Source organism: Panicum virgatum, unplaced genomic scaffold (genome assembly GCF_016808335.1).
Source record: "Panicum virgatum strain AP13 unplaced genomic scaffold, P.virgatum_v5 scaffold_4547, whole genome shotgun sequence".
NCBI lineage: Eukaryota > Viridiplantae > Streptophyta > Magnoliopsida > Poales > Poaceae > Panicum > Panicum virgatum.
In genome coordinates this window covers 1-63607 of record NW_024376404.1, presented here as the reverse complement: position 1 = coordinate 63607, position 63607 = coordinate 1, and the positions used below count along the sequence as shown (strand labels likewise).

Here is a 63607-nt window from a genome sequence, read left to right as displayed (position 1 = left end):
AAGAAGAAGGCGCCTTTGTCTTAATGTCATTGCGTAGCTCATGGGCGATCACCATGTTGATGACTTGATTTGGTGTTAAGGTGGTGAGATCTTCTCATATAGAATTGTGGTCACCAAATCATAATCCGGCCTTCGGAGTGAATGAAGGATCTTGCGAATGAGTTTCGTATCTTCAATTTGCTTCACACCTAAAAAATTGATCTCATTCACAAGAGTGTTCAATCATGAGTACATAGATTCGGCATTCTCATCATCAAGTTGCTTAAAGCTGTTAAGTTTATCAAAGAGAACATGATATCTTTCATTGGCAACATTCTCTGTGCCTCATGGTTCTCAATGATAGTCTTCCATAGCTCTTTAGCATTTTCACAAGAATAAACATGATTAAACACATTATCACTAAGAGAAGACAAGATTATGCATTTAGTGGTGGCATCATGTTGTTTCTCTTGGTGACCATTATTTTTACCCCTTCACTCAACTCTCCACATGTTTAGCCCGTCGCTTGGAGGTGGGCTTGCATTAAAATCTTCTATCGTTGGAAGCCCGTGCCGTCGAACCATGGAGTGGGTCTAAAAGGATCCATCCTTTCCCCCTAAGAGCTAACTCACTAGGCGGTGAAACCTACCGATCTAATGAGCCGGTAAACGCAAATTTGCCAATGGAATTGGTTTTTCTTCGTGAGAGAAGTGAGTTCCGGCTCTGATAGCAATTGAAAGTGATCGGGTGCTCTAGCCTAAGAGGGGGGAGGGGTGAATTAGACAACTAAAAAATCTTAACCTATGCCTCCAACTAGTTTGCACAAAACTTAGACTAAAATAAGCTATCTAGATATGCAACTATGGTTCACCTTAGTGTGAAACCCTCATCCCAAAAGAATTTGCAACCTATAGCCAATCCTAATAAGATATTACATTAAGAGAGTAAAGACACAAGTTGCAATATGAAATGCGGAAGCTTAAAGAGAAGGGATGAGAGGAAGCAAACTCTCGACACGAGGATTTTTTGTTGTTCGGATTGCCACAAAGGCGCCCCTACATCCACGTTGTTGAAGCACTCACGAAGAGTATCGCTTCCTGGCAATCAAGTCTCTTCCGTGAACACAATCACGGTCACCTTGATCCGGATATCCACTAAGGGAGATTGCCCACGAAGGAGGGGTCTCCGTCCCTAGCACAAAGTTGTCGCGCTGCTCCACACCAAGCCGGAGGGTCGTTGACGTGCCAAGTCAAACTAGCCGTTTGTAGCCGTTAGTATCTTGTTAGGATTGGCTATAGGTTGCAAACTCTTTTGTGATGAGGATTTCACACTAAGGTGAACCGTAGTTGCACATCTAGATAGTTTGTTTTAGTCTAAGTTTTGTGCAAACTAATTGGAGCCATAGTTTAAGGTTTTTAGTTGCCTAATTCACTCTCTCTCCCTCTTAAGCTAGAGCACCCGATCACTTTCACTAATCCATCGATTGATTTAGTTTTAGTAAAAAGCACGCGATCAATCAATAAGCATGTCTGAAACCGACCCTGCAGCGACTAGTAGCCATGTCGTCATCGACGTGGAAGGTGCAGCCGGAGACGACGACGACGAAGCACTGGAAGCAGCAGCCACGTCGTCGTCGTGCGTTGTGTGCATGGAGCCCATGGAGTGGGTGGCGGTGTCCCCGTGCGGCCACCGCGAGGTGTGCGTCCGGTGCGCGGCCCGCATCCGCTTCGTCCACAGCGACCGCCACCGTCGTCGTCACCAGGGCCGACCGAGCTACGACGACCCATGGAGGCTTCCCCTTCCTGTCGCCGCCGCCGCCGCAGCTGCCCTCGCCGCCGCCGTCGTTCGGCGCGCAGGGGCAGCATGTCTACTACTGGTACCACCGCGGCATGGGAGCCTACTTCGACGACGTGTCTCAGTACCAGGAGATGAACAATGTCTGCACAGCAGCAGCGCCGCCGAGCTCAGAAGAACCAGGAGGAGGAGTAGTGTCCGCCCCAGCAAGACAAGCAGACGCTGATTCTGAGTCGGAGCGGCCATTATCACGTAAAGTAAGTACAATTTGTATAGTATATAACATACACTATATATCTTTTATTTATGCATATAACTAACATTGGCCTGCATATATATCTGTGTACTGATGAGATGCATTGTAGGACGTGGCAGCGTTGGTTCTTCTTGTTGTCCTTGGGGCCTTTATCGTAGGGTCTCCATTGTTGTATCTCATACTACCAACCTAGCTAGCATCCGTACCGGCGGCAGGAAACTACTGCATCGGCGTTGTGCTTGCGAGTGAGGAGTACATATGCATAATGCATGGCGATGGCGTGATATCTATCTATGCATGATGGCGCAGAGCTCATAGTTTGCACGATCTATTGGATGGCGCAAATCCAGCACATTATATTAGGCTCCCATTGCCAATACTGGTGATGGATTGAATTGAATTGTTTTTTTGCCAGTTTTATTTACAAGACTTTCATAACTTTTTTTTTCATGGAATTTCGCAATTCCATTAACCAACCATGCATGTTAGGATACAATTTGGCACTCCAGCCAACATACTCCTTGCTTTGAGATTTGTGCTCCACGAATCTTGAGATTCACCCACATTAATATTTCATAAGACTCCCCTTTGGGTGAATTGCGCTTGTGTGCATGCCTTGTCAAAAACTCCTCCCAAAAAACCTAGTGGGAAAAAAAGTAGGAGAAAAGAGTACATCACACGTGCAAGCTGTGTTGCACTTGTTGCCTCATTAAAAACCTTGCGTGAGTAAACCCAGTCACTACCAGAAAACGGCTGTTCGCCGTGTGCCTGAACTTTTGCCGTGTGCTTTTTTTTCGGTGCCGTGTAACTCGTAGAAAACACACACAAATAAAACACACTCGGCAAACAGCCATTTTCGTCGTGTGCCAACCACAGGCACACGGCAAACAACTATTTTTGCCGTGTGCCAACCACAGGCACGTGCTCCTGCCGTCAGGCCCCGTCGCTCGGGCTGACGGACATCGGCGTTTGCCGTGTACCTATGGCGGAACCATCCAAAACTACTGGGCCCGGGTGCACTGATCTTTGTTGCTAAGCAACTCTGACCCAAATTGGCACTCACCGGTAGTTCCTCGAGTGAAGCCTCGATAAAAGCCACGCTATTCCAGGATCAGCAGACAACACTCACACGAAGGTGAGCCCAGAGATTACAACACAGAACATTTCATACATCTCAGAGTGATTGCAGCGGAAAGTAAATTTATTACAAAACATGTTCAGAATAGTATGGTACTACAGAGTTCCATCTACTCAATTATTCAAGTTTCATGGTTCAGCGGAAGCAGTAAAAGATAACTAGCGAGATAACGTGACGCATCGATAAAGCCCGTACGAATGCATCACTCAGCGGGAGGGTGATTAGCACTAGCTGAAGGACCATCCCACTCGACAGACCAACCCGGAGGCAGAGTACACGGCCAAGTAAGACTTGCAAACAGATCCTCAAAGTTAGTACCTGAAAAACAGTGCCACAAGCAAGGCTGAGTATACTACTACTCAGCAAGACTGACCCGTCACCGGATATAACATAGTCCGATAACTAGACATGCAAGGCTTTTTGGTTGGTGGGGTTTGTTTTGCCAAAAAAATGCCACTAAGAGTTGGTCCTTATTTTCAGATTTTATCTAGCCATCTTCTAGTTGGATTAACCATTCTAAGTTTGCATCCAACTCTACACAAACATGGTAGAGCAATCATTTAATCAACCAGCAGTATTATCATCATCATGTTCCACTTGTTACTCTGTGTGACCGAAAGCATTAAGCAATCTCATGCCGTGAGAGGCGGACGATTCTGAATCGAATTTCAACCTGGCCAGGGGAACCTAGACCACACGTATGGGAACCAAGTCACCCACACAACATTTCCCCTTTCTTTCCAGTCCGTGGATCCGGCACACCCTCCCCGACTACAGAGTCCGACCACTCTGTACCCGTACGTCGCGACATAAAAATAAACCCTACTTCTACCAGGAGGGTGCGAGATCGTTCCACTCGCCGGTCCAATCAGGTACTTCAGCTTCCCGATTACCATATTTCTCGGTATGTCGCTAGTACTTTCAAACGCTTAACGAAATGAGCCACACACCACGACCTTAGCCATTTTTGACTACACCAGTGGGGTATCACAACTACACAACCCCGCCCGTTGTCCTTACATTTCACCAGGAATTAAAGTCAGTAAATCCTATTTGCACGCGAGAGGCAGGAAACCACTCGACTTCTACCGTACCTATTTAGCATGGCAGCTAGTCGATAAAGATCCGGTATCAAACATAGGTTCCTAGAAGTCAGGCATCTACGGTTGTCGATCAACGCCTAGAAAACTTAAATGCAGAAAACCAAAACATTACAATACATTAATAGATAGATAGCTGAAAGATAATTCGGAAGATAGTGGGATTATGCCCGGGGGCTTGCCTTCTTGGGCACTGTCAGCAGAAAAGCTTCTGGGGCTTGGCCCAGGTCTTGAGACAATTAGTACAGTTCAAGGAGACCTCCGATCCCACACGAGAGTCCGCGGGCACCAACTCGTAGTCCACCCATCCGCGAGATATTAACCGTTCATATATGCAATGCAAGATTATGAGTTATTCATGGATAACATTTCTTCCTTCACGATAAAGTTGTAGTCCAACGAAAGTTAATTTAGTGTCGATTTCACATTTCATTGCATGGGCAATCGTTATAGAGTAGTAAACATAAACTATGTTTTATTCATGAATGAGTGGGGGTTTTAGTTTCATTTTCAATTCAACACATAGCATGCTTCACTTATTTCTTATCAACACAACTACTAAAGAGCTAGTGATGAAACACTAAAGTAACTCAGATCCAAACTTGAACCTTCATGGCATAAATTCAGCATCTACCATAGAGCAAAAACTATAACTATTCATGCAATTGAATTACTCTAGTTAATTTATCTTTTTGTACAGAACGTTCAATATGGGTTCTGGTGCTAAAAAATTTATGGGAGCAACTTCAAAGCATATACTCAGCACTGAAATTTTTCCAAATTTTATTCACTTATATAACTGAGGTGATAAAAAGAACAAAAACAGCAAGCTTTTAACTAAGAGTAAATCTACAGAGAGTTTTACTAGAGATATGGCTCTCAAATTTTACCAGAGACTAGTCATGAGTTAGACATACTCCAGAAAATTTTTCAAGATTTAACTCACTATGGTAAATTAGTTATTCAGTTAACTTAGCATGAGTTTGCATAAATTTCTCAAGGTGCATTTAACCAGTATTGCATATGAACTTTTATTACGGGTAGAGCATACTCTAAACAAGATCATGCCCAAAAATAACGATCAGAAACATTATAGATTACTCAGAACAAAAATAGTAAACCTAGCCCTAAGATGCTAAGCATGATTATTCGATAAAGTAAAACTCAGTATCTGCAGCTCAAAATTTTTAGACAAGAACACAGAGCTAAAAAGACACTCCAGAAATAAATATAGGTTTTTCTGAGCATAAGAACTATATATGAGGAATTAAGTTGATTACACAAGCATAAATCATGGTATATAGCAAATGAACTCTAATAAATATGAAATTTAGATATTAACAGTGTTTTAGTTTTACATGCACGCAGTAAAAATTTCAGAGCAAGTTCATGTGCATATTTTCCAGAATTAAATCGAGAAAGCTAACAACAGATTAGAGAATCTTGATTGTTCCAATATGATACTGCTTTGGTTGGGTGCCATCTTTTTAATGTGATCTTAAAATTCCATTAGTGATAACATATCCAAAAATCAAGGTTATTTGATGGGCAGAACTTCATGAACATGCATAAGATGGTTTTCTTATTCTTTTCCCTAGATTAAATTTGGTTGAGTTTCTGCAAATGTGAATGTTACAAAATTTGTAGATCTTGTTACAAGGAATCCAGATCAGTTGAGTTTACATTTTTCCGATTTTTCTGTGATTTGTTTCGCATTTTAGGAGTTCACTGGTATACACTGAAAAACTTGCAGAAACACCCTTGAACGAAGAAAAGTATTTACAACCGGGTCCTTCGCCGGCCTTCTCCGCCGTGGCATCTTGCCGGTGGTGTTCTGCGGTGCAGGGCTTACCGGGGCTGCCACGGGGAGGCGCGTGGGAGAGAAGGGATCGAGGAACACCTACCCTGGTCGACGTTCGAGTGTTTGGTGCACGGTTTTGAGCTCGTCGGCGTTGATGGCGGGTCGGTTGTTCGGTTCGCCGGCGCTGGATGTGAAGGAGGGCTCGGGGTTAGGGGAACAAGGCGCACACGAGCACCGCGTGAGCTCGTGGATGCTTCTGGGGTAGCTGTCGTGCTCGGTCTCCTTCGGAGCTGGCCGGTCCGCGGTGAGCCTGAGCTCGCCGGCGGCGGCGCAAAAGGGGAACGGCATCGGGAGGAGGTTTGGGTTCGATTCCGCGCTGCGTGGAGCGTATCTAGGAGGTGGCGAAGCTATTGCGGTGGTCGGAGGGGGCAATGTGGGGCTGGGCTAGCCGGTCCGCAAGAGCTGGATCTCGGCGGCCATGGCGCGGAGCGGCGGGAGGAGGAAGAAGGGGAAGAAGGGGCGCGACTGTGGAGTTCTGGGGGTCTTTATAGGCCAAAGAGCTCTGGGTGAGGAATGTAGTGACTGGGGGGTCGATTTGGTCCTGGGCGACTCGACGGCGAGCGGGCGGAGCTGCAGCGGCGCTGCACCGGCCGGGGGTGTCGTGGCGGCTCGGGAAGGGGTCTGAGACGCGTGTGCGCGCGAGGAGGTGCCAAGGGGCGGCCAGGTGGCGCTGAGAGACTCCCCTGGGTCCATTTGGCCGCGGGCGCGCGGTGGACTTAGTCCACCGGCGGCGTACGGCGGGCGGCGGGAAAACAGAGCACCGGGAGAGAGAGGTGAAGGTGAGGGCCTATTTGGGATTTCTGAAATTCCAGGGACCTTTTGGTAAACAAAAATTTTCTCCTATTTGGAGGGCTCAAATGGAAAAGTGTTGAATACCACTTTTGCATAATTTTTCAAGATCTACAACTTTCGTGTTACGCAAATTTTCATTTGGACCCCACATTTTGAACTATTGGTACATTTGCATATTTGCACAAAAGGACTTTAGTTTTTTTTTTCTTCAGTTTTTGACTTGAATTTGGCTGAAGGTCAATTGAGCACATGTCAATTGAAACACCTCTCATGAGCCAACAAAAATTTTGTGCACATTTTTGAATTAAATTTTGAGTAGCTTTTCACTCCTTTTTCTTTTTCCTTTAATTTCTTTTGTATGATTTGTCTTTTATTTGATCCTTTCTCTTTGAATTAATTTCTCAAATTTTTCTTTTAACTTTAACTAAGGTACATTGATTGTATTTAAATGTGCTAACACCTGAGGTGTCACAGTACCCAGAGAGGCACACGACGAACAACACCCTTTGTCGTGTGCCCCATCTCTGGCACACGGCAAAAAGCAACCTTTGCCGTGTGCCACCCTTGAGCACACGGCAAATTTAATTAAAATGTTATAATTTTTCCTCCCAAAATTTATCTACATTTTCAATATATTGTTTGATACTAAATGTTTGAATATGAGATTTTTATAGAAATGTTAGTTCTATTTAACTAATTTATTTCATTTAGATGATTTTTGTGGTATAAATCAATTTTTAATGAAAAGTGCATGAAATAATAGGAAAAAAATTGTTGAAATGATTTTCATGATATTGACTGTAGTGTGAAACCTTAACTAATAGTTCAAATGAAATTTCAAAGTTTCTGGTAATGAAACATTACGATGATGCAAATAGTATTTCAATTCTATAAAATTAGAATGACGTCAGAAAATTATGAGATTTGCCGCAGCTTCATGCTATCTTATGTGGAATGTATGGTAAAAATTTGAGCACGATATGAACATTTTGCCACGATGATGCTTACAAATTGAGTGTTTCCCGAAGAAGTTTCAGAGAGAAGAAGAGGATGAGTTTAGATTTGTACGTGTCATGATAAAAAAATTGAGTTTGACTTTTAAACTTTTTCTATAGACAATATGCGTTAATGATTGCTTTATGTTGAATTTTCATATTTTTCCGGGTCCATTTGGTATTTTTAATGTATTAATTGCAAGTAAACTATTTTAATTGACATAATTAAAATATAATAAATAATGACATGAAACAATGAAATTTGAGTTAGTAAAAAAATATTTATCATGTCATTGAGGCCGTATAAAAAATATGAGTGTTCATGTTTAGTTAATTTTTAAATATTTCATTATGAAACTAGTGGACATGAAATAATAGAAATTAACTTTGCTGTGTCTAGAGTCTGACACACGGCGAAGTAAGACTTCGTCGTGTGTCTTGGATCTTGGCACACGGCGAACTACGGCTCATGACTTAACTCCACCACACACGCTCCCCCTCCTCTCTCTCTCCTTCATCTTCCACTACACACGCTCCCTCTCATCTCTCTCTGACAAGTCGAGCACTGGCGGTTGGGTGCCGGTGGCGCTGGCCCTCGGCATCGAGCTGTGCGAGCGGCTGTCCACCATGGGCATCGCCGTGAACCTGGTCACCTACCTGACGGGCACCATGCACCTGCCCAGCGCCGCGGCCGCCAACGTCGTCACCGACTTCATGGGCACCTCCTTCCTGCTCTGCCTCCTCGGCGGCTTCCTCGCCGACTCCTTCTTCGGACGTTACCTCACCATCGCCATCTTTGCGCTCGTCCAAGCCATCGTAAGTTCCAGTCTCCATTGCTAACGGGAGTCTGGCCTCGATCGTGGTCAGCATGCAAGTAATAGTGTATCTCGCATAATCTAAAACTAAAATAATGTCACGGCCGGGGCAGGGCACTGGAGCCTGAGGGAGCCGACGGGAGCGGCGAGCGCGGCTCAGGCGCGGCGGCACAGGCGCGGCGGCCACGAGCCACGGGCGGCGGCTCGGACTCGCGGCGGGCGGCGTGCGGGCGAGTGCAGCGGCTGGCGGCAGGACGCGACTGCCGGCGGCGACTTGGACTCGTGGCGGGCGGCGTGTGGGCGCGTGCAGCGGCCGGCGGCGCGTGCGGCGGCGGCCGGACGCGGTGGCGCCTGTGGCGCGCGGCAGCTGTAACAGAATCTTTTTTTATTTTTTTAAATCTTTGCTGTGTGCCAGGATCTGGCACACGGCGAAGTTCAAATCTTTGCCGTGTGCCAGGATCCATGGTACATGGCGAACTTCGAATCCAGCGTCGCCTCCTCGCGCCGTTACCATCCCCCGTGGCCGTCCCCGCCGTCATGTGCTCTAGTTTGCCGTTTGCCGGCCCAAACACACGGGAAAGGTCTTTGCCGTGTGCCCGATAAAAAGCACACGGCGAAGCCGGCTTTGCCGTCGTGTTTGGTCGCCGTCGAGGATTCGCCGTGGGCCGGGCACGGCGAACATGTATGCCGTGTGTTTTGGGGCCTTCGCCGTATGCTTTGGGCACACGACAAATGGCCAGAATCCGGTAGTGAGTGGGAAAAACTCACCAAGAAAAAAAAGAGTATAATAGTTTGATCTTCAAGATCAGGCTCAATCTTTAGGTCTTTGGGATCCACTGGTCTTCAGGACCACAATTATGGACCATGATTCAGGGAGCCTAGCTTCTTCCCCCTGTGTAACATCATAGATTTTTCTGGATTGTTAAAGTCGAAAAATGTGTATTTCAAATTTTTTTGAGTGGTATGCTGTAGTAAATTCATTTAAGTGTTAATTCTACCTTCTAAAATCTCTGGTAATTAAAATTTTGAATTGAATTAACGATTATTTTTTTGTTAGTGTGAAGTATTTGGATTTTAATGGATCTACATTGTTTATTCGAATTTGATCGGATTTATTTGCTTGGTTGAACTTGTGTGGAAATTAAATTGAGGAGTGCCCCTCAATTTAATTTCAAATGCTAACTATCCTCGCGGGCCCCACCAAAGTCTTTAACATGTTTGGCCCTAATTCTAACTCGACCCGCGACCCAAACCCGGTCTAGCCCGTTACCTCTGTGGATCTAAGAGGGTGCCATCCTCAACCGGGGTGAAGGCACCCTTCTCCTTTGTGGTCGCATCGGCTGCTCGGCTGGCACGCTCAACGGAGGTGGACATGGCAGATGTGGCGGGTGGCGGCGTAGAAGCCCTAGGCTCCGATACCAATTGTTGCCTAGATATGCACACAGTAGGCCAAACGCCCGGAGGTCAGCTTGACCTGAGGGCCACTTGATTGAATTGAAAATAGCAAAGCTCTCGGTTCAGTTACAGACCATGTGCGGTTGCCTTGCTTTTGTAGAGCAGACCACCCACTACCCCTAGCATATTCCTTGCATAAAGCAAAGATGCCTTAGACTACTTGGATGCCAAGTTTTCTCATTTACTTGGAAGCCAAGGCAACTACTAGATGGAGTAAAAGTAAATTACAAGATACACTAGCTGTAGGCTTACTAATGTCAATATGCACTTTGTTTCGCCTTTATTTTTCTTACATAGTTCTTGCTACACACTTAGATATACAATACATCTAGATACTTACAATTTGAGAATTTGAAATTGAGTGACTACCTGTCTAGTTTTGGTTGAGAAGATAGGAAGTAAAGAGTATTGAGAGGATCGGACAAAGAGAAATAAAATAATATGCACCAGCCAGAAGAGTGTGGACCTGCAGCAACCACCATTATCCGGATAAACATTGTTACTCCAGTTTCAAATCAAGATGTTTGTTCTGATGCTGCTTAACTTTCTGCCGCAATTCTGCCTTGACTGTGTCGTCAAAAGAACCCTTGAGCCACACATACTTGAGTTTAGCTGGACGCTCTATCCCAGAAAACTTGAGCGACGACCCTTCCAAGCAGTGAACCTTGAGCAGCTCAAGTTCAGTCATCTCATTTTCTGCGAACTTGACATGTAGGTTGGAGCTGCAAGCTATCTCGAGGACCTTGAGTTCACAGAATTGGTTGGGTGCATACCAGGTGCCACTGTCCATCATGTCACTGAACTGGAGCTCAACATCTTGTTCCGTTTTGAAACGAAAGCTAAGGGTCTGCAGCCTTCTCACCTGCCCAAGGGCCTGTAGGCAGCTCCAGTGTGCGTATTTTTCTACATGTACGTGTATTTTGAGACGTTGTAGGTTCCCTGGAGGGGTGAGTTTAGCCAACCAGTCCAAATCCTTGTCCATGTGGAGCTGCAGCGATAGGGATTCCAAATGGTTATGGCCCACTATAGCAGAAAACAACCCCTTGAAGTTACTCCTACTGATGCCAGATACTCCTAGCTTATGGAGTTGGGTCAGATTCTTGAGCTCCTTCAGGGTGGCCCAACCACCTCTTGTGTTGACGTTGATAACACCCAGTGTGTGCATGGCGACCAGTGCCCCAATTCCTCCAGGCACCATGACGCCATCACAAGCAACAACATGTCCATGCCTAATAATCCTCCGTGGTGTTGAGGGCTCGTCGTCAGTCAACGCCGCTACCTTCGTGCCGGCATTAATATACTGAAGTTTCTGCAGCTTGATGATGCTCTTAGGAAGCTTAGTCACAGAGGTGTGCTTTATGTCCAGAGATTGGAGCTGCCTCAGGTTACCTAACAGATCTGGCAGGCAAGAAACCTTTGTGCATCTTCTCAGGGAGAGGAACTTGAGGCGAGGCAGCTTCTTCACTATTTCTTCGACATCATCATCTGTTATACTTGTGTCCTCCAGATCGAGAACTCGAAGCACTCTCATCCTGTCAGATATGAAGAATGGCTTCCACTCTCTGGATACAGTCAAAGACCGCAGCCGTGAGAAGTCCAAGCTTTCAAACACAAACTTGTCCCTCTTCCAGCTGCTCCCTATTGCCAGGTGTTGTCCTGCACGTTGTGTGTTCATCGTGCTGTCCTGCACCAGTACGGAGACCTCTAGTGGAAGGAAAATGTTCTCTTCCATCTCCCTTGAGATGAAGTAGTCCAGGAACAATGAGTTGATCTGACAAGAAGTCATTCTCATGTCACCGGCCTTGGTATGTGTCTCCATCATGCCAATGGTGATAAGCTCGTGGATGAGCTTCTCTGTATATTCCACCATGCTGTTGCTGTCAGTGCCCTCAGAGTAGCCCTCTGCAATCCACCGCCTCACCAAACGATTCTGACGAATGATACTGCTTTGAGTAAATAGTGACAGATAGAAGATGCATTTCCTGAGTAGTTGATGACAAGCCTGAAATCTTGAATACATCCAGGTGAATACGTCCCGGAAGCTATCAAGTCCCTTCCTGGTCGTCTTCAGTGCATACATAAAGTTGGCATTCAGACGCCGGGCCTCCCGTATGACGTTTGGTACTTCGGCCAAGTACTCAGCTAAAGCAACTATTAGTTTGGGAAGTCTGCCACACTTGTCTATGATAAGATCTGCTTCAGCCATCATGTTAGAATCGCCCTTAGAGATTCCGTCAGGTTTAAAGGTGTCCTGTTGTATATAGGAAATACAAATTGTATTAGTACATATATAACAAGAAAAAGAGCAAAAAATTATATATATTATAATATCATATCAATATATCACTAGACAATTCAACTACTATACTAACTTACAAGACTATTGTAAGTCCATACTAAGTGATTTATTATAACATTATGGTAAATATTATAATTCACTAGACAATTCAACTACTATCAATATATCAGATTGCAATATGTAAATATATTAACTACAATGACATTGTTATTTATTTTCATTATATTAACTACAGTCCATCAAACCATTTTCCCACATGGTTGAGAGTTAGAAGACGTAAGTATTACATTTGATTATCAAATATCTATGACTAATAAAAGTAACTTTATATTAATTCACAAGTTTTCTCTATTTGTTTGTTTCCTAATACAATCTGCATATATTTTCCACATGTACTAATAGTTTTTCCTCGAAAAAATTAATTCAAACCTTAGCTTAGCATTGGTGGCACTTATTGCAATCATGTATGTTATGGCACCGTGCATCTATGTTTTGATTTTTAAATAAATCTATTCATCTGCCATGATTTCTTATAACTCTTATTGTTTTTCTTAACTTTATTTTTATATTTTATTTAAATAATGAATTTATGTCCTAAACTGCATGCTTAAGTACTAAAAGGGCACACTTATTATTAAAAACTAACACCACATCACTTAGGATCGGTGATACCACACGAAGTGAGATCTAAGATGGGATAACAATGCTCACCCCAATACAATATTATTTTATGTAATAGCTTTGTTAGTATTCGTCCAGAGATGATTTTTTGTAACGGTGGATGCTGATAATTTAGAAACAAATTCTAAGACATACATTATTTGTCATTCATAATGATAGAAGATGGGAAATTTATATAAACAAATTAAGTTATTCCAAACTATCTATCATGATGACATATGTATGTAATTTAATAAAAGGTTGGGTTATTTTGAATACGTATAATGGCATAGATGGGTAAATCAAAAGCAAATTTAGAGTGTTCCTTTTATGTGTTTTTTGAATAGTAGAGGTGTTTTTTTGGCAATAGATAATAGATTCAATGTCTAATATTGGTGATTGTGATTGGAGTCTACCAAAATGAAAGACCAAATGTTTCTAATTATTGTGAACATTTTGTAGGATTTTTCTTTTTACCCCTAAACAAACTTGTGAAAATTTGAGGCCTCCAATTGGTATTGTATGGTAATTCGTGATAATAAATTATGTAACTACTTCTTAGAATTTTTAATTAAAGTTTTGACTAAAGAATTGTAAAATAATTACATGATACTTTAGTTGTATGTACTCTATTTTTTAAAATACTACTACACATAGAGTTTTCTTTGTTAGAGAAAATTCAATATGTACCGTTGAAATGACTATTTATGGCATTGCAGTAACTAAAAACAATATACTTGAAATGAATGTTTATGCCATCGCAGTAACTAAAAAAAGTATAGCATAAGACCTAGTATCTATTTTTTAGCAAAAATACTAAAGGGAAGTTAATGAAAGGTACAATAAGAGATACTGTTTATAGTTAACATGTGGATAAAGAAATTGTGGTACCTAATAAGACAAATGTTTGAAAGCTAAATATAGATTCATACCTCACTAGATATAGGCTACAATTAGAATTAACATAATTTAAACTAATGTAAGGAGAGATTATGCGAAAGGGACAACATGAAATTTGATGGCGAAACATATATAATAGTCCATGAATTTATTGTGAACATACAGAGATTGCAGAGTATTTAATGGGTGTGTGTTAGAGAGAGAGAGAGAGAGAGAGAGAGATGGTGTGCACAATAAGATAAGCAATTTTGATATGTTTTAGGTACTAATTTTTATCAATGATCTTATAATTGTCCATCTAACATTGTAACCCGCATAGTAGGGGCATGTATTAATGGGCTAGTTTAGATCAAACAAGAATGGAGGATGACACATCAAATGTTGGATCCCTAACTGATTACTGATGCATTTTTATATTGGGATAGACATATTGTTATAGATATTCAAGTTGTCACGCCCCCAAATGATGAGTTGATCATATTATATGTGACTAGTTAGATCGTTAGCATGCATGAAGCAAGTTGACGACACACCTGGAAGAGATGACGGGCCGCATCAGCTTCTAGACCTTTGACCCGGCACACTGCATCAGGTGACGTTGCACAATGTCTGGCAACACTTTCTTCCCTGGTAATAACAATGGTACAGCCTCCAAAAGGGAAAGATAACAATGGTACAGCCGGTATCAAGTTAGCTTCTATCAAGTCCCAATCTTCCTTGGACCGCAAGCCGTCAATAAAAACAAGGCACGGTTTTTGCTCAAGATGTTTCCAACACATCCGGAAGATATCTTCGCCTTCTTTTGGTGGTGTTGAGAAGATTTCAAGATACAAGCTCTCACAGAAGTCCGTGATATCGAACGGATGGGGTACATTAACAACGTAGCTTCCATGGTGCCAACCATGAGCTCGAGGACTATAATGGGTATGGAGGACTTGGGCGAGAAAAGATTTCCCAGCACCAGCCACCCCGCAGACGGAGACCACACTGTGTGTTTGTACCTAGCCCCAAAGTGTACTTAGTTCCGAATCGCGCCCACGAAGGCCATGTACTTTCAGCCAATGGTCTGAGGACTCTGTGTCCTCGTCACTCAAACACTTGTCCAATGTGGTAGCTTCATTAACCTGCAAAGCAGAGGTACGTATGTATGCAAAGCAAGAAGCATAACATCAGCACATGTATTCATGTAGGATGAGCACTATGTATGTAACTAGTAGTAAATACTCCCTCCGTTCCAAATTATAAGTCATTCCAAGAATCTTGGATAGTCAAACTATTTTAAAGTTTGACCAAAATTATAAAGAGAAATATAAAGATTTATGACATCAAATAGGTATACTATAAAAATATAACTAACAAAGAATCTAATGATACTTAATTGGTATCGTAAATGTTATTATCTTGTTGTATAAATTTGATCAAATTTAGAAAATTCTGACTCTCCGAAATTCTTGGAATGACTTATAATTTGGAACGGAAGGAGTAGATATATAGAGACATGTACAAAAATGTAGGAAAGCTTTTTTAAAAGCAGTTTGTTGGTATTTACCAGTGTTTTTTTGGGAAGGTCCTTTGAGTTTGAGAAGGCGTAGACGGAGTGCTCAGTTGAGAACTCCCGGAGCAACCATACGTGGTATGGCTGTCCCGCGCACAGGCTTGCCATCTCAACCTGCTGCGTTGACACAACAACTCGGCTCTCATTCTTCATGTCTAGAAGAAATGTCTTGATGGCATTCCACTCCACGATGGTGGAGAGACCTTCTAGGACGATGAGGTATGGCTTCTCCTTGATTCTCCCCATGAATTCTGCAAGCATACTTTCTTGGGTTGCCTTCATCACCTCCAGCACTTGTTGCAGACTTCCGGTGTTAACTCCTTGCTCTTGCTCTTGCTCTTGTACTTCTAATTCTAAAACTCCTTGCTCTTGGATATTGGGCTCTTGGGTCTTTTGCTCTTGGGTATTGGGTTCTTCTTGTGTCTTTGGATCTTTGGTCTTGGGCTCTTGGGTCTTGGGCTCTTGGGTCTTGGGCCCTTGGGTATTGGGCTCTTGGATCTTGAGCCCTTCGGTATTGGGCTCTTGGGTCTTGTAAGAATTTGTGCTGAACTCAACCAACAAGCTCCGGATGAACTCATGGGGACTGAAAGGATGCATCAGCTTCACCCAAGCGCGACATGGAAACATGCCACAGATTTCAGGCTCGTCATATGCCTTCTTGATGATGGATGTTGTCCCAAGATCTCCTCCTGTTCCACACACGGCAATCACTTGAAGTTCCTTGCCCTCCCGTTTTATCAATCTGGCGAGGTCCAAAGTGCCTGCCTGATTATCAAAGCCATCCCTGGGCTTGATGAAGATGTCCAGGGTCCTCTTGCTGGCAGCAGGAGCTGGCAGCATCTGCTGATCTCCAGAGCTGCCGGTGAGGCTGTAGCGTATGTTCCTTTGGTTCACATCCTCAGCTTGGGCCTTGAGTTGCTTTATCTCGGCGACGGCTTGGTCCAGCGGCAGCGCTGCTGGTACCACCTTGGGCTTCAGTAAGCGGAAGAATTGCCAGAAGAAGGTCGCCCGCTTTGTGTCCAGGTGAAGGACGAACTCGATGCAGTCTTCAGTGTCGTAAGACAGGTCACGAACCTGCCTCACCCAAGTCCTTGCTACCTGGTTCTTCATGCGCTCCCGCCCGGTGGTGTTGAGGAAGGATTGCATCATCTCGAATTCGTCCTTGATGAAAACAATGTCACGCTGCAGGATCTGCCATTTCTCCGCCTCTTCCTTGACAGCGGACCTGACCTTGTTCACCAGCTTCTCAACCACCGTCTTGGAAATCCCAATGGCAAGATCTGCCATTGTTGCTCTCTGTCTCTCTCTCTTGGTCTCTATGTAGAGGATGGCAAAAGCAAATGGTGACAACGCTCCCTGCTATACACCTGCAATGTCACAAAGCAAAGGGTAGGGGACTATAAATAGGACTCCTGTCATCAGATCTGAAGCAACATATCTGATAGGAGAAGCAAGCAAAGAACAGTTTGCTTTCCAAGATGTGCAAATAGCGAGCAAACACTCATGGTATTTCTCCTAGCCGTGTACCTAACATAAACAACTTTGCATCTAGTTTCCCTTTATTCACTAAAAGAATCTCTTTATCTGTTATTTCTTGTGACGGAGAAGCTGAAGTTAGCGTCGCTGCTAATGCCGGCATTGGGTCTGCAAGAAGGTAAGCTAATGCACGGAAGCACCACAGTACACTGAACCAACCCAAGCATGGAGGCCAAAGAAAGCACATTTAGGGCGTCTTTGGCAAGCCGGACAGTTCTGGATTCTAGGTTAGAATGAATGAGAGGATCACTGCCAAATGGTAAAACCATGGATGCACTACCGGAAACGGCATATATGCCGAGTGCTCGGTGCTTTGCCGAGTGCCAAACCACGAGCACTCGGCAAACAACCTCTTTGCCGAGTGCCGAGCCCCAGTCACTCGGCAAAGCTTCCGCGCACGGTACATTCCATTTTTGCCGAGTTCCAGCACTCGGCAAAAGTCCAACACTCGGCATACAATACCTTTGCTGAGTTCCGCGGGGCAGGCACTCGGCAACATTTGCGCACGTGGCCGCCGCGTGCGCCAGCCGTCAAACCGGCTGACGGCCGTTATTGTTTGCCGAGTGCCGGTCGTCAGGCACTCAGCAAACCCGAATCTTCACCGAGTGTTTTTTGCAGGCATTCGGCAAAGTTTGTTTTGCCGAGTGCATTTCGCTGGCACTCAGCAAATATTTAATTTTTTTCCATTGTAGACCTCAAATTTTTTTGTACCCAATACATACAACATGTGGTACTCCATGTTCAAATTTGGTGTATTTTTAAATGTATTTTATATATTTTATGAATTAATTGTATTTTCATCAATTTTTTGAATCAAATCAAATTTGAACTGCAAGTGATTCAAATATATGAAAAAAATGAGTAAAAAATTTATATTCATACTATTCAACCGACATTGAGGACTTATTTATGAAATCAAAAGAAAATTCAAACATGTTGTTAAGGAAACACGACCTCGATCGCGTGCCCGAGCGGATTTTAAGTTCTATAAAAAGTAAACGAAGTCCGAAAATCCTGAAATTTGACAAGATGTCAAGATATCCTATGTGGAGGCTATGGTAAAAAATTGACAATGTTTCGCACAAGTTGTCACGTACGTTGCTCACAACCAGGAACATTTCTGAAGAAGTTTCAAAATTGTTGAGAATGGTGCGGTATGATTTGAAGTGAAAGTGACAGTCGATTTGTGGTTTGCCTCTAATTTTTTTTTATAGCCAATAGACATCAATGATCATATCATGTCAAAAAATGGTAATTTTTTGAATCCGTTTGATAATTATTATTTTTTCTGCACTTATATAAATGGAACTTGAGCTAAAACTACATGAAATAATGGTTAATTTTGGTAATTTTTGGAATATGCATTGTGTAGTAAATTTGACAAGATATTTCCAAAGTATGTTGCAGCAAATTTTGAAAATATGCTGAAACGAGAAAGAGAGGGTGTCAAAAAATGATTTAAAAAAAGTTCTTTGCCGTGTGCCCCCTTACCTGGCACTCGGCAAAGGATGGTTTTGCCGAGTGCCCTCTGAGCCAGCACTCGGCAAATAATTTGTTTGCCTTTTTTTGATGGAATGTTATGTATCGGACTCGTGTTATGTATTGGACTCGTGTTATGTATTGGACTTGTGATATATGTGATGGACTGTGTTATTTGTATCGATGTCATTCTCGTAATTCTCAATTATATGTGATGGACTATAACTGCATGTAACGACCTCTGCATTTATATATATTTCTGTTGTATTTGTATGGAAAAAACAGAGAAAAAAGGAACAAAAAAAGAAAAATTCACCACTTTGTCGAGTGTTTAATCCAAAACAATCGGCAAAGGGGCCTGCTCAGGTCAGCATACTTTGCCGAGTGCTAAAGAAAAGGCACTCGACAAAGATTTGAAAATTTGCCGAGTGCCAGAGTCCAGCACTCGGCAAAATAGCCACGTGGCCGCACCCTGTCGCGGGAACTTTACCGAGTGCCAAAGTCCAGCACTCGGCAAAGTGGACACGTGGCGGCAACCTGGCGCGGGAACTTTGCCGAGTGTCTGCCGCGGACACTCGGCAAAAATTCAAACTATGCCGAGTGCCTGCCGTTAGACACTCGACAAAGCGCCGGACCAGGGTGGCGCCATGTAGCTGCTTTGCCGAGTGTCAGGGCACTCGACAAAGCCTTTGCCGAGTGCCCGTAATCCAACACTCGGCAAAGTCCGAGTGTCTTTTGCCGAGTGTTACACTCGGCAAAGACTTTGCCGAGTGGAACCTGTCCTTTGCCGAGTGTAATGGACACTCGGCAAAATTTGGAAGTCCGGTAGTGATGCTTTGTGTCCAGTTTCTTCCCTGTGGATGTGAAACTGCCGGAGGTTAGTTTCGCAGTGATCAATATAATTCTCTTCTGTGGGCATTTGGAAAGCCCGGATCAAGGTTGCTCCCGTCCCTGTCTGGGGACATGCCCTCCCAAACATTGAAGAAAACATATATATAGACGCTGAAGAAAGGAACACAGTTCTTTTAAAGGTGGGTGTTTGACGAGATTTTGTACTTTAAAATTTTTTTTTGCTCTCGCTTGTGCATGCATAGATGTGCTATAAAAAGTCATTTTGTTCTGAAAGAGAAGAAAGGAAGCGTGCGTAGATCACGTGCGTATGTGCTTGTGAGGAATAATTGATACTAGTGTGCGTGTCTATATGTAGCATGAGTTTGCATAAATTTCTCAAGGTGCATTTAACCAGTATTGCATATGAACTTTTTATTACGGGTAGAGCATACTCTAAACAAGATCATGCCCAAAAATAACGATCAGAAACATTATAGATTACTCAGAACAAAAATAGTAAACCTAGCCCTAAGATGCTAAGCATGATTATTCGACAAAGTAAAACTCAGTATCTGCAGCTCAAAATTTTTAGACAAGAACACAGAGCTAAAAAGACACTCCAGAAATAAATATAGGTTTTTCTGAGCATAAGAACTATATATATGAGGAATTAAGTTGATTACACAAGCATAAATCATGGTATATAGCAAATGAACTCTAATAAATATGAAATTTAGATATTAACAGTGTTTTAGTTTTACATGAACGCAGTAAAAATTTCAGAGCAAGTTCATGTGCATATTTTCCAGAATTAAATCGAGAAAGCTAACAACAGATTAGAGAATCTTGATTGTTCCAATATGATACTGCTTTGGTTGGGTGCCATCTTTTTAATGTGATCTTAAAATTCCATTAGTGATAACATATCCAAAAATCAAGGTTATTTGATGGGCAGAACTTCATGAACATGCATAAGATGGTTTTCTTATTCTTTTCCCTAGATTAAATTTGGTTGAGTTTCTGCAAATGTGAATGTTACAAAATTTGTAGATCTTGTTACAAGGAATCCAGATCAGTTGAGTTTACATTTTTCCGATTTTTCTGTGATTTGTTTCGCATTTTAGGAGTTCACTGGTATACACTGAAAAACTTGCAGAAACACCCTTGAACGAAGAAAAGTATTTACAACCGGGTCCTTCGCCGGCCTTCTCCGCCGTGGCATCTTGCCGGTGGTGTTCTGCGGTGCAGGGCTTACCGGGGCTGCCACGGGGAGGCGCGTGGGAGAGAAGGGATCGAGGAACACCTACCCTGGTCGACGTTCGAGTGTTTGGTGCACGGTTTTGAGCTCGTCGGCGTTGATGGCGGGTCGGTTGTTCGGTTCGCCGGCGCTGGATGTGAAGGAGGGCTCGGGGTAGGGGAACAAGGCGCACACGAGCACCGCGTGAGCTCGTGGATGCTTCTGGGGTAGCTGTCGTGCTCGGTCTCCTTCGGAGCTGGCCGGTCCGCGGTGAGCCTGAGCTCGCCGGCGGCGGCGCAAAAGGGGAACGGCGTCGGGAGGAGGTTTGGGTTCGATTCCGCGCGCGTGGAGCGTATCTAGGAGGTGGCGAAGCTATTGCGGTGGTCGGAGGGGGCAATGTGGGGCTGGGCTAGCCGGTCCGCAAGAGCTGGATCTCGGCGGCCATGGCGGAGCGGCGAGAGGAGGAAGAAGGGGAAGAAGGGGCGCGACTGTGGAGTTCTGGGGGTCTTTATAGGCCAAAGAGCTCCTGGGTGAGGAATGTAGTGACTGGGGGGGTCGATTTGGTCCTGGGCGACTCGACGGCGAGCGGGCGGAGCTGCAGCGGCGCTGCGCCGGCCGGGGGTGTCGTGGCGGCTCGGGAAGGGGTCTGAGACGCGTGTGCGCGCGAGGAGGTGCCAAGGGGCGGCCAGGTGGCGCTGAGAGACTCCCCTGGGTCCATTTGGCCGCGGGCGCGCGGTGGACGAAGTCCACCGGCGGCGTACGGCGGGCGGCGGGAAAACAGAGCACCGAGAGAGAGAGGTGAAGGTGAGGGCCTATTTGGGATTTCTGAAATTCCAGGGACCTTTTGGTAAACAAAATTTTTCTCCTATTTGGAGGGCTCAAATGGAAAAGTGTTGGATACCACTTTTGCATAATTTTTCAAGATCTACAACTTTCGTGTTACGCAAATTTTCATTTGGACCCCACATTTTGAACTATTGGTACATTTGCATATTTGCACAAAAAGACTTTAGTTTTTTTTTTCAGTTTTTGACTTGAATTTGGCTGAAGGTCAATTGAGCACATGTCAATTGAAACACCTCTCATGAGCCAACAAAAATTTTGTGCACATTTTTGAATTAAATTTTGAGTAGCTTTTCACTCCTTTTTCTTTTTCCTTTAATTTCTTTTGTATGATTTGTCTTTTATTTGATCCTTTCTCTTTGAATTAATTTCTCAAATTTTTCTTTTAACTTTAACTAAGGTACATTGATTGTATTTAAATGTGCTAACACCTGAGGTGTCACAGTACCCAGAGAGGCACACGACGAACAACACCCTTTGCCGTGTGCCCCATCTCTGGCACACGGCAAAAAGCAACCTTTGCCGTGTGCCACCCTTGAGCACACGGCAAATTTAATTAAAATGTTATAATTTTTCCTCCCAAAATTTATCTACATTTTCAATATATTGTTTGATACTAAATGTTTGAATATGAGATTTTTATAGAAATGTTAGTTCTATTTAACTAATTTATTTCATTTAGATGATTTTTGTGGTATAAATCAATTTTTAATGAAAAGTGCATGAAATAATAGGAAAAAAATTGTTGAAATGATTTTCATGATATTGACTGTAGTGTGAAACCTTAACTAATAGTTCAAATGAAATTTCAAAGTTTCTGGTAATGAAACATTACGATGATGCAAATAGTATTTCAATTCTATAAAATTAGAATGACGTCAGAAAATTATGAGATTTGCCGCAGCTTCATGCTATCTTATGTGGAATGTATGGTAAAAATTTGAGCACGATATGAACATTTTGCCACGATGATGCTTACAAATTGAGTGTTTCCCGAAGAAGTTTCAGAGAGAAGAAAGAGGATGAGTTTAGATTTGTACGTGTCATGATAAAAAAATTGAGTTTGACTTTTAAACTTTTTCTATAGACAATATGCGTTAATGATTGCTTTATGTTGAATTTTCATATTTTTCCGGGTCCATTTGGTATTTTTAATGTATTAATTGCAAGTAAACTATTTTAATTGACATAATTAAAATATAATAAATAATGACATGAAACAATGAAATTTGAGTTAGTAAAAAAATATTTATCATGTCATTGAGGCCGTATAAAAAATATGAGTGTTCATGTTTAGTTAATTTTTAAATATTTCATTATGAAACTAGTGGACATGAAATAATAGAAATTAACTTTGCTGTGTCTAGAGTCTGACACACGGCGAAGTAAGACTTCGTCGTGTGTCTTGGATCTTGGCACACGGCGAACTACGGCTCATGACTTAACTCCACCACACACGCTCCCCCTCCTCTCTCTCTCCTTCATCTTCCACTACACACGCTCCCTCTCATCTCTCTCTGACAAGTCGAGCACTGGCGGTTGGGTGCCGGTGGCGCTGGCCCTCGGCATCGAGCTGTGCGAGCGGCTGTCCACCATGGGCATCGCCGTGAACCTGGTCACCTACCTGACGGGCACCATGCACCTGCCCAGCGCCGCGGCCGCCAACGTCGTCACCGACTTCATGGGCACCTCCTTCCTGCTCTGCCTCCTCGGCGGCTTCCTCGCCGACTCCTTCTTCGGACGTTACCTCACCATCGCCATCTTTGCGCTCGTCCAAGCCATCGTAAGTTCCAGTCTCCATTGCTAACGGGAGTCTGGCCTCGATCGTGGTCAGCATGCAAGTAATAGTGTATCTCGCATAATCTAAAACTAAAATAATGTCACGGCCGGGGCAGGGCACTGGAGCCTGAGGGAGCCGACGGGAGCGGCGAGCGCGGCTCAGGCGCGGCGGCCACAGGCGCGGCGGCCACGAGCCACGGGCGGCGGCTCGGACTCGCGGCGGGCGGCGTGCGGGCGAGTGCAGCGGCTGGCGGCAGGACGCGACTGCCGGCGGCGACTTGGACTCGTGGCGGGCGGCGTGTGGGCGCGTGCAGCGGCCGGCGGCGCGTGCGGCGGCGGCCGGACGCGGTGGCGCCTGTGGCGCGCGGCAGCTGTAACAGAATCTTTTTTTATTTTTTTAAATCTTTGCTGTGTGCCAGGATCTGGCACACGGCGAAGTTCAAATCTTTGCCGTGTGCCAGGATCCATGGTACATGGCGAACTTCGAATCCAGCGTCGCCTCCTCGCGCCGTTACCATCCCCCGTGGCCGTCCCCGCCGTCATGTGCTCTAGTTTGCCGTTTGCCGGCCCAAACACACGGGAAAGGTCTTTGCCGTGTGCCCGATAAAAAGCACACGGCGAAGCCGGCTTTGCCGTCGTGTTTGGTCGCCGTCGAGGATTCGCCGTGGGCCGGGCACGGCGAACATGTATGCCGTGTGTTTTGGGGCCTTCGCCGTATGCTTTGGGCACACGACAAATGGCCAGAATCCGGTAGTGAGTGGGAAAAACTCACCAAGAAAAAAAAGAGTATAATAGTTTGATCTTCAAGATCAGGCTCAATCTTTAGGTCTTTGGGATCCACTGGTCTTCAGGACCACAATTATGGACCATGATTCAGGGAGCCTAGCTTCTTCCCCCTGTGTAACATCATAGATTTTTCTGGATTGTTAAAGTCGAAAAATGTGTATTTCAAATTTTTTTGAGTGGTATGCTGTAGTAAATTCATTTAAGTGTTAATTCTACCTTCTAAAATCTCTGGTAATTAAAATTTTGAATTGAATTAACGATTATTTTTTTGTTAGTGTGAAGTATTTGGATTTTAATGGATCTACATTGTTTATTCGAATTTGATCGGATTTATTTGCTTGGTTGAACTTGTGTGGAAATTAAATTGAGGAGTGCCCCTCAATTTAATTTCAAATGCTAACTATCCTCGCGGGCCCCACCAAAGTCTTTAACATGTTTGGCCCTAATTCTAACTCGACCCGCGACCCAAACCCGGTCTAGCCCGTTACCTCTGTGGATCTAAGAGGGTGCCATCCTCAACCGGGGTGAAGGCACCCTTCTCCTTTGTGGTCGCATCGGCTGCTCGGCTGGCACGCTCAACGGAGGTGGACATGGCAGATGTGGCGGTGGCGGCGTAGAAGCCCTAGGCTCCGATACCAATTGTTGCCTAGATATGCACACAGTAGGCCAAACGCCCGGAGGTCAGCTTGACCTGAGGGCCACTTGGATTGAATTGAAAATAGCAAAGCTCTCGGTTCAGTTACAGACCATGTGCGGTTGCCTTGCTTTTGTAGAGCAGACCACCCACTACCCCTAGCATATTCCTTGCATAAAGCAAAGATGCCTTAGACTACTTGGATGCCAAGTTTTCTCATTTACTTGGAAGCCAAGGCAACTACTAGATGGAGTAAAAGTAAATTACAAGATACACTAGCTGTAGGCTTACTAATGTCAATATGCACTTTGTTTCGCCTTTATTTTTCTTACATAGTTCTTGCTACACACTTAGATATACAATACATCTAGATACTTACAATTTGAGAATTTGAAATTGAGTGACTACCTGTCTAGTTTTGGTTGAGAAGATAGGAAGTAAAGAGTATTGAGAGGATCGGACAAAGAGAAATAAAATAATATGCACCAGCCAGAAGAGTGTGGACCTGCAGCAACCACCATTATCCGGATAAACATTGTTACTCCAGTTTCAAATCAAGATGTTTGTTCTGATGCTGCTTAACTTTCTGCCGCAATTCTGCCTTGACTGTGTCGTCAAAAGAACCCTTGAGCCACACATACTTGAGTTTAGCTGGACGCTCTATCCCAGAAAACTTGAGCGACGACCCTTCCAAGCAGTGAACCTTGAGCAGCTCAAGTTCAGTCATCTCATTTTCTGCGAACTTGACATGTAGGTTGGAGCTGCAAGCTATCTCGAGGACCTTGAGTTCACAGAATTGGTTGGGTGCATACCAGGTGCCACTGTCCATCATGTCACTGAACTGGAGCTCAACATCTTGTTCCGTTTTGAAACGAAAGCTAAGGGTCTGCAGCCTTCTCACCTGCCCAAGGGCCTGTAGGCAGCTCCAGTGTGCGTATTTTTCTACATGTACGTGTATTTTGAGACGTTGTAGGTTCCCTGGAGGGGTGAGTTTAGCCAACCAGTCCAAATCCTTGTCCATGTGGAGCTGCAGCGATAGGGATTCCAAATGGTTATGGCCCACTATAGCAGAAAACAACCCCTTGAAGTTACTCCTACTGATGCCAGATACTCCTAGCTTATGGAGTTGGGTCAGATTCTTGAGCTCCTTCAGGGTGGCCCAACCACCTCTTGTGTTGACGTTGATAACACCCAGTGTGTGCATGGCGACCAGTGCCCCAATTCCTCCAGGCACCATGACGCCATCACAAGCAACAACATGTCCATGCCTAATAATCCTCCGTGGTGTTGAGGGCTCGTCGTCAGTCAACGCCGCTACCTTCGTGCCGGCATTAATATACTGAAGTTTCTGCAGCTTGATGATGCTCTTAGGAAGCTTAGTCACAGAGGTGTGCTTTATGTCCAGAGATTGGAGCTGCCTCAGGTTACCTAACAGATCTGGCAGGCAAGAAACCTTTGTGCATCTTCTCAGGGAGAGGAACTTGAGGCGAGGCAGCTTCTTCACTATTTCTTCGACATCATCATCTGTTATACTTGTGTCCTCCAGATCGAGAACTCGAAGCACTCTCATCCTGTCAGATATGAAGAATGGCTTCCACTCTCTGGATACAGTCAAAGACCGCAGCCGTGAGAAGTCCAAGCTTTCAAACACAAACTTGTCCCTCTTCCAGCTGCTCCCTATTGCCAGGTGTTGTCCTGCACGTTGTGTGTTCATCGTGCTGTCCTGCACCAGTACGGAGACCTCTAGTGGAAGGAAAATGTTCTCTTCCATCTCCCTTGAGATGAAGTAGTCCAGGAACAATGAGTTGATCTGACAAGAAGTCATTCTCATGTCACCGGCCTTGGTATGTGTCTCCATCATGCCAATGGTGATAAGCTCGTGGATGAGCTTCTCTGTATATTCCACCATGCTGTTGCTGTCAGTGCCCTCAGAGTAGCCCTCTGCAATCCACCGCCTCACCAAACGATTCTGACGAATGATACTGCTTTGAGTAAATAGTGACAGATAGAAGATGCATTTCCTGAGTAGTTGATGACAAGCCTGAAATCTTGAATACATCCAGGTGAATACGTCCCGGAAGCTATCAAGTCCCTTCCTGGTCGTCTTCAGTGCATACATAAAGTTGGCATTCAGACGCCGGGCCTCCCGTATGACGTTTGGTACTTCGGCCAAGTACTCAGCTAAAGCAACTATTAGTTTGGGAAGTCTGCCACACTTGTCTATGATAAGATCTGCTTCAGCCATCATGTTAGAATCGCCCTTAGAGATTCCGTCAGGTTTAAAGGTGTCCTGTTGTATATAGGAAATACAAATTGTATTAGTACATATATAACAAGAAAAAGAGCAAAAAATTATATATATTATAATATCATATCAATATATCACTAGACAATTCAACTACTATACTAACTTACAAGACTATTGTAAGTCCATACTAAGTGATTTATTATAACATTATGGTAAATATTATAATTCACTAGACAATTCAACTACTATCAATATATCAGATTGCAATATGTAAATATATTAACTACAATGACATTGTTATTTATTTTCATTATATTAACTACAGTCCATCAAACCATTTTCCCACATGGTTGAGAGTTAGAAGACGTAAGTATTACATTTGATTATCAAATATCTATGACTAATAAAAGTAACTTTATATTAATTCACAAGTTTTCTCTATTTGTTTGTTTCCTAATACAATCTGCATATATTTTCCACATGTACTAATAGTTTTTCCTCGAAAAAATTAATTCAAACCTTAGCTTAGCATTGGTGGCACTTATTGCAATCATGTATGTTATGGCACCGTGCATCTATGTTTTGATTTTTAAATAAATCTATTCATCTGCCATGATTTCTTATAACTCTTATTGTTTTTCTTAACTTTATTTTTATATTTTATTTAAATAATGAATTTATGTCCTAAACTGCATGCTTAAGTACTAAAAGGGCACACTTATTATTAAAAACTAACACCACATCACTTAGGATCGGTGATACCACACGAAGTGAGATCTAAGATGGGATAACAATGCTCACCCCAATACAATATTATTTTATGTAATAGCTTTGTTAGTATTCGTCCAGAGATGATTTTTTGTAACGGTGGATGCTGATAATTTAGAAACAAATTTTAAGACATACATTATTTGTCATTCATAATGATAGAAGATGGGAAATTTATATAAACAAATTAAGTTATTCCAAACTATCTATCATGATGACATATGTATGTAATTTAATAAAAGGTTGGGTTATTTTGAATACGTATAATGGCATAGATGGGTAAATCAAAAGCAAATTTAGAGTGTTCCTTTTATGTGTTTTTTGAATAGTAGAGGTGTTTTTTTGGCAATAGATAATAGATTCAATGTCTAATATTGGTGATTGTGATTGGAGTCTACCAAAATGAAAGACCAAATGTTTCTAATTATTGTGAACATTTTGTAGGATTTTTCTTTTTACCCCTAAACAAACTTGTGAAAATTTGAGGCCTCCAATTGGTATTGTATGGTAATTCGTGATAATAAATTATGTAACTACTTCTTAGAATTTTTAATTAAAGTTTTGACTAAAGAATTGTAAAATAATTACATGATACTTTAGTTGTATGTACTCTATTTTTTAAAATACTACTACACATAGAGTTTTCTTTGTTAGAGAAAATTCAATATGTACCGTTGAAATGACTATTTATGGCATTGCAGTAACTAAAAACAATATACTTGAAATGAATGTTTATGCCATCGCAGTAACTAAAAAAAGTATAGCATAAGACCTAGTATCTATTTTTTAGCAAAAATACTAAAGGGAAGTTAATGAAAGGTACAATAAGAGATACTGTTTATAGTTAACATGTGGATAAAGAAATTGTGGTACCTAATAAGACAAATGTTTGAAAGCTAAATATAGATTCATACCTCACTAGATATAGGCTACAATTAGAATTAACATAATTTAAACTAATGTAAGGAGAGATTATGCGAAAGGGACAACATGAAATTTGATGGCGAAACATATATAATAGTCCATGAATTTATTGTGAACATACAGAGATTGCAGAGTATTTAATGGGTGTGTGTTAGAGAGAGAGAGAGAGAGAGAGATGGTGTGCACAATAAGATAAGCAATTTTGATATGTTTTAGGTACTAATTTTTATCAATGATCTTATAATTGTCCATCTAACATTGTAACCCGCATAGTAGGGGCATGTATTAATGGGCTAGTTTAGATCAAACAAGAATGGAGGATGACACATCAAATGTTGGATCCCTAACTGATTACTGATGCATTTTTATATTGGGATAGACATATTGTTATAGATATTCAAGTTGTCACGCCCCCAAATGATGAGTTGATCATATTATATGTGACTAGTTAGATCGTTAGCATGCATGAAGCAAGTTGACGACACACCTGGAAGAGATGACGGGCCGCATCAGCTTCTAGACCTTTGACCCGGCACACTGCATCAGGTGACGTTGCACAATGTCTGGCAACACTTTCTTCCCTGGTAATAACAATGGTACAGCCTCCAAAAGGGAAAGATAACAATGGTACAGCCGGTATCAAGTTAGCTTCTATCAAGTCCCAATCTTCCTTGGACCGCAAGCCGTCAATAAAAACAAGGCACGGTTTTTGCTCAAGATGTTTCCAACACATCCGGAAGATATCTTCGCCTTCTTTTGGTGGTGTTGAGAAGATTTCAAGATACAAGCTCTCACAGAAGTCCGTGATATCGAACGGATGGGGTACATTAACAACGTAGCTTCCATGGTGCCAACCATGAGCTCGAGGACTATAATGGGTATGGAGGACTTGGGCGAGAAAAGATTTCCCAGCACCAGCCACCCCGCAGACGGAGACCACACTGTGTGTTTGTACCTAGCCCCAAAGTGTACTTAGTTCCGAATCGCGCCCACGAAGGCCATGTACTTTCAGCCAATGGTCTGAGGACTCTGTGTCCTCGTCACTCAAACACTTGTCCAATGTGGTAGCTTCATTAACCTGCAAAGCAGAGGTACGTATGTATGCAAAGCAAGAAGCATAACATCAGCACATGTATTCATGTAGGATGAGCACTATGTATGTAACTAGTAGTAAATACTCCCTCCGTTCCAAATTATAAGTCATTCCAAGAATCTTGGATAGTCAAACTATTTTAAAGTTTGACCAAAATTATAAAGAGAAATATAAAGATTTATGACATCAAATAGGTATACTATAAAAATATAACTAACAAAGAATCTAATGATACTTAATTGGTATCGTAAATGTTATTATCTTGTTGTATAAATTTGATCAAATTTAGAAAATTCTGACTCTCCGAAATTCTTGGAATGACTTATAATTTGGAACGGAAGGAGTAGATATATAGAGACATGTACAAAAATGTAGGAAAGCTTTTTTAAAAGCAGTTTGTTGGTATTTACCAGTGGTTTTTTGGGAAGGTCCTTTGAGTTTGAGAAGGCGTAGACGGAGTGCTCAGTTGAGAACTCCCGGAGCAACCATACGTGGTATGGCTGTCCCGCGCACAGGCTTGCCATCTCAACCTGCTGCGTTGACACAACAACTCGGCTCTCATTCTTCATGTCTAGAAGAAATGTCTTGATGGCATTCCACTCCACGATGGTGGAGAGACCTTCTAGGACGATGAGGTATGGCTTCTCCTTGATTCTCCCCATGAATTCTGCAAGCATACTTTCTTGGGTTGCCTTCATCACCTCCAGCACTTGTTGCAGACTTCCGGTGTTAACTCCTTGCTCTTGCTCTTGCTCTTGTACTTCTAATTCTAAAACTCCTTGCTCTTGGATATTGGGCTCTTGGGTCTTTTGCTCTTGGGTATTGGGTTCTTCTTGTGTCTTTGGATCTTTGGTCTTGGGCTCTTGGGTCTTGGGCTCTTGGGTCTTGGGCCCTTGGGTATTGGGCTCTTGGATCTTGAGCCCTTCGGTATTGGGCTCTTGGGTCTTGTAAGAATTTGTGCTGAACTCAACCAACAAGCTCCGGATGAACTCATGGGGACTGAAAGGATGCATCAGCTTCACCCAAGCGCGACATGGAAACATGCCACAGATTTCAGGCTCGTCATATGCCTTCTTGATGATGGATGTTGTCCCAAGATCTCCTCCTGTTCCACACACGGCAATCACTTGAAGTTCCTTGCCCTCCCGTTTTATCAATCTGGCGAGGTCCAAAGTGCCTGCCTGATTATCAAAGCCATCCCTGGGCTTGATGAAGATGTCCAGGGTCCTCTTGCTGGCAGCAGGAGCTGGCAGCATCTGCTGATCTCCAGAGCTGCCGGTGAGGCTGTAGCGTATGTTCCTTTGGTTCACATCCTCAGCCTGTAAAACTCCTGCTGTCTCTTCGGCCTCCAAGTCCATTACACTGGTGAGTGTAAAACACCCAACGCCGGTTAATCCGGTGCCAAGTTCATTGCACCGATGAGTGCAATTTGCTCATCATCGGTTTAACTAGTGATAGCAAATTGTCTTCGTTTTGATCTTTTCGACTTGGATTTCTTCACGGTCTCTTCAATTCTTGTCCCTTGGAATGAGCAATGAAATTTTTTTGTACTTTAGTCCATGGGATTATCAAATTGCACTTCTCCCCCATATTGACTAAGTACCTCCCCGTATCACCATGCATCCTTTTGCATTGCATTTTCCATTCCCCCCTTGCTAATGGCATCATTTGCTTGCTTTTAGGGTACATTTCTCCCCCTTTGTCATCAAACACCTAAAAGCTTCATAACCACTAGCAACAAGGAGCATTAGTAGCAAAATGAATTAACTAGGTGAAAGGTGTTTTACCTAGCCATGCCTCCCTATATCATTTATCTCTTTAACCTTTGGGAGTTATGGCATGGTCTTCTTCGCTTGTCCAATCTTTCTTGATCAATTGATACCAATTGTAAGGTTAACTGCAATGTGCATCATCTTGATATCGAAGGATTGAGTGTATTACCATATGGACTAAGGGAGTGTGACTACAACAAATATCACTTTGAAAGCATGTTAGTCACAAAAACACAAGCACAGCGGAACCACCGTAGGGGCGGCCCTTCGGGCCTAACTACGCCTATCTTCTCTTTGTCATCACTTGAACCTAAAAGCCTGAGAATAGTCATCTTAATAATCATATTAGTCCAAGTGTTGTGTTGTCTATATCAATCACTAAAACATTATATTGAAATATGGCATGAGAGGCCATTTTTGCTACAATCTCCCCCTTTTTGGTGATTGATGACAACACAACCAAAACAAGCAAGATGAATTGCAAGAATTGACAAATTGAACCACTTACACTTGCTTGAATGCTTACCATCATCCAATGACGATTTGGCCTCCCCCTAAAACCATGATCCCCCTTTGTTCCTCCACCTATTTGCTACTCTTCTCTCATGTGTCGACTTGATCCAATCGGCATTTTCCCCCTTTGGAATATACTTTTCCTTCTTGGGAACATCTCTCCCTCTTTGTTGGGAACATCTCTCCTCTTTTGTTGGGAACATGCCTTGCTTTGATCCACATTTCTCTCCCTTTGGAATCAAATCACCTAAAAAGTCTTGCACCTAAAAGTCTTGCAAAACAATATAGCTCAAGAGAAGATTAGTAGTCTAGGGAATTTGTTACATGACTCATGATCCAGTTGCATGATATCAATGAAGATACCAATTGAAAATTTCACTACGGTGGATCACAAAATCACGAAACTAGCATGACATGAGCTAAACTTTCCACAAGTGTGTATACAAAATGATAATGTGAAAATCAAGTGTAAAACTAAATTATTCAACAAGAAAGCTTAGATTATATCATACACGGATGTAGCTCTAAAAAAGATAAAAAATTAACAATGATATCAATTGAATGAGTTTAGGACCTTGCATACCTCCGGGGGTATTTATTTACCTTGCATGTACCAATTTGAAAGTGACTTGCAACCAATTGAAAGCCTTTAAAAAAAGAGCACTTGGTACACTAGACTTGAGCAAATGTATGAGCACATAGCCTATGAACTTAGATATGAGCATTTAAGTTCAATAGAGCATGGCTCAATATGCATGAAGCACAATTTATCTAATCACTCTTATAGAGTTGTTTGTTCACATTGAACATGAATAACATTCTCTTAGAGTGGTAATTCCAACATGAGACTACAAAAGATAAACTTGCAAACATGTTAGTCTCAAAATCACAAACCATAGGATGAACTCCTCCTAAATGTGTGAATTTAGTGTTTGAATCACCAAGCAAATGTATGCACATTGATTTTGATACAATTGGAAAGTTTACCCTATAGTTTGTGTTCATGGTACACATATGAAATACATACCTCATGAAGTCCATGCACTATGAAAGGTAACTTTGTGTAGCTTTCTACACACTTATCTAACCATGTAGGTTGCTCATGGGTTAGAATCATGACACAAGCAACCTACCATATATAACACTAGGAGATGCAACACATGCAAACATCCTAGCAAGAGCAATGGAGCTACATGATGCTTGAATTGAAATCTAGCTACCATTACCTTACGGGGGACTTGGACAACAAATGTCCAAGTTTTGATTTTGGCTTCTTAGATTGAATCAACTCATCCTCTTGTAAGCAAGGCCTCCAAATCCCCCGAAGTTATTCTTGGGCTTCAAGTCTCCTTTGGAACCCACACCATTTGAGGCCCCTTCATATTGGTGATGATGTCCTTGGACACCCAAATGGAGTGGTTCCAACTCCTTTCTTTCTTTCCAACCTTGTGAGCAACCACATTGTCATTGGTCTTCTTTTTGATCACATAGGAGGTGCTATTTCTTTTGTTCCTCCGGTTGGGCTTGGTGTAGATGAGAGAACTCTTGATTGTGAGCTTTTTTTTGTTCTTCTCATCCGGAAGTTTCTTCCTTGGTTGAGGACACTTGTTGGACTTGTGGTCTTTTTTGTGGCACTTGGAGTAAGTCACAGTGGACCCCTTCTCAAGTTTCTTCACCATGTCTTAAAGGTTATCTTGAGAAGGTTAGACATTACTCTCTATGCCTTTGCCCTTCAATCTATACAAGTTTTTCATGAGTCTTTCCACTTCTTGCTTGAGCTCATCATTCTCCTTGGCAATGAGATCATCACATGATTCTACAACAACATTCTCATTGCATTCGTCATTGCAAGGGTTAGAGCAAGATTCATCAATTAAATTAATGCAAGAAGTTGAAACATCTACCCTAGAGATTGGAATTGCACAAGGGATAGTTTGCTTTATTTCCAAAAGGTCATTAGTATCATTAATGCTCTCAAATTTTAATTTAAGCTCTTCATGCTCCTCGCTAAGCAATTTGAATTTGCACAACAAATCTTTATAACTTGTAGCAAGAGAAGCATTTATATTATTGAGAGCATTAAGGTTTTTGATTTCCTTTGATTGCTTCTTAATGACTTTTTAGTGCTCATGAACAAGGTCAAGAAGTTCATCAATTGAAGGAGAGTCAGAGTCATCATCACTTACTTCGCTATCCATACCTTTGGCCATAAAGCAAGTGTTGGATGATGATCTCATGCGGGTGGTGAATTGCTTGTTTGATTCATCACTTGAGCTTGCGCTTAATTCTTCACCACCGCTTACCCATTCACCAAATGTGGCAAATGATTCATGCTTGGGCTTCTTCTCCTTCTTTCTCTTGTTCTTCTTGAACTTCTTCTCAACTTTCATTAGTTGATGGTGAGGCCCATCTTTGAGGAAGACCATATACCCCATTGAGTTGATTTTCTTCAAGTATTTGTTCATCTTCTTCACTTGCTTGCAGAGGTTGGGGTTCATTGGTTTTTTTTCATCATTTGAGGAGCTTCTTGCATTCTCCTCTTTCTCATCACTTGAGCTATCTTTGATGGCCATCTTCTTCAACTTCTTGAGTTGTTTGCATGCAAGTGCGCTATGCGTTGGTGAAGAAGAAGGCGCCTTTGTCTTAATGTCATTGCGTAGCTCATGGGCGATCACCATGTTGATGACTTGATTTGGTGTTAAGGTGGTGAGATCTTTCTCATATAGAATTGTGGTCACCAAATCATAATCCGGCCTTCGGAGTGAATGAAGGATCTTGCGAATGAGTTTCGTATCTTCAATTTGCTTCACACCTAAAAAATTGATCTCATTCACAAGAGTGTTCAATCATGAGTACATAGATTCGGCATTCTCATCATCAAGTTGCTTAAAGCTGTTAAGTTTATCAAAGAGAACATGATATCTTTCATTGGCAACATTCTCTGTGCCCTCATGGTTCTCAATGATAGTCTTCCATAGCTCTTTAGCATTTTCACAAGAATAAACATGATTAAACACATTATCACTAAGAGAAGACAAGATTATGCATTTAGTGGTGGCATCATGTTGTTTCTCTTGGTGACCATTATTTTTTACCCCTTCACTCAACTCTCCACATGTTTAGCCCCGTCGCTTGGAGGTGGGCTTGCATTAAAATCTTCTATCGTTGGAAGCCCGTGCCGTCGAACCATGGAGTGGGTCTAAAAGGATCCATCCTTTCCCCCTAAGAGCTAACTCACTAGGCGGTGAAACCTACCGATCTAATGAGCCGGTAAACGCAAATTTGCCAATGGAATTGGTTTTCTTCGTGAGAGAAGTGAGTTCCGGCTCTGATAGCAATTGAAAGTGATCGGGTGCTCTAGCCTAAGAGGGGGAGGGGGTGAATTAGACAACTAAAAAATCTTAACCTATGCCTCCAACTAGTTTGCACAAAACTTAGACTAAAATAAGCTATCTAGATATGCAACTATGGTTCACCTTAGTGTGAAACCCTCATCCCAAAAGAATTTTGCAACCTATAGCCAATCCTAATAAGATATTACATTAAGAGAGTAAAGACACACAAGTTGCAATATGAAATGCGGAAGCTTAAAGAGAAGGGATGAGAGGAAGCAAACTCTCGACACGAGGATTTATTTTGTTGTTCGGATTGCCACAAAGGCGCCCCTACATCCACGTTGTTGAAGCACTCACGAAGAGTATCGCTTCCTGGCAATCAAGTCTCTTCCGTGAACACAATCACGGTCACCTTGATCCGGATATCCACTAAGGGAGATTGCCCACGAAGGAGGGGTCTCCGTCCCTAGCACAAAGTTGTCGACGCTGCTCCACACCAAGCCGGAGGGTCGTTGACGTGCCAAGTCAAACTAGCCGTTTGTAGCCGTTAGTATCTTGTTAGGATTGGCTATAGGTTGCAAAACTCTTTTGTGATGAGGATTTCACACTAAGGTGAACCGTAGTTGCACATCTAGATAGTTTGTTTTAGTCTAAGTTTTGTGCAAACTAATTGGAGCCATAGTTTAAGGTTTTTTAGTTGCCTAATTCACTCTCTCTCCCTCTTAAGCTAGAGCACCCGATCACTTTCACTAATCCATCGATTGATTTAGTTTTAGTAAAAAGCACGCGATCAATCAATAAGCATGTCTGAAACCGACCCTGCAGCGACTAGTAGCCATGTCGTCATCGACGTGGAAGGTGCAGCCGGAGACGACGACGACGAAGCACTGGAAGCAGCAGCCACGTCGTCGTCGTGCGTTGTGTGCATGGAGCCCATGGAGTGGGTGGCGGTGTCCCCGTGCGGCCACCGCGAGGTGTGCGTCCGGTGCGCGGCCCGCATCCGCTTCGTCCACAGCGACCGCCACCGTCGTCGTCACCAGGGCCGACCGAGCTACGACGACCCATGGAGGCTTCCCCTTCCTGTCGCCGCCGCCGCCGCAGCTGCCCTCGCCGCCGCCGTCGTTCGGCGCGCAGGGGCAGCATGTCTACTACTGGTACCACCGCGGCATGGGAGCCTACTTCGACGACGTGTCTCAGTACCAGGAGATGAACAATGTCTGCACAGCAGCAGCGCCGCCGAGCTCAGAAGAACCAGGAGGAGGAGTAGTGTCCGCCCCAGCAAGACAAGCAGACGCTGATTCTGAGTCGGAGCGGCCATTATCACGTAAAGTAAGTACAATTTGTATAGTATATAACATACACTATATATCTTTTATTTATGCATATAACTAACATTGGCCTGCATATATATCTGTGTACTGATGAGATGCATTGTAGGACGTGGCAGCGTTGGTTCTTCTTGTTGTCCTTGGGGCCTTTATCGTAGGGTCTCCATTGTTGTATCTCATACTACCAACCTAGCTAGCATCCGTACCGGCGGCAGGAAACTACTGCATCGGCGTTGTGCTTGCGAGTGAGGAGTACATATGCATAATGCATGGCGATGGCGTGATATCTATCTATGCATGATGGCGCAGAGCTCATAGTTTGCACGATCTATTGGATGGCGCAAATCCAGCACATTATATTAGGCTCCCATTGCCAATTACTGGTGATGGATTGAATTGAATTGTTTTTTTGCCAGTTTTATTTACAAGACTTTCATAACTTTTTTTTTCAATGGAATTTCGCAATTCCATTAACCAACCATGCATGTTAGGATACAATTTGGCACTCCAGCCAACATACTCCTTGCTTTGAGATTTGTGCTCCACGAATCTTGAGATTCACCCACATTAATATTTCATAAGACTCCCCTTTGGGTGAATTGCGCTTGTGTGCATGCCTTGTCAAAAACTCCTCCCAAAAACCTAGTGGGAAAAAAAGTAGGAGAAAAGAGTACATCACACGTGCAAGCTGTGTTGCACTTGTTGCCTCATTAAAAACCTTGCGTGAGTAAACCCAGTCACTACCAGAAAACGGCTGTTCGCCGTGTGCCTGAACTTTTGCCGTGTGCTTTTTTTTCGGTGCCGTGTAACTCGTAGAAAACACACACAAATAAAACACACTCGGCAAACAGCCATTTTCGTCGTGTGCCAACCACAGGCACACGGCAAACAACTATTTTTGCCGTGTGCCAACCACAGGCACGTGCTCCTGCCGTCAGGCCCCGTCGCTCGGGCTGACGGACATCGGCGTTTGCCGTGTACCTATGGCGGAACCATCCAAAACTACTGGGCCCGGGTGCACTGATCTTTGTTGCTAAGCAACTCTGACCCAAATTGGCACTCACCGGTAGTTCCTCGAGTGAAGCCTCGATAAAAGCCACGCTATTCCAGGATCAGCAGACAACACTCACACGAAGGTGAGCCCAGAGATTACAACACAGAACATTTCATACATCTCAGAGTGATTGCAGCGGAAAGTAAATTTATTACAAAACATGTTCAGAATAGTATGGTACTACAGAGTTCCATCTACTCAATTATTCAAGTTTCATGGTTCAGCGGAAGCAGTAAAAGATAACTAGCGAGATAACGTGACGCATCGATAAAGCCCGTACGAATGCATCACTCAGCGGGAGGGTGATTAGCACTAGCTGAAGGACCATCCCACTCGACAGACCAACCCGGAGGCAGAGTACACGGCCAAGTAAGACTTGCAAACAGATCCTCAAAGTTAGTACCTGAAAAACAGTGCCACAAGCAAGGCTGAGTATACTACTACTCAGCAAGACTGACCCGTCACCGGATATAACATAGTCCGATAACTAGACATGCAAGGCTTTTTGGTTGGTGGGGTTTGTTTTGCCAAAAAAATGCCACTAAGAGTTGGTCCTTATTTTCAGATTTTATCTAGCCATCTTCTAGTTGGATTAACCATTCTAAGTTTGCATCCAACTCTACACAAACATGGTAGAGCAATCATTTAATCAACCAGCAGTATTATCATCATCATGTTCCACTTGTTACTCTGTGTGACCGAAAGCATTAAGCAATCTCATGCCGTGAGAGGCGGACGATTCTGAATCGAATTTCAACCTGGCCAGGGGAACCTAGACCACACGTATGGGAACCAAGTCACCCACACAACATTTCCCCTTTCTTTCCAGTCCGTGGATCCGGCACACCCTCCCCGACTACAGAGTCCGACCACTCTGTACCCGTACGTCGCGACATAAAAATAAACCCTACTTCTACCAGGAGGGTGCGAGATCGTTCCACTCGCCGGTCCAATCAGGTACTTCAGCTTCCCGATTACCATATTTCTCGGTATGTCGCTAGTACTTTCAAACGCTTAACGAAATGAGCCACACACCACGACCTTAGCCATTTTTGACTACACCAGTGGGGTATCACAACTACACAACCCCGCCCGTTGTCCTTACATTTCACCAGGAATTAAAGTCAGTACAAATCCTATTTGCACGCGAGAGGCAGGAAACCACTCGACTTCTACCGTACCTATTTAGCATGGCAGCTAGTCGATAAAGATCCGGTATCAAACATAGGTTCCTAGAGATCATGCATCTACGGTTTTCGATCAACGCCTAGAAAACTTAAATGCAGAAAACAAAACATTACAATACATTAATAGATAGATAGCTGAAAGATAATTCGGAAGATAGTGGGATTATGCTCCGGGGCTTGCCTTCTTGGGCACTGTCAGGCAGAAAAGCTTCTGGGGCTTGGCCCAGGTCTTGAGACAAGTTAGTACAGTTCAAGGAGACCTCCTGATCCACACGAGAGTCCGCGGGCACCAACTCGTAGTCACCATCCGCGAGATTAACCGTTTCTATATGCAATGCAAGATTATGAGTTATTCATGGATAACAATTTCTTTCCTTCACGATAAAGTTGTAGTCCAACGAAAGTTAATTTAGTGTCGATTTCACATTTCATTGCATGGGCAATCGTTTATAGAGTAGTAAACATAACTATGTTTATTCATGAATGAGTGGGGGTTTTAGTTTTCATTTTTCAATTTCAACACATAGCATGCTTCCCTTATTTCTTATCAACACAACTACTAAAGAGCTAGTGATGAAACACTAAAGTAACTCAGATCCAAACTTGAACCTTCATGGCATAAATTCAGCATCTACCATAGAGCAAAAACTATAACTATTCATGCAATTGAATTACTCTAGTTAATTTATCTTTTTGTACAGAACGTTCAATATGGGTTCTGGTGCTAAAAAATTTATGGGAGCAACTTCAAAGCATATACTCAGCACTGAAATTTTTCCAAATTTTATTCACTTATATAACTGAGGTGATAAAAAGAACAAAAACAGCAAGCTTTTAACTAAGAGTAAATCTACAGAGAGTTTTACTAGAGATATGGCTCTCAAATTTTTACCAGAGACTAGTCATGAGTTAGACATACTCCAGAAAATTTTTCAAGATTTAACTCACTATGGTAAATTAGTTATTCAGTTAACTTAGCATGAGTTTGCATAAATTTCTCAAGGTGCATTTAACCAGTATTGCATATGAACTTTTTATTACGGGTAGAGAATACTCTAAACAAGATCATGCCCAAAAATAACGATCAGAAACATTATATATTACTCAGAACAAAAATAGTAAACCTAGCCCTAAGATGCTAAGCATGATTATTCGACAAAGTAAAACTCAGTATCTGCAGCTCAAAATTTTTAGACAGGAACATAGAGCTAAAAAGAGACTCCAGAAATAAATATAGGTTTTTATGAGCATAAGAACTATATATGAGGAATTAAGTTGATTACACAAGCATAAATCATGGTATATAGAAAATGAACTCTAATAAATATGAAATTTAGATATTAACAGTGTTTTAGTTTTACATGCACGCAGTAAAAATTTCAGAGCAAGTTCATGTGCATATTTTCCAGAATTAAATCGAGAAAGCTAACAACAGATTAGAGAATCTTGATTGTTCCAATATGATACTGCTTTGGTTGGGTGCCATCTTTTTAATGTGATCTTAAAATTCCATTAGTGATAACATATCCAAAAATCAAGGTTATTTGATGGGCAGAACTTCATGAACATGCATAAGGTGGTTTTCTTATTCTTTTCCCTAGATTAAATTCGGTTGAGTTTCTGCAAATGTGAATGTTACAAAATTTGTAGATCTTGTTACAAGGAATCCAGATCAGTTGAGTTTACATTTTGCCGATTTTTCTGTGATTTGTTTCGCATTTTAGGAGTTCACTGGTATACACTGAAAAACTTGCAGAAACACCCTTGAATGAAGAAAAGTATTTACAACCGGGTCCTTCGCCGGCCTTCTCCGCCGTGGCATCTTGCCGGTGGTGTTCTGTGGTGCAGGGCTTACCGGGGCTGCCACGGGGAGGCGCGTGGGAGAGAAGGGATCGAGGAACACCTACCCTGGTCGACGTTCGAGTGTTTGGTGCACGGTTTTGAGCTCGTCGGCGTTGATGGCGGGTCGGTTGTTCGGTTCGCCGGCGCTGGATGTGAAGGAGGGCTCGGGGTAGGGGAACAAGGCGCACACGAGCACCGCGTGAGCTCGTGGATGCTTCTGGGGTAGCTATCGTGCTCGGTCTCCTTCGGAGCTGGCCGGTCCGCGGTGAGCCTGAGCTCGCCGGCGGCGGCGCAAAAGGGGAACGGCGTCGGGAGGAGGTTTGGGTTCGATTCCGCGTGCGTGGAGCGTATCTAGGAGGTGGCGAAGCTATTGCGGTGGTCGGAGGGGGCAATGTGGGGCTGGGCTAGCCGGTCCGCAAGAGCTGGATCTCGGCGGCCATGGCGCGGAGCGGCGGGAGGAGGAAGAAGGGGAAGAAGGGGCGCGACTGTGGAGTTCTGGGGGTCTTTATAGGCCAAAGAGCTCCTGGGTGAGGAATGTAGTGACTGGGGGGGTCGATTTGGTCCTGGGCGACTCGACGGCGAGCGGGCGGAGCTGCAGCGGCGCTGCGCCGGCCGGGGGTGTCGTGGCGGCTCGGGAAGGGGTCTGAGACGCGTGTGCGCGCGAGGAGGTGCCAAGGGGCGGCCAGGTGGCGCTGAGAGACTCCCCTGGGTCCATTTGGCCGCGGGCGCGCGGTGGACGAAGTCCACCGGCGGCGTACGGCGGGCGGCGGGAAAACAGAGCACCGGGAGAGAGAGGTGAAGGTGAGGGCCTATTTGGGATTTCTGAAATTCCAGGGACCTTTTGGTAAACAAAAATTTTCTCCTATTTGGAGGGCTCAAATGGAAAAGTGTTGAATACCACTTTTGCATAATTTTTCAAGATCTACAACTTTCGTGTTACGCAAATTTTCATTTGGACCCCACATTTTGAACTATTGGTACATTTGCATATTTGCACAAAAGGACTTTAGTTTTTTTTTTCTTCAGTTTTTGACTTGAATTTGGCTGAAGGTCAATTGAGCACATGTCAATTGAAACACCTCTCATGAGCCAACAAAAATTTTGTGCACATTTTTGAATTAAATTTTGAGTAGCTTTTCACTCCTTTTTCTTTTTCTTTAATTTCTTTTGTATGATTTGTCTTTTATTTGATCCTTTCTCTTTGAATTAATTTCTCAAATTTTTCTTTTAACTTTAACTAAGGTAAATTGATTGTATTTAAATGTGCTAACACCTGAGGTGTCACAGTACCCAGAGAGGCACACGACGAACAACACCCTTTGTCGTGTGCCCCATCTCTGGCACACGGCAAAAAGCAACCTTTGCCGTGTGCCACCCTTGAGCACACGGAAAATTTAATTAAAATGTTATAATTTTTCCTCCCAAAATTTATCTACATTTTCAATATATTGTTTGATACTAAATGTTTGAATATGAGATTTTTATAGAAATGTTAGTTCTATTTAACTAATTTATTTCATTTAGATGATTTTTGTGGTATAAATCAATTTTTAATGAAAAGTGCATGAAATAATAGGAAAAAAATTGTTGAAATGATTTTCATGATATTGACTGTAGTGTGAAACCTTAACTAATAGTTCAAATGAAATTTCAAAGTTTCTGGTAATGAAACATTACGATGATGCAAATAGTATTTCAATTCTATAAAATTAGAATGACGTCAGAAAATTATGAGATTTGCCGCAGCTTCATGCTATCTTATGTGGAATGTATGGTAAAAATTTGAGCACGATATGAACATTTTGCCACGATGATGCTTACAAATTGAGTGTTTCCCGAAGAAGTTTCAGAGAGAAGAAGAGGATGAGTTTAGATTTGTACGTGTCATGATAAAAAAATTGAGTTTGACTTTTAAACTTTTTTCTATAGACAATATGCGTTAATGATTGCTTTATGTTGAATTTTCATATTTTTCCGGGTCCATTTGGTATTTTTAATGTATTAATTGCAAGTAAACTATTTTAATTGACATAATTAAAATATAATAAATAATGACATGAAACAATGAAATTTGAGTTAGTAAAAAAATATTTATCATGTCATTGAGGCCGTATAAAAAATATGAGTGTTCATGTTTAGTTAATTTTTAAATATTTCATTATGAAACTAGTGGACATGAAATAATAGAAATTAACTTTGCTGTGTCTAGAGTCTGACACACGGCGAAGTAAGACTTCGTCGTGTGTCTTGGATCTTGGCACACGGCGAACTACGGCTCATGACTTAACTCCACCACACACGCTCCCCCTCCTCTCTCTCTCCTTCATCTTCCACTACACACGCTCCCTCTCATCTCTCTCTGACAAGTCGAGCACTGGCGGTTGGGTGCCGGTGGCGCTGGCCCTCGGCATCGAGCTGTGCGAGCGGCTGTCCACCATGGGCATCGCCGTGAACCTGGTCACCTACCTGACGGGCACCATGCACCTGCCCAGCGCCGCGGCCGCCAACGTCGTCACCGACTTCATGGGCACCTCCTTCCTGCTCTGCCTCCTCGGCGGCTTCCTCGCCGACTCCTTCTTCGGACGTTACCTCACCATCGCCATCTTTGCGCTCGTCCAAGCCATCGTAAGTTCCAGTCTCCATTGCTAACGGGAGTCTGGCCTCGATCGTGGTCAGCATGCAAGTAATAGTGTATCTCGCATAATCTAAAACTAAAATAATGTCACGGCCGGGGCAGGGCACTGGAGCCTGAGGGAGCCGACGGGAGCGGCGAGCGCGGCTCAGGCGCGGCGGCCACAGGCGCGGCGGCCACGAGCCACGGGCGGCGGCTCGGACTCGCGGCGGGCGGCGTGCGGGCGAGTGCAGCGGCTGGCGGCAGGACGCGACTGCCGGCGGCGACTTGGACTCGTGGCGGGCGGCGTGTGGGCGCGTGCAGCGGCCGGCGGCGCGTGCGGCGGCGGCCGGACGCGGTGGCGCCTGTGGCGCGCGGCAGCTGTAACAGAATCTTTTTTTATTTTTTTAAATCTTTGCTGTGTGCCAGGATCTGGCACACGGCGAAGTTCAAATCTTTGCCGTGTGCCAGGATCCATGGTACATGGCGAACTTCGAATCCAGCGTCGCCTCCTCGCGCCGTTACCATCCCCCGTGGCCGTCCCCGCCGTCATGTGCTCTAGTTTGCCGTTTGCCGGCCCAAACACACGGGAAAGGTCTTTGCCGTGTGCCCGATAAAAAGCACACGGCGAAGCCGGCTTTGCCGTCGTGTTTGGTCGCCGTCGAGGATTCGCCGTGGGCCGGGCACGGCGAACATGTATGCCGTGTGTTTTGGGGCCTTCGCCGTATGCTTTGGGCACACGACAAATGGCCAGAATCCGGTAGTGAGTGGGAAAAACTCACCAAGAAAAAAAAGAGTATAATAGTTTGATCTTCAAGATCAGGCTCAATCTTTAGGTCTTTGGGATCCACTGGTCTTCAGGACCACAATTATGGACCATGATTCAGGGAGCCTAGCTTCTTCCCCCTGTGTAACATCATAGATTTTTCTGGATTGTTAAAGTCGAAAAATGTGTATTTCAAATTTTTTTGAGTGGTATGCTGTAGTAAATTCATTTAAGTGTTAATTCTACCTTCTAAAATCTCTGGTAATTAAAATTTTGAATTGAATTAACGATTATTTTTTTGTTAGTGTGAAGTATTTGGATTTTAATGGATCTACATTGTTTATTCGAATTTGATCGGATTTATTTGCTTGGTTGAACTTGTGTGGAAATTAAATTGAGGAGTGCCCCTCAATTTAATTTCAAATGCTAACTATCCTCGCGGGCCCCACCAAAGTCTTTAACATGTTTGGCCCTAATTCTAACTCGACCCGCGACCCAAACCCGGTCTAGCCCGTTACCTCTGTGGATCTAAGAGGGTGCCATCCTCAACCGGGGTGAAGGCACCCTTCTCCTTTGTGGTCGCATCGGCTGCTCGGCTGGCACGCTCAACGGAGGTGGACATGGCAGATGTGGCGGTGGCGGCGTAGAAGCCCTAGGCTCCGATACCAATTGTTGCCTAGATATGCACACAGTAGGCCAAACGCCCGGAGGTCAGCTTGACCTGAGGGCCACTTGATTGAATTGAAAATAGCAAAGCTCTCGGTTCAGTTACAGACCATGTGCGGTTGCCTTGCTTTTGTAGAGCAGACCACCCACTACCCCTAGCATATTCCTTGCATAAAGCAAAGATGCCTTAGACTACTTGGATGCCAAGTTTTCTCATTTACTTGGAAGCCAAGGCAACTACTAGATGGAGTAAAAGTAAATTACAAGATACACTAGCTGTAGGCTTACTAATGTCAATATGCACTTTGTTTCGCCTTTATTTTTCTTACATAGTTCTTGCTACACACTTAGATATACAATACATCTAGATACTTACAATTTGAGAATTTGAAATTGAGTGACTACCTGTCTAGTTTTGGTTGAGAAGATAGGAAGTAAAGAGTATTGAGAGGATCGGACAAAGAGAAATAAAATAATATGCACCAGCCAGAAGAGTGTGGACCTGCAGCAACCACCATTATCCGGATAAACATTGTTACTCCAGTTTCAAATCAAGATGTTTGTTCTGATGCTGCTTAACTTTCTGCCGCAATTCTGCCTTGACTGTGTCGTCAAAAGAACCCTTGAGCCACACATACTTGAGTTTAGCTGGACGCTCTATCCCAGAAAACTTGAGCGACGACCCTTCCAAGCAGTGAACCTTGAGCAGCTCAAGTTCAGTCATCTCATTTTCTGCGAACTTGACATGTAGGTTGGAGCTGCAAGCTATCTCGAGGACCTTGAGTTCACAGAATTGGTTGGGTGCATACCAGGTGCCACTGTCCATCATGTCACTGAACTGGAGCTCAACATCTTGTTCCGTTTTGAAACGAAAGCTAAGGGTCTGCAGCCTTCTCACCTGCCCAAGGGCCTGTAGGCAGCTCCAGTGTGCGTATTTTTCTACATGTACGTGTATTTTGAGACGTTGTAGGTTCCCTGGAGGGGTGAGTTTAGCCAACCAGTCCAAATCCTTGTCCATGTGGAGCTGCAGCGATAGGGATTCCAAATGGTTATGGCCCACTATAGCAGAAAACAACCCCTTGAAGTTACTCCTACTGATGCCAGATACTCCTAGCTTATGGAGTTGGGTCAGATTCTTGAGCTCCTTCAGGGTGGCCCAACCACCTCTTGTGTTGACGTTGATAACACCCAGTGTGTGCATGGCGACCAGTGCCCCAATTCCTCCAGGCACCATGACGCCATCACAAGCAACAACATGTCCATGCCTAATAATCCTCCGTGGTGTTGAGGGCTCGTCGTCAGTCAACGCCGCTACCTTCGTGCCGGCATTAATATACTGAAGTTTCTGCAGCTTGATGATGCTCTTAGGAAGCTTAGTCACAGAGGTGTGCTTTATGTCCAGAGATTGGAGCTGCCTCAGGTTACCTAACAGATCTGGCAGGCAAGAAACCTTGTGCATCTTCTCAGGGAGAGGAACTTGAGGCGAGGCAGCTTCTTCACTATTTCTTCGACATCATCATCTGTTATACTTGTGTCCTCCAGATCGAGAACTCGAAGCACTCTCATCCTGTCAGATATGAAGAATGGCTTCCACTCTCTGGATACAGTCAAAGACCGCAGCCGTGAGAAGTCCAAGCTTTCAAACACAAACTTGTCCCTCTTCCAGCTGCTCCCTATTGCCAGGTGTTGTCCTGCACGTTGTGTGTTCATCGTGCTGTCCTGCACCAGTACGGAGACCTCTAGTGGAAGGAAAATGTTCTCTTCCATCTCCCTTGAGATGAAGTAGTCCAGGAACAATGAGTTGATCTGACAAGAAGTCATTCTCATGTCACCGGCCTTGGTATGTGTCTCCATCATGCCAATGGTGATAAGCTCGTGGATGAGCTTCTCTGTATATTCCACCATGCTGTTGCTGTCAGTGCCCTCAGAGTAGCCCTCTGCAATCCACCGCCTCACCAAACGATTCTGACGAATGATACTGCTTTGAGTAAATAGTGACAGATAGAAGATGCATTTCCTGAGTAGTTGATGACAAGCCTGAAATCTTGAATACATCCAGGTGAATACGTCCCGGAAGCTATCAAGTCCCTTCCTGGTCGTCTTCAGTGCATACATAAAGTTGGCATTCAGACGCCGGGCCTCCCGTATGACGTTTGGTACTTCGGCCAAGTACTCAGCTAAAGCAACTATTAGTTTGGGAAGTCTGCCACACTTGTCTATGATAAGATCTGCTTCAGCCATCATGTTAGAATCGCCCTTAGAGATTCCGTCAGGTTTAAAGGTGTCCTGTTGTATATAGGAAATACAAATTGTATTAGTACATATATAACAAGAAAAAGAGCAAAAAATTATATATATTATAATATCATATCAATATATCACTAGACAATTCAACTACTATACTAACTTACAAGACTATTGTAAGTCCATACTAAGTGATTTATTATAACATTATGGTAAATATTATAATTCACTAGACAATTCAACTACTATCAATATATCAGATTGCAATATGTAAATATATTAACTACAATGACATTGTTATTTATTTTCATTATATTAACTACAGTCCATCAAACCATTTTCCCACATGGTTGAGAGTTAGAAGACGTAAGTATTACATTTGATTATCAAATATCTATGACTAATAAAGTAACTTTATATTAATTCACAAGTTTTCTCTATTTGTTTGTTTCCTAATACAATCTGCATATATTTTCCACATGTACTAATAGTTTTTCCTCGAAAAAATTAATTCAAACCTTAGCTTAGCATTGGTGGCACTTATTGCAATCATGTATGTTATGGCACCGTGCATCTATGTTTTGATTTTTAAATAAATCTATTCATCTGCCATGATTTCTTATAACTCTTATTGTTTTTCTTAACTTTATTTTTATATTTTATTTAAATAATGAATTTATGTCCTAAACTGCATGCTTAAGTACTAAAAGGGCACACTTATTATTAAAAACTAACACCACATCACTTAGGATCGGTGATACCACACGAAGTGAGATCTAAGATGGGATAACAATGCTCACCCCAATACAATATTATTTTATGTAATAGCTTTGTTAGTATTCGTCCAGAGATGATTTTTTGTAACGGTGGATGCTGATAATTTAGAAACAAATTCTAAGACATACATTATTTGTCATTCATAATGATAGAAGATGGGAAATTTATATAACAAATTAAGTTATTCCAAACTATCTATCATGATGACATATGTATGTAATTTAATAAAAGGTTGGGTTATTTTGAATACGTATAATGGCATAGATGGGTAAATCAAAAGCAAATTTAGAGTGTTCCTTTTATGTGTTTTTTGAATAGTAGAGGTGTTTTTTTGGCAATAGATAATAGATTCAATGTCTAATATTGGTGATTGTGATTGGAGTCTACCAAAATGAAAGACCAAATGTTTCTAATTATTGTGAACATTTTGTAGGATTTTTCTTTTTACCCCTAAACAAACTTGTGAAAATTTGAGGCCTCCAATTGGTATTGTATGGTAATTCGTGATAATAAATTATGTAACTACTTCTTAGAATTTTTAATTAAAGTTTTGACTAAGAATTGTAAAATAATTACATGATACTTTAGTTGTATGTACTCTATTTTTTAAAATACTACTACACATAGAGTTTTCTTTGTTAGAGAAAATTCAATATGTACCGTTGAAATGACTATTTATGGCATTGCAGTAACTAAAAACAATATACTTGAAATGAATGTTTTATGCCATCGCAGTAACTAAAAAAGTATAGCATAAGACCTAGTATCTATTTTTTAGCAAAAATACTAAAGGGAAGTTAATGAAAGGTACAATAAGAGATACTGTTTATAGTTAACATGTGGATAAAGAAATTGTGGTACCTAATAAGACAAATGTTTGAAAGCTAAATATAGATTCATACCTCACTAGATATAGGCTACAATTAGAATTAACATAATTTAAACTAATGTAAGGAGAGATTATGCGAAAGGGACAACATGAAATTTGATGGCGAAACATATATAATAGTCCATGAATTTATTGTGAACATACAGAGATTGCAGAGTATTTAATGGGTGTGTGTTAGAGAGAGAGAGAGAGAGAGAGAGAGAGAGATGGTGTGCACAATAAGATAAGCAATTTTGATATGTTTTAGGTACTAATTTTTATCAATGATCTTATAATTGTCCATCTAACATTGTAACCCGCATAGTAGGGGCATGTATTAATGGGCTAGTTTAGATCAAACAAGAATGGAGGATGACACATCAAATGTTGGATCCCTAACTGATTACTGATGCATTTTTATATTGGGATAGACATATTGTTATAGATATTCAAGTTGTCACGCCCCCAAATGATGAGTTGATCATATTATATGTGACTAGTTAGATCGTTAGCATGCATGAAGCAAGTTGACGACACACCTGGAAGAGATGACGGGCCGCATCAGCTTCTAGACCTTTGACCCGGCACACTGCATCAGGTGACGTTGCACAATGTCTGGCAACACTTTCTTCCCTGGTAATAACAATGGTACAGCCTCCAAAAGGGAAAGATAACAATGGTACAGCCGGTATCAAGTTAGCTTCTATCAAGTCCCAATCTTCCTTGGACCGCAAGCCGTCAATAAAAACAAGGCACGGTTTTTGCTCAAGATGTTTCCAACACATCCGGAAGATATCTTCGCCTTCTTTTGGTGGTGTTGAGAAGATTTCAAGATACAAGCTCTCACAGAAGTCCGTGATATCGAACGGATGGGGTACATTAACAACGTAGCTTCCATGGTGCCAACCATGAGCTCGAGGACTATAATGGGTATGGAGGACTTGGGCGAGAAAAGATTTCCCAGCACCAGCCACCCCGCAGACGGAGACCACACTGTGTGTTTGTACCTAGCCCCAAAGTGTACTTAGTTCCGAATCGCGCCCACGAAGGCCATGTACTTTCAGCCAATGGTCTGAGGACTCTGTGTCCTCGTCACTCAAACACTTGTCCAATGTGGTAGCTTCATTAACCTGCAAAGCAGAGGTACGTATGTATGCAAAGCAAGAAGCATAACATCAGCACATGTATTCATGTAGGATGAGCACTATGTATGTAACTAGTAGTAATACTCCCTCCGTTCCAAATTATAAGTCATTCCAAGAATCTTGGATAGTCAAACTATTTTAAAGTTTGACCAAAATTATAAAGAGAAATATAAAGATTTATGACATCAAATAGGTATACTATAAAAATATAACTAACAAAGAATCTAATGATACTTAATTGGTATCGTAAATGTTATTATCTTGTTGTATAAATTTGATCAAATTTAGAAAATTCTGACTCTCCGAAATTCTTGGAATGACTTATAATTTGGAACGGAAGGAGTAGATATATAGAGACATGTACAAAAATGTAGGAAAGCTTTTTTAAAAGCAGTTTGTTGGTATTTACCAGTGTTTTTTTGGGAAGGTCCTTTGAGTTTGAGAAGGCGTAGACGGAGTGCTCAGTTGAGAACTCCCGGAGCAACCATACGTGGTATGGCTGTCCCGCGCACAGGCTTGCCATCTCAACCTGCTGCGTTGACACAACAACTCGGCTCTCATTCTTCATGTCTAGAAGAAATGTCTTGATGGCATTCCACTCCACGATGGTGGAGAGACCTTCTAGGACGATGAGGTATGGCTTCTCCTTGATTCTCCCCATGAATTCTGCAAGCATACTTTCTTGGGTTGCCTTCATCACCTCCAGCACTTGTTGCAGACTTCCGGTGTTAACTCCTTGCTCTTGCTCTTGCTCTTGTACTTCTAATTCTAAAACTCCTTGCTCTTGGATATTGGGCTCTTGGGTCTTTTGCTCTTGGGTATTGGGTTCTTCTTGTGTCTTTGGATCTTTGGTCTTGGGCTCTTGGGTCTTGGGCCCTTGGGTATTGGGCTCTTGGGTCTTGGGCCCTTGGGTATTGGGCTCTTGGATCTTGAGCCCTTCGGTATTGGGCTCTTGGGTCTTGTAAGAATTTGTGCTGAACTCAACCAACAAGCTCCGGATGAACTCATGGGGACTGAAAGGATGCATCAGCTTCACCCAAGCGCGACATGGAAACATGCCACAGATTTCAGGCTCGTCATATGCCTTCTTGATGATGGATGTTGTCCCAAGATCTCCTCCTGTTCCACACACGGCAATCACTTGAAGTTCCTTGCCCTCCCGTTTATCAATCTGGCGAGGTCCAAAGTGCCTGCCTGATTATCAAAGCCATCCCTGGGCTTGATGAAGATGTCCAGGGTCCTCTTGCTGGCAGCAGGAGCTGGCAGCATCTGCTGATCTCCAGAGCTGCCGGTGAGGCTGTAGCGTATGTTCCTTTGGTTCACATCCTCAGCTTGGGCCTTGAGTTGCTTTATCTCGGCGACGGCTTGGTCCAGCGGCAGCGCTGCTGGTACCACCTTGGGCTTCAGTAAGCGGAAGAATTGCCAGAAGAAGGTCGCCCGCTTTGTGTCCAGGTGAAGGACGAACTCGATGCAGTCTTCAGTGTCGTAAGACAGGTCACGAACCTGCCTCACCCAAGTCCTTGCTACCTGGTTCTTCATGCGCTCCCGCCCGGTGGTGTTGAGGAAGGATTGCATCATCTCGAATTCGTCCTTGATGAAAACAATGTCACGCTGCAGGATCTGCCATTTCTCCGCCTCTTCCTTGACAGCGGACCTGACCTTGTTCACCAGCTTCTCAACCACCGTCTTGGAAATCCCAATGGCAAGATCTGCCATTGTTGCTCTCTGTCTCTCTCTCTTGGTCTCTATGTAGAGGATGGCAAAAGCAAATGGTGACAACGCTCCCTGCTATACACCTGCAATGTCACAAAGCAAAGGGTAGGGGACTATAAATAGGACTCCTGTCATCAGATCTGAAGCAACATATCTGATAGGAGAAGCAAGCAAAGAACAGTTTGCTTTCCAAGATGTGCAAATAGCGAGCAAACACTCATGGTATTTCTCCTAGCCGTGTACCTAACATAAACAACTTTGCATCTAGTTTCCCTTTATTCACTAAAAGAATCTCTTTATCTGTTATTTCTTGTGACGGAGAAGCTGAAGTTAGCGTCGCTGCTAATGCCGGCATTGGGTCTGCAAGAAGGTAAGCTAATGCACGGAAGCACCACAGTACACTGAACCAACCCAAGCATGGAGGCCAAAGAAAGCACATTTAGGGCGTCTTTGGCAAGCCGGACAGTTCTGGATTCTAGGTTAGAATGAATGAGAGGATCACTGCCAAATGGTAAAACCATGGATGCACTACCGGAAACGGCATATATGCCGAGTGCTCGGTGCTTTGCCGAGTGCCAAACCACGAGCACTCGGCAAACAACCTCTTTGCCGAGTGCCGAGCCCCAGTCACTCGGCAAAGCTTCCGCGCACGGTACATTCCATTTTTGCCGAGTTCCAGCACTCGGCAAAAGTCCAACACTCGGCATACAATACCTTTGCTGAGTTCCGCGGGGCAGGCACTCGGCAACATTTGCGCACGTGGCCGCCGCGTGCGCCAGCCGTCAAACCGGCTGACGGCCGTTATTGTTTGCCGAGTGCCGGTCGTCAGGCACTCAGCAAACCCGAATCTTCACCGAGTGTTTTTTGCAGGCATTCGGCAAAGTTTGTTTTGCCGAGTGCATTTCGCTGGCACTCAGCAAATATTTAATTTTTTTCCATGTAGACCTCAAATTTTTTGTACCCAATACATACAACATGTGGTACTCCATGTTCAAATTTGGTGTATTTTTAAATGTATTTTATATATTTTATGAATTAATTGTATTTTCATCAATTTTTTGAATCAAATCAAATTTGAACTGCAAGTGATTCAAATATATGAAAAAAATGAGTAAAAAAATTTATATTCATACTATTCACACCGACATTGAGGACTTATTTATGAAATCAAAAGAAAATTCAAACATGTTGTTAAGGAAACACGACCTCGATCGCGTGCCCGAGCGGATTTTAAGTTCTATAAAAAGTAAACGAAGTCCGAAAATCCTGAAATTTGACAAGATGTCAAGATATCCTATGTGGAGGCTATGGTAAAAAATTGACAATGTTTCGCACAAGTTGTCACGTACGTTGCTCACAACCAGGAACATTTCTGAAGAAGTTTCAAAATTGTTGAGAATGGTGCGGTATGATTTGAAGTGAAAGTGACAGTCGATTTGTGGTTTGCCTCTAATTTTTTTTTATAGCCAATAGACATCAATGATCATATCATGTCAAAAAATGGTAATTTTTTGAATCCGTTTGATAATTATTAGTTTTTCTGCACTTATATAAATGGAACTTGAGCTAAAACTACATGAAATAATGGTTAATTTTGGTAATTTTGGAATATGCATTGTGTAGTAAATTTGACAAGATATTTCCAAAGTATGTGGCAGCAAATTTTGAAAATATGCTGAAACGAGAAGAGAGGGTGTCAAAAAATGATTTAAAAAAAGTTCTTTGCCGTGTGCCCCCTTACCTGGCACTCGGCAAAGGATGGTTTTGCCGAGTGCCCTCTGAGCCAGCACTCGGCAAATAATTTGTTTGCCTTTTTTTGATGGAATGTTATGTATCGGACTCGTGTTATGTATTGGACTCGTGTTATGTATTGGACTTGTGATATATGTGATGGACTGGTGTTATTTGTATCGATGGTCATTCTCGTAATTCTCAATTATATGTGATGGACTATAACTGCATGTAACGACCTCTGCATTTATATACTATTTCTGTTGTATTGTATGGAAAAACAGAGAAAAAAGGAACAAAAAAAGAAAAATTCACCACTTTGTCGAGTGTTTAATCCAAAACAATCGGCAAAGGGGCCTGCTCAGGTCAGCATACTTTGCCGAGTGCTAAAGAAAGGCACTCGACAAAGATTTGAAAATTTGCCGAGTGCCAGAGTCCAGCACTCGGCAAATAGCCACGTGGCCGCACCCTGTCGCGGGAACTTTACCGAGTGCCAAAGTCCAGCACTCGGCAAAGTGGACACGTGGCGGCAACCTGGCGCGGGAACTTTGCCGAGTGTCTGCCGCGGACACTCGGCAAAAATTCAAACTATGCCGAGTGCCTGCCGTTACTCGACAAAGCGCCGGACCAGGGTGGCGCCATGTAGCTGCTTTGCCGAGTGTCAGGGCACTCGACAAAGCCTTTGCCGAGTGCCCGTAATCCAACACTCGGCAAAGTCCGAGTGTCTTTTGCCGAGTGTTACACTCGGCAAAGACTTTGCCGAGTGGAACCTGTCCTTTGCCGAGTGTAATGGACACTCGGCAAAATTTGGAAGTCCGGTAGTGATGCTTTGTGTCCAGTTTCTTCCTGTGGATGTGAAACTGCCGGAGGTTAGTTTCGCAGTGATCAATATAATTCTCTTCTGTGGGCATTTGGAAAGCCCGGATCAAGGTTGCTCCCGTCCCTGTCTGGGGACATGCCCTCCCAAACATTGAAGAAAACATATATATAGACGCTGAAGAAAGGAACACAGTTCTTTTAAAGGTGGGTGTTTGACGAGATTTTGTACTTTAAAATTTTTTTTTGCTCTCGCTTGTGCATGCATAGATGTGCTATAAAAAGTCATTTTGTTCTGAAAGAGAAGAAAGGAAGCGTGCGTAGATCACGTGCGTATGTGCTTGTGAGGAATAATTGATACTAGTGTGCGTGTCTATATGTAGCATGAGTTTGCATAAATTTCTCAAGGTGCATTTAACCAGTATTGCATATGAACTTTTTATTACGGGTAGAGCATACTCTAAACAAGATCATGCCCAAAAATAACGATCAGAAACATTATAGATTACTCAGAACAAAAATAGTAAACCTAGCCCTAAGATGCTAAGCATGATTATTCGACAAAGTAAAACTCAGTATCTGCAGCTCAAAATTTTTAGACAAGAACACAGAGCTAAAACACTCCAGAAATAATATAGGTTTTTCTGAGCATAAGAACTATATATATGAGGAATTAAGTTGATTACACAAGCATAAATCATGGTATATAGCAAATGAACTCTAATAAATATGAAATTTAGATATTAACAGTGTTTTAGTTTTACATGACGCAGTAAAAATTTCAGAGCAAGTTCATGTGCATATTTTCCAGAATTAAATCGAGAAAGCTAACAACAGATTAGAGAATCTTGATTGTTCCAATATGATACTGCTTTGGTTGGGTGCCATCTTTTTAATGTGATCTTAAAATTCCATTAGTGATAACATATCCAAAAATCAAGGTTATTTGATGGGCAGAACTTCATGAACATGCATAAGATGGTTTTCTTATTCTTTTCCCTAGATTAAATTTGGTTGAGTTTCTGCAAATGTGAATGTTACAAAATTTGTAGATCTTGTTACAAGGAATCCAGATCAGTTGAGTTTACATTTTTCCGATTTTTCTGTGATTTGTTTCGCATTTTAGGAGTTCACTGGTATACACTGAAAAACTTGCAGAAACACCCTTGAACGAAGAAAAGTATTTACAACCGGGTCCTTCGCCGGCCTTCTCCGCCGTGGCATCTTGCCGGTGGTGTTCTGCGGTGCAGGGCTTACCGGGGCTGCCACGGGGAGGCGCGTGGGAGAGAAGGGATCGAGGAACACCTACCCTGGTCGACGTTCGAGTGTTTGGTGCACGGTTTTGAGCTCGTCGGCGTTGATGGCGGGTCGGTTGTTCGGTTCGCCGGCGCTGGATGTGAAGGAGGGCTCGGGGTAGGGGAACAAGGCGCACACGAGCACCGCGTGAGCTCGTGGATGCTTCTGGGGTAGCTGTCGTGCTCGGTCTCCTTCGGAGCTGGCCGGTCCGCGGTGAGCCTGAGCTCGCCGGCGGCGGCGCAAAAGGGGAACGGCGTCGGGAGGAGGTTTGGGTTCGATTCCGCGCGCGTGGAGCGTATCTAGGAGGTGGCGAAGCTATTGCGGTGGTCGGAGGGGGCAATGTGGGGCTGGGCTAGCCGGTCCGCAAGAGCTGGATCTCGGCGGCCATGGCGGAGCGGCGAGAGGAGGAAGAAGGGGAAGAAGGGGCGCGACTGTGGAGTTCTGGGGGTCTTTATAGGCCAAAGAGCTCCTGGGTGAGGAATGTAGTGACTGGGGGGGTCGATTTGGTCCTGGGCGACTCGACGGCGAGCGGGCGGAGCTGCAGCGGCGCGCCGGCCGGGGGTGTCGTGGCGGCTCGGGAAGGGTCTGAGACGCGTGTGCGCGCGAGGAGGTGCCAAGGGGCGGCCAGGTGGCGCTGAGAGACTCCCCTGGGTCCATTTGGCCGCGGGCGCGCGGTGGACGTCCACCGGCGGCGTACGGCGGGCGGCGGGAAAACAGAGCACCGAGAGAGAGAGAAGGTGAGGGCCTATTTGGGATTTCTGAAATTCCAGGGACCTTTTGGTAAACAAAATTTTTCTCCTATTTGGAGGGCTCAAATGGAAAAGTGTTGGATACCACTTTTGCATAATTTTTCAAGATCTACAACTTCGTGTTACGCAAATTTTCATTTGGACCCCACATTTTGAACTATTGGTACATTTGCATATTTGCACAAAAAGACTTTAGTTTTTTTTTTCAGTTTTTGACTTGAATTTGGCTGAAGGTCAATTGAGCACATGTCAATTGAAACACCTCTCATGAGCCAACAAAAATTTTGTGCACATTTTTGAATTAAATTTTGAGTAGCTTTTCACTCCTTTTTCTTTTTCCTTTAATTTCTTTTGTATGATTTGTCTTTTATTTGATCCTTTCTCTTTGAATTAATTTCTCAAATTTTTCTTTTAACTTTAACTAAGGTACATTGATTGTATTTAAATGTGCTAACACCTGAGGTGTCACAGTACCCAGAGAGGCACACGAACAACACCCTTTGCCGTGTGCCCCATCTCTGGCACACGGCAAAAAGCAACCTTTGCCGTGTGCCACCCTTGAGCACACGGCAAATTTAATTAAAATGTTATAATTTTTCCTCCCAAAATTTATCTACATTTTCAATATATTGTTTGATACTAAATGTTTGAATATGAGATTTTTATAGAAATGTTAGTTTATTTAACTAATTTATTTCATTTAGATGATTTTTGTGGTATAAATCAATTTTTAATGAAAAGTGCATGAAATAATAGGAAAAAAATTGTTGAAATGATTTTCATGATATTGACTGTAGTGTGAAACCTTAACTAATAGTTCAAATGAAATTTCAAAGTTTCTGGTAATGAAACATTACGATGATGCAAATAGTATTTCAATTCTATAAAATTAGAATGACGTCAGAAAATTATGAGATTTGCCGCAGCTTCATGCTATCTTACGTGGAATGTATGGTAAAAATTTGAGCACGATATGAACATTTTGCCACGATGATGCTTACAAATTGAGTGTTTCCCGAAGAAGTTTCAGAGAGAAGAAAGAGGATGAGTTTAGATTTGTACGTGTCATGATAAAAAAATTGAGTTTGACTTTTAAACTTTTTCTATAGACAATATGCGTTAATGATTGCTTTATGTTGAATTTTCATATTTTTCCGGGTCCATTTGGTATTTTTAATGTATTAATTGCAAGTAAACTATTTTAATTGACATAATTAAAATATAATAAATAATGACATGAAACAATGAAATTTGAGTTAGTAAAAAAATATTTATCATGTCATTGAGGCCGTATAAAAAATATGAGTGTTCATGTTTAGTTAATTTTTAAATATTTCATTATGAAACTAGTGGACATGAAATAATAGAAATTAACTTTGCTGTCTAGAGTCTGACACACGGCGAAGTAAGACTTCGTCGTGTGTCTTGGATCTTGGCACACGGCGAACTACGGCTCATGACTTAACTCCACCACACACGCTCCCCCTCCTCTCTCTCTCCTTCATCTTCCACTACACACGCTCCCTCTCATCTCTCTCTGACAAGTCGAGCACTGGCGGTTGGGTGCCGGTGGCGCTGGCCCTCGGCATCGAGCTGTGCGAGCGGCTGTCCACCATGGGCATCGCCGTGAACCTGGTCACCTACCTGACGGGCACCATGCACCTGCCCAGCGCCGCGGCCGCCAACGTCGTCACCGACTTCATGGGCACCTCCTTCCTGCTCTGCCTCCTCGGCGGCTTCCTCGCCGACTCCTTCGGACGTTACCTCACCATCGCCATCTTTGCGCTCGTCCAAGCCATCGTAAGTTCCAGTCTCCATTGCTAACGGGAGTCTGGCCTCGATCGTGGTCAGCATGCAAGTAATAGTGTATCTCGCATAATCTAAAACTAAAATAATGTCACGGCCGGGGCAGGGCACTGGAGCCTGAGGGAGCCGACGGGAGCGGCGAGCGCGGCTCAGGCGCGGCACAGGCGCGGCGCCGAGCCACGGGCGGCGGCTCGGACTCGCGGCGGGCGGCGTGCGGGCGAGTGCAGCGGCTGGCGGCAGGACGCGACTGCCGGCGGCGACTTGGACTCGTGGCGGGCGGCGTGTGGGCGCGTGCAGCGGCCGGCGGCGCGTGCGGCGGCGGCCGGACGCGGTGGCGCCTGTGGCGCGCGGCAGCTGTAACAGAATCTTTTTTATTTTTTTAAATCTTTGCTGTGTGCCAGGATCTGGCACACGGCGAAGTTCAAATCTTTGCCGTGTGCCAGGATCCATGGTACATGGCGAACTTCGAATCCAGCGTCGCCTCCTCGCGCCGTTACCATCCCCCGTGGCCGTCCCCGCCGTCATGTGCTCTAGTTTTGCCGTTTGCCGGCCCAAACACACGGGAAAGGTCTTTGCCGTGTGCCCGATAAAAAGCACACGGCGAAGCCGGCTTTGCCGTCGTGTTTGGTCGCCGTCGAGGATTCGCCGTGGGCCGGGCACGGCGAACATGTATGCCGTGTGTTTTGGGGCCTTCGCCGTATGCTTTGGGCACACGACAAATGGCCAGAATCCGGTAGTGAGTGGGAAAAACTCACCAAGAAAAAAAGAGTATAATAGTTTGATCTTCAAGATCAGGCTCAATCTTTAGGTCTTTGGGATCCACTGGTCTTCAGGACCACAATTATGGACCATGATTCAGGGAGCCTAGCTTCTTCCCCCTGTGTAACATCATAGATTTTTCTGGATTGTTAAAGTCGAAAAATGTGTATTTCAAATTTTTTTGAGTGGTATGCTGTAGTAAATTCATTTAAGTGTTAATTCTACCTTCTAATCTCTGGTAATTAAAATTTTGAATTGAATTAACGATTATTTTTTTGTTAGTGTGAAGTATTTGGATTTTAATGGATCTACATTGTTTATTCGAATTTGATCGGATTTATTTGCTTGGTTGAACTTGTGTGGAAATTAAATTGAGGAGTGCCCCTCAATTTAATTTCAAATGCTAACTATCCTCGCGGGCCCCACCAAAGTCTTTAACATGTTTGGCCCTAATTCTAACTCGACCCGCGACCCAAACCCGGTCTAGCCCGTTACCTCTGTGGATCTAAGAGGGTGCCATCCTCAACCGGGGTGAAGGCACCCTTCTCCTTTGTGGTCGCATCGGCTGCTCGGCTGGCACGCTCAACGGAGGTGGACATGGCAGATGTGGCGGTGGCGGCGTAGAAGCCCTAGGCTCCGATACCAATTGTTGCCTAGATATGCACACAGTAGGCCAAACGCCCGGAGGTCAGCTTGACCTGAGGGCCACTTGGATTGAATTGAAAAGCAAAGCTCTCGGTTCAGTTACAGACCATGTGCGGTTGCCTTGCTTTTGTAGAGCAGACCACCCACTACCCCTAGCATATTCCTTGCATAAAGCAAAGATGCCTTAGACTACTTGGATGCCAAGTTTTCTCATTTACTTGGAAGCCAAGGCAACTACTAGATGGAGTAAAAGTAAATTACAAGATACACTAGCTGTAGGCTTACTAATGTCAATATGCACTTTGTTTCGCCTTTATTTTTCTTACATAGTTCTTGCTACACACTTAGATATACAATACATCTAGATACTTACAATTTGAGAATTTGAAATTGAGTGACTACCTGTCTAGTTTTGGTTGAGAAGATAGGAAGTAAAGAGTATTGAGAGGATCGGACAAAGAGAAATAAAAAATATGCACCAGCCAGAAGAGTGTGGACCTGCAGCAACCACCATTATCCGGATAAACATTGTTACTCCAGTTTCAAATCAAGATGTTTGTTCTGATGCTGCTTAACTTTCTGCCGCAATTCTGCCTTGACTGTGTCGTCAAAAGAACCCTTGAGCCACACATACTTGAGTTTAGCTGGACGCTCTATCCCAGAAAACTTGAGCGACGACCCTTCCAAGCAGTGAACCTTGAGCAGCTCAAGTTCAGTCATCTCATTTTCTGCGAACTTGACATGTAGGTTGGAGCTGCAAGCTATCTCGAGGACCTTGAGTTCACAGAATTGGTTGGGTGCATACCAGGTGCCACTGTCCATCATGTCACTGAACTGGAGCTCAACATCTTGTTCCGTTTTGAAACGAAAGCTAAGGGTCTGCAGCCTTCTCACCTGCCCAAGGGCCTGTAGGCAGCTCCAGTGTGCGTATTTTTCTACATGTACGTGTATTTTGAGACGTTGTAGGTTCCCTGGAGGGGTGAGTTTAGCCAACCAGTCCAAATCCTTGTCCATGTGGAGCTGCAGCGATAGGGATTCCAAATGGTTATGGCCCACTATAGCAGAAAACAACCCCTTGAAGTTACTCCTACTGATGCCAGATACTCCTAGCTTATGGAGTTGGGTCAGATTCTTGAGCTCCTTCAGGGTGGCCCAACCACCTCTTGTGTTGACGTTGATAACACCCAGTGTGTGCATGGCGACCAGTGCCCCAATTCCTCCAGGCACCATGACGCCATCACAAGCAACAACATGTCCATGCCTAATAATCCTCCGTGGTGTTGAGGGCTCGTCGTCAGTCAACGCCGCTACCTTCGTGCCGGCATTAATATACTGAAGTTTCTGCAGCTTGATGATGCTCTTAGGAAGCTTAGTCACAGAGGTGTGCTTTATGTCCAGAGATTGGAGCTGCCTCAGGTTACCTAACAGATCTGGCAGGCAAGAAACCTTTGTGCATCTTCTCAGGGAGAGGAACTTGAGGCGAGGCAGCTTCTTCACTATTTCTTCGACATCATCATCTGTTATACTTGTGTCCTCCAGATCGAGAACTCGAAGCACTCTCATCCTGTCAGATATGAAGAATGGCTTCCACTCTCTGGATACAGTCAAAGACCGCAGCCGTGAGAAGTCCAAGCTTTCAAACACAAACTTGTCCCTCTTCCAGCTGCTCCCTATTGCCAGGTGTTGTCCTGCACGTTGTGTGTTCATCGTGCTGTCCTGCACCAGTACGGAGACCTCTAGTGGAAGGAAAATGTTCTCTTCCATCTCCCTTGAGATGAAGTAGTCCAGGAACAATGAGTTGATCTGACAAGAAGTCATTCTCATGTCACCGGCCTTGGTATGTGTCTCCATCATGCCAATGGTGATAAGCTCGTGGATGAGCTTCTCTGTATATTCCACCATGCTGTTGCTGTCAGTGCCCTCAGAGTAGCCCTCTGCAATCCACCGCCTCACCAAACGATTCTGACGAATGATACTGCTTTGAGTAAATAGTGACAGATAGAAGATGCATTTCCTGAGTAGTTGATGACAAGCCTGAAATCTTGAATACATCCAGGTGAATACGTCCCGGAAGCTATCAAGTCCCTTCCTGGTCGTCTTCAGTGCATACATAAAGTTGGCATTCAGACGCCGGGCCTCCCGTATGACGTTTGGTACTTCGGCCAAGTACTCAGCTAAAGCAACTATTAGTTTGGGAAGTCTGCCACACTTGTCTATGATAAGATCTGCTTCAGCCATCATGTTAGAATCGCCCTTAGAGATTCCGTCAGGTTTAAAGGTGTCCTGTTGTATATAGGAAATACAAATTGTATTAGTACATATATAACAAGAAAAAGAGCAAAAAATTATATATTATAATATCATATCAATATATCACTAGACAATTCAACTACTATACTAACTTACAAGACTATTGTAAGTCCATACTAAGTGATTATAACATTATGGTAAATATTATAATTCACTAGACAATTCAACTACTATCAATATATCAGATTGCAATATGTAAATATATTAACTACAATGACATTGTTATTTATTTTCATTATATTAACTACAGTCCATCAAACCATTTTCCCACATGGTTGAGAGTTAGAAGACGTAAGTATTACATTTGATTATCAAATATCTATGACTAATAAAAGTAACTTTATATTAATTCACAAGTTTTCTCTATTTGTTTGTTTCCTAATACAATCTGCATATATTTTCCACATGTACTAATAGTTTTCCTCGAAAAAATTAATTCAAACCTTAGCTTAGCATTGGTGGCACTTATTGCAATCATGTATGTTATGGCACCGTGCATCTATGTTTTGATTTTTAAATAAATCTATTCATCTGCCATGATTTCTTATAACTCTTATTGTTTTCTTAACTTTATTTTTATATTTTATTTAAATAATGAATTTATGTCCTAAACTGCATGCTTAAGTACTAAAAGGGCACACTTATTATTAAAAACTAACACCACATCACTTAGGATCGGTGATACCACACGAAGTGAGATCTAAGATGGGATAACAATGCTCACCCCAATACAATATTATTTTATGTAATAGCTTTGTTAGTATTCGTCCAGAGATGATTTTTTGTAACGGTGGATGCTGATAATTTAGAAACAAATTTTAAGACATACATTATTTGTCATTCATAATGATAGAAGATGGGAAATTTATATAAACAAATTAAGTTATTCCAAACTATCTATCATGATGACATATGTATGTAATTTAATAAAAGGTTGGGTTATTTTGAATACGTATAATGGCATAGATGGGTAAATCAAAAGCAAATTTAGAGTGTTCCTTTTATGTGTTTTTTGAATAGTAGAGGTGTTTTTTTGGCAATAGATAATAGATTCAATGTCTAATATTGGTGATTGTGATTGGAGTCTACCAAAATGAAAGACCAAATGTTTCTAATTATTGTGAACATTTTGTAGGATTTTTCTTTTTACCCCTAAACAAACTTGTGAAAATTTGAGGCCTCCAATTGGTATTGTATGGTAATTCGTGATAATAAATTATGTAACTACTTCTTAGAATTTTTAATTAAAGTTTTGACTAAAGAATTGTAAAATAATTACATGATACTTTAGTTGTATGTACTCTATTTTTTAAAATACTACTACACATAGAGTTTTCTTTGTTAGAGAAAATTCAATATGTACCGTTGAAATGACTATTTATGGCATTGCAGTAACTAAAAACAATATACTTGAAATGAATGTTTATGCCATCGCAGTAACTAAAAAAAGTATAGCATAAGACCTAGTATCTATTTTTTAGCAAAAACTAAAGGGAAGTTAATGAAAGGTACAATAAGAGATACTGTTTATAGTTAACATGTGGATAAAGAAATTGTGGTACCTAATAAGACAAATGTTTGAAAGCTAAATATAGATTCATACCTCACTAGATATAGGCTACAATTAGAATTAACATAATTTAAACTAATGTAAGGAGAGATTATGCGAAAGGGACAACATGAAATTTGATGGCGAAACTATATAATAGTCCATGAATTATTGTGAACATACAGAGATTGCAGAGTATTTAATGGGTGTGTGTTAGAGAGAGAGAGAGAGAGAGATGGTGTGCACAATAAGATAAGCAATTTTGATATGTTTTAGGTACTAATTTTTATCAATGATCTTATAATTGTCCATCTAACATTGTAACCCGCATAGTAGGGGCATGTATTAATGGGCTAGTTTAGATCAAA

The 63607-nt window shown here is 42.9% G+C and overlaps 4 protein-coding genes and 1 pseudogene across 4 annotated transcripts; all 5 read right to left on the bottom strand.

Annotated features, from left to right (window-relative positions):
• Nucleotides 1–10219: 10219 nt before the first annotated feature.
• LOC120694286 (disease resistance protein PIK6-NP-like) lies at nt 10220–16950 on the bottom strand. Its single transcript, XM_039977449.1, has 4 exons — nt 15594–16950; nt 15097–15168; nt 14578–15045; nt 10220–12436 (listed from the first exon to the last, which is right to left on the bottom strand). Exons 1-4 carry the CDS (start codon nt 16884–16886, stop codon nt 10685–10687), a joined length of 3585 nt encoding a protein of 1194 aa, XP_039833383.1. The 5' UTR covers nt 16887–16950; the 3' UTR covers nt 10220–10684.
• Nucleotides 16951–24797: 7847 nt separating this feature from the next.
• On the bottom strand, nt 24798–29601 carry LOC120694283 (disease resistance protein Pik-2-like). Its single transcript, XM_039977446.1, has 2 exons — nt 29152–29601; nt 24798–27014 (listed from the first exon to the last, which is right to left on the bottom strand). The coding sequence occupies exons 1-2, from the start codon at nt 29395–29397 to the stop codon at nt 25263–25265; spliced, it is 1998 nt and encodes a 665-aa protein (XP_039833380.1). The 5' UTR covers nt 29398–29601; the 3' UTR covers nt 24798–25262.
• Nucleotides 29602–29619: 18 nt separating this feature from the next.
• On the bottom strand, nt 29620–31070 carry LOC120694285. The gene is made up of 2 exons (XM_039977448.1): nt 30168–31070; nt 29620–29742 (listed from the first exon to the last, which is right to left on the bottom strand). Exons 1-2 carry the CDS (start codon nt 31011–31013, stop codon nt 29620–29622), a joined length of 969 nt encoding a protein of 322 aa, XP_039833382.1. The 5' UTR covers nt 31014–31070.
• A 15186-nt stretch (nt 31071–46256) lies between these two features.
• On the bottom strand, nt 46257–51645 carry LOC120694284 (annotated as a pseudogene).
• An 8266-nt stretch (nt 51646–59911) lies between these two features.
• On the bottom strand, nt 59912–61618 carry LOC120694288 (disease resistance protein Pik-2-like). The gene has a single exon (XM_039977451.1). It carries the CDS (start codon nt 61616–61618, stop codon nt 59912–59914), a length of 1707 nt encoding a protein of 568 aa, XP_039833385.1.
• Nucleotides 61619–63607: the final 1989 nt, after the last annotated feature.

Excerpts from the sequence above, each read along its gene's own strand:
- LOC120694286 (XM_039977449.1), bottom strand. The coding sequence starts at position 16,886 with ATGGCAGATCTTGCCATTGGGATTTCCAAGACGGTGGTTGAGAAGCTG. Across the intron at positions 15,046-15,096 it reads CCTCAGACCATTGGCTGAAA|GTACAAACACACAGTGTGGT; the intron begins GTACATGGCCTT and ends CTTTGGGGCTAG. Across the intron at positions 12,437-14,577 it reads CGGCCCGTCATCTCTTCCAG|GACACCTTTAAACCTGACGG; the intron begins GTGTGTCGTCAA and ends TATATACAACAG.
- LOC120694283 (XM_039977446.1), bottom strand. The coding sequence starts at position 29,397 with ATGTGTTGGAAACATCTTGAGCAAAAACCGTGCCTTGTTTTTATTGAC. Across the intron at positions 27,015-29,151 it reads CGGCCCGTCATCTCTTCCAG|GACACCTTTAAACCTGACGG; the intron begins GTGTGTCGTCAA and ends TATATACAACAG.
- LOC120694285 (XM_039977448.1), bottom strand. The coding sequence starts at position 31,013 with ATGCTGCCAGCTCCTGCTGCCAGCAAGAGGACCCTGGACATCTTCATC. Across the intron at positions 29,743-30,167 it reads ACCTTCCCAAAAAACCACTG|GTTAATGAAGCTACCACATT; the intron begins GTAAATACCAAC and ends TCTGCTTTGCAG.
- LOC120694288 (XM_039977451.1), bottom strand. The coding sequence starts at position 61,618 with ATGGCTGAAGCAGATCTTATCATAGACAAGTGTGGCAGACTTCCCAAA.